Raw genomic sequence first — 72,089 nt, 5'->3', positions numbered from 1 at the left:
ACCCACCTGTAGCTGGAACTCCCCCCAGCAGCAAACAGAGGAAGGTTTAATTTGCTTTTTGCACCTGTATGGGTCATACCATGCTACTTGTCAGAGTTGACTTCTGAAGAATGACTTCCTAAGTCTCCCAGGGATCAGAGCTGTCAGGTAATCCTGTGGGCTCCCCTGAACTGTGAGATTCTGGACAGGCACTGAATATCGCTGAGGGGTACAAGACAATGGTGGACCAATGAGCAGGAAATGTGGTAGAGCTGGTCATTGTTTTCAAGGTGACAGTGTGTGAAGAAGAAATCCTTCCTCATCTTTCATGTTGCAACTGTTGGCAGGTTATAGAAGGACCTGCCTTCCTTGGCGTTTCTTCAGTCTGGTGCAGTGCCATTGTATTCTTTGAGAAGATATCCACCTATTACGCACATGACAACTGGGCTTGGATGGTGTTTGACACAATGGTGATGTAGAAAAAAAAATAGCCACAAACAGTTCTGGAATGGACAGGATCAAGACAGAGGTCATAACGTCTGCTGAATGGTTGCTAGAATGTTCCCCACCCATGCCTCCTGAATGAAATCAGTGGTCACAATCATGTTTGGGGCAGAGTTTGTTGGCAATTAGAACTCTTTGTCCCCTCTCCCAGGCTGTGAGGAAATGCTGTATTTTGAGCATAGATGAGAAAGACAGCTGTTTTTTTCATCTCCACCCACCCAGTGCCTTTGCCAAGTGAGTAGGGCTGGAACCTGGTTCACCGCTGAATAGCTGCTGCCAGGGAGAGGCCAGCAGCTCTTTGCTACTAATCAGTGGGCTCACATTTTATCAATTAGCCATCAAGCCAAGTGTGGGAGAAAAGGTGAGGAAGGGCGTGGGAGAGACACAGTGGCCAGCTCAACTTTGACTTTAAGGCCAAACAGGGTTTTGGAAGGGAGGAGAGAAAAATATTGCAAATTTGTTGGGCAAGCTGATATTTGCTAAATTTAGAGCCATTTATGTTCACCAATTCCAAAGCAGTTTTGAAGCAAATCCAACTCATTTTCTGGCAGGAAGTTAGGAGGTTTTTTTTTTTTTTTTTTTTTTTTTTTGGTTGGGGGAGGGATTAAATTGTCTTCACTGATGAAGGAGATATTTCAAAACGTCTCAGCAGCCACCCTTTATTATAATATTGCGAGACTGTAAATGGAAGGAATTATATAGTGAGGACACTGAAAAAAATGGAGAGTTTCTGCTGAGTGACAGGACTGCAGCTGTTTGATGCTTGTCTCCATCCTCCTTGGCAACTGGGACTGACCTGAAGCTAAGGCTTCATTTCCTCTTTCAGCTGTGCACAAATATAGCCCCTTGAAGGCTGTCATCAAAGCCAAGGACTCTGGCTGGTGTGTGGAGCTGGCCTCATTTCACAGAGAAAAGTGGAGACAGGGAAAGTGTCGACTCAGCGCTAAATCCTTCCTCTAGTGGGTTGGAGAGTTGCTGCTGCCCTTGGGAATGGGCTTGGGGAAGTGGTGAAGGGAGGCTAGACTCGGCTAAGGATCCAGCGCAGTTAAATTCAGCTTATTTCAGCTTGAGTCAATCCCTCTTTGAGCTCACACTGTGCCCCAGAGCACAAATTTGTGGGGAAAACACCCTCATTCCATGCCAGACACCAGCTATAGGAGATTTCTCTCTGCAGAGGCCTACTCACCAACACCAAGACTGAGGCAGAGCCAATGTGATAACCAGAGACCTGCAGAAATGGAGCAGGTGGTGGCAGAAGAGGGGCAGAGCCACACCCATCCTTCTGGCTTCAGGAGGACCTGTGGCTTGCCGGGTTCAGGTGGGTTGTTTTCCTACCTATGGACTCTCCTGACCTCATAATCTCTTCTTTGTATGGAGTACGGATATTTTGTATTCAAAGTTGGATTTTGTATAGATAAAATCTGACTGCTTTCTTTCCTTGACATGCTCTGTTACAGGACTGCTCTGACTTAGCTCTATGGGGTCACAGGGAGTGAGTGAGTCAGTGGACACGTGACAAGACTCCACCTCTCCTTTGGCTTTTTAACCCCCTTGAGATGAAATCTATTCATTAGTTGTCTTTGAAACTCAAGGTTCTTCTACTTCAGCCCCTCCAAGTGCTGGAATTATAGATGTGGGCTATGTTTATATCATAATATAAGACACAGTAGAATTTTAAAACTTCACAACTTAAAAAGAATTCAGTGAGTTAGAAGTCTGAATTCTCTTTTAAAAATTCAAAGTTTCTTAGTGTGTGCTCCTATAAAGTATGATTGTTTCATTCCAAGAGGGAGGAACCATGATACAATTAGAATCAGACCAAAACCAAATAAAAATCTAACAATGTGAACTCAGTGTTCACTGTGTGGGACTCATTCATAACCTTCTGGGCTCCAAAAGAGTTGAACAGCTTTACCTCTCCAGTTCTGCCATATGTAGAAAACACACAACTCTCGGAGGCTCAGGCCATCTCCATTCAGCACCTGCTGCTGTCCTTAGATGGCCCATGGTCCTGGAATCTCTGATGTCCTGGGGTATCCATTAAAGCTGCACCTTCACCAGCCTCATGGCCTCTCTTTAAAGACCCTGACTCTGGCTCATGATGCCAAGCCTCAGCCTCTCTCCATGACCCCTTCAATTCTCCAGATTTCATGCCACCCAAACCAGTGTCACATGGGAGATTTTATATGTTACTAAATTGTGCTTCCAGCTTTAGTTGCAGCCTTAGCTGGACCACATTTTCCATATGCTGACCCTGAAGCAATACTTTTCACAATATTTCACATCAATGATGCTTATCTTTTATTAATCACAGCTGATTCTTCAGCCTCAATTAGCAGGACTCATTTTCCCAGTAAAGCAAAGGTTTTTCTTCTATATATTCTTAATTCAAAATATCATAGAAAAAGCCCTAATAGAGTCTTAATTTCCCTCTGAAACTTCAAAAACTAGATTTTATTATCTGTATTGCTCTCAACATTATCGTCTGAGTTCTCTCTCATAGCTCATTAAACTCTAAGTGCTCTATGGCTTCTTCAACTCAATGTTCCTTCCCTCCAAAACAAAAATGTCAGGCTCATCATAGCAACACCCCACTCCTTGTAACAATTTCTATTCTAGTTTGCTTGCTTTTGCTATAATAAATACCTTGACCAAAACCAACTTGGATTCTTTGTATGTGGTTATTTCAACTTACAGGTTATATAGACCATTATTGAGGAAAACCAGGGCAGGAACTCAAGTAGATATTGAAGCAGAAATAATGCAGTAATAACACGTAGTAACTTGCTCCCTGTGGCTTGCTCATCTAGCTTTCTTATTCATTTTTTATTCATCCCTGTATACAGTGGGCTGGGCCCTTGTACATCAATTAGTAACTAAGAAAATTCTCCACAGACATGCCCACAGGCCAGTATGTTTGAAGCAATGTTCCAATTTAGATTCCCTCAGGTAACTCTGGGCTGTACGAAGTTGACAGCTGAAGCTAAATAGGAGCCTTCCCCACAACCAGCACACAATACTCTGAGATGGCAGGGAGGCTTTGCTACATGATACAGGGTTACAGTGGCTTTGAGACCAGGAGTATCAGGAAAGAGCATGACAGGAGCTCAACAAAGCCTCTCCATAGTCTGTTACCTGCTAACCGCAGTCCACAGAGTCCTCAGAGGCATTCAAAGTCCATGGCACTCAGTTTACAGGGAGCATTTTTCAGAGGATCTTGCATTAGCTAAAGGCCAGCATGGTGCCTGTTGTCACTATAGGTTTTGGTTTGCAAATGGCAACCCCCTTGCTCTTTAGGAAGCAATTTGGACAGCTAAGTGGTGCCTAGATCCCATGGGCATCCTGACTGTTCAGGGTGGAAAAGTAAAAAGGTATTAAAGTAGTCTTTAACTATGTTGACCACCAATGTTATTTATAATTTAGTGCAAAAATAAAAAGGGGATGAATGCTCTACTGTCTGCTTGGGTATATTTGGTAGCTTTGTTATTAGACATACCTAGACTGACTGTGTGTATACCCCGAGGTTTTTTCTCAGCAGACCTGAGCTTTAATTAGAGTTAAAATCTCTTGTGGGAATAGTGCATTGATGATATAATATAAATAATTTAGAAATTGATGCCCTAAGATAGTTTGATGTTAAAAACCCTTCCAGGGCTTTTGTTCATCTTGGATCCTTTAGTGGCAGTTTTAATGAACTCTCAAATTGTACTTCATCCACTGTATAAATGCACTTGTCATTTGCTGTTCTGACATCCTTTCATCTATTTATCATCTATCTATCTGTTTATCTATCTATCTTCTACAGTTTGTCTATCAATCAATCAATCTGCCATCTATCATTTGTCTATCTATGTATCTATGTATGTATGTATCTATCATTTGCACCTATGATTACTAGCTATTTGGCTATCAGCTATCTAGCTAAATCTATTATCTATGTCTATATCTAATATAATATCTAGAATATCTACCCATCATTCATCTATTGTCTTATTTATGAATCTATCAATCATTTATTCATTATGTGCTTATATATCTTATTTATCACTTACACAGCTAATATCTATCATACCTAGGAATCCTGGTTATTAGCTATCCTATTTATTATTGTAATATCCACCCATGCATCTATCCTCAGCTGATAGCTCCCTGGAAGAGCCGTCAGTCTGTTTCCTGCAGCAGCTCGGACTCTACCACATGGCAGGTTCTGGGCAATTATTGTTGAATTATAGAAGGAGTCATCTATGCATAGTTGTCATGTAAGGAGTCAGTGGCCTCAGGAACAATGGGCCCTGATGTTTCTTGCTGTTCTCTTTTACCTTTATGAGAAAAGCTGGAGAGATTGTCTTCATGGTAGAAGAAGAACAGCAGCAGGACCAGGGGAGGTGTAAACGGTTGTTAGAAGGAATGTGGGCATCTGAGGGAAATGAGAACATATGAGCAGTTCTCTATTATTTCCTGTTTGCAGGAAACTTTCAAATACCAGACATTTTTGGCTGTGGCTGTGAGGATTTAAAGTCTAAAATAACTACTAAACAAGTGAGTGCTGTAAGACTGTTCACCACCTGCTCCAGTTTCTAGGGCTGATGAAACAATACATTTGTACTTCGGGTGCCTGGGTGTAGGTGAGGGCTGGGTCCAGGCTTCCTCCCACCCAAACATGCAGGTGTTCAGATCCCTGAAAAATAACGGTGCAGCTTTGCATATCCTCCCATGTGCGTCAAATCATCTCTCGATGATGTGTCTCACCTAGTCCAGTGCCAAGGCTGCATGTTGAACCGTCTGGCTTGCCTGGGGATTGACAGTGGGAAGTACCTTGTGCTTGTGTTAGAGTGCTTTGACCCGTGGTCAGATCTGTGGATGTGGAGCTCATGGACATGCAGGACTGCTATACAGCAGCCTCCCTCACCTCAGATTCAGTATCCTGTGGCTTGAGCATAGTAAATGAAAAAATTCCAGAAATGAACAGTTATTACATGTTAAATGGGTGTTATTGCAGTACATTATTGTAATTATTCTATTTTACCATTCGTTGTTAATTTCCTATTTTTCCTACTTTATAAATTAAACTGTATAGGCATGCATGCGTATACAAACATGATTGTTGCAAGGTTTAGGACTGCCTGTGACTTAAGGAATCCACTGAGGGGGAGGTGTCTTAGAATGAATCTTTTGTAGATTATGGGGGACCATGGTACCACTATGGTTTAGGACCAGAGAAATGCGTTTTTCTATAGTGCCAGAAATTACACATCGAGCAGTCAGCATGGTCATGGTCTGTTAAGCTGTAGAAGATCCTTCCCAACTTCTTCCAGCTCTAGGCGATGCCAGTGGCCCCTAGAGCCTCTTTGTTTATGGTCATAGGACTTGTATCTCTATCTGGGTCCTCACGTGCCTTCTCCCGTGTATCTTCATGTCTTCTTTCTGAGTGTGGATCACCTTTGTTCCTTATGAGCCACCGGTCACACGGATTCCCTAAGTGTTACCAGTGAGCTCATCTTAGCACCCACAAAGATTCTACTGCCACCCAGTATCTCATTCACAGGAACTAAGGGTTGAGGTGTCAATTTCACTTTTAGTAGACACCATTCAAACCATGACCTGCACTTGAGCTCTCATCCGGAACGACTGTAGGACATGCTCAAATGATCATGTTGGTTTTCTTAGTTGATACTTGACTACATTTCCTGGATCTCTTGCTCTCCGGGAACCCATATTGGCTCCTCAGCTTAGCACTCCATCTAGCTGATATCACTGAGGACAGATAATCCCCAGTTTCCAGTGGGGTTATACGCTGCTAAACCCACGTTGAAAGGTGTATTGAAAATGCACTGAATATACCTATCCAACTGAATGTCCTAGGATAGTAACCATCTGACCGGCAACACCCTGTCATGGAAAGTGTCAGTTGTGTCCATCTCTATTGTGAGGCTTTGGGGAGAGGGGTACATCTTCTGCCCTGTCTTCTAAGAGGCAGAATTTATTGTCATATATCAATAGCCAGTGAAGAAAATAAACTAAAATCAGTTTTTAAAATTCAAGTAGGGTTTCTATTGAATGCATACCATTTTTTTTTAAGTGGTAAGAAAGATCATTTATGAGTTGGAGATCAGTGGTAGAGGCTTTGCTCTGGGAAAATTAAGTGACCTGGTTTATAATTAGCAGACTCAGCTTCCAGCCTGGCTTGGGCTTTTCTATCTGTGTGACAGTGGGAAAGAAAAGACAAAACAAAACAAATCTTCTTTTCCAAGTCTGGACCTTGGTTTCTTCACCTATGAGTCCAGGGTAGAGGGGGTGGGGTTGCCCTAAGGTCGGTTTCTGCTCAGCAAGATCAACAGAACTGCACATGAAGGAAAAGATAGATTTCCTAAAACCTCTTTAAGGATCTGCTATTGGGTTTTGCATTTAAAACCCATAAGTTGCCTCGTAGAGCCATACAATCCACACGGAAAGACTGTCTTCAGTTTTTCTGGTTTCTAAAACATGAATTAATTCAGAGAATAACTCAGTCAAAGCCCAAATGCCAATCAAGACGCGAACGGAACGGGATTCATCGGCTTCTAGTTATAAAACCGGCCTAGCAAAACGGTCACAACTGGCTTGGAATCCTAGGCAGCATGGTTGGGTGAACACATGGAGGAAGACACACAGATGCCGTGAATCTGGGGTCCAGATGTTTCAGGGGCTGTGACAACACAGAGCCTGAGCCTCTGGGGCTCGGGCTGCCTGACAGGAGCTCCGAGAGGGGACTTCTGTAGGCTTTGTCAACAAGCTAGTGAGGCCGGTGGGGCTCCCAGGCAGCTGAGCGGCAGATGGAGGCTGTGTCCCTAGGCAGGCCGGCCACCAGCTCTAGAATCACGTGTGAAATGTCAGCACTGTGCGCCTCTCCCCTTCCTCAGACTTCCGCGACTTCCTGTCAGCGTTTCCCTACCTGTCCCAGCCCACCTTCTGGGCCTCTTCCATGGCTTGGTGGGAGCAGCCCAGAAGCACTAGGACACTGCTGTGAGGTGAAGGTTGAGACTTCAGCCTGCAGATAGGCTGCAGGGAGAGGACGCACATTGGAGGTAATTTCCTCCCATACCGAGAATATCTGGAAGTGCTGACAGAAAAGCTTGCCTAGTTAGAGTTAATGCCTCATCATTCATGTGTACCCTATTGAAGAGCCCCCTTTTTTGACTTATTTTATTTTATTTTGTTTTTTTTTTGTTTTTCGAGATACTTTCTCTGTCCTTGGCTGTCCTGGACTCACTATGTAGATCAGGCTTGCCCTGAACTTGGAGATCCGCCTGTCCGTCTTTCCCCGAGTGCTGAAATTCCAGGCTTACGCCAGCATGCCTGGCTTGACTTTATTTTATTATTACGTTTACTATTATGTTTCATCAATATGGATAAATATAAAAGAGAAAGGTTCATGTGCATCTAATTCTTTTACACTCCAACACAAACAAATTTTCAAATGTAATACAGAGAAAAATTCTAAAAACAATTAAAATTCATGTTAGCATTATTGGTGATTTGACACTTTCTGGAGGGAAGACCCAGAGGAATTCACTTGTGTGGCCACTTGTTATCAAAACAGATGAATTGTTTTAATAGTGCACTCTAAGTATAAAATTGTTATTTTATACTTACCAGTATTATTTAAATTACCAGCCTTTTTGAAAGGCGTCCTCGAGATCTTCTCTTGAATACTGGCTGCTCTCCTCAGGACTTATGGAAAGCCGCTGCTCAGTGCCCACCAAGGCCTACTCCAAAGAGCACATCTGCCCAAGAAACAAACATGGCTGCTGACACTGAGGCTGGCGCACAGCAGTACTGTGAGAGGCACCTTGTTCTCCCTCGCTTTCCTTCCCTTTATACAACTGCAAAGTGTTTGTTTATGCGCTATTACAAGTGATGAATGTGGTTCTGTTATTTAACCACTAGTCCCTTAGATAATAGTAATAATAATAATAACAATAATACAGATTCATGGGCCTGGATCCAAGATGTAGGGTGAGTTTATGGGGTGTTAAGAAAGAAAAACTGCTGCCAATTAAAATTTGAAACACCACCAATTATAAAATGTGAAAAAAAAGAATGCACATTCGAATCAAGTCTACAGAGTAACTTCGGCAAATATTTGTAGAGCTGGCGTTTTCAAGTGTTTATGTAGAGTAATTCATTTAATCCGTGCTGCATCCAGTGAGGAAATGGATCAGCTAGAGGAGGCTGGAGTTTTCTATGGTGACAAACACTACCCAGATCTCCATGGTTTAACTCAACAAATGTTTATTTCTTGTGCATGTTAAGTCATTTGTGGTTCTGGGCAATGGTCCAGGCCTGTGCAAATGAAGGCTCTGCTTTCTAGGCTGTTTCTATCTCATATCTCCTCCAAATAATTTCTGCTTCAAATGATTACCTTCCTGGGGAAAGAAAATCTGCAAAATTCTGAAACAGTTCTTAAATATTTTTCTTCCAAAGTCACTCCAAGCCTTTCTATGGATATTTGATTGGCTGAAGCGTTTCCTGCAGCCACCCCCATCTTCAAGGGACATGTACTTGGAAGTGGTGGCCTACAAGTCTCACCGCTCAGAGTAATCTTTGCGTGAAGTTGGTTCTACTTGATGTACTGTTGAAGAAACGGAGTTTCAGACAGCTTGAGCAGCTTCCTGGGGTCCATAGCTAATCCAGGGGCCTAGAGCCCCGCTGCAGGAACTCCAGGTTTGTGTGGAGAGATACCACCTCATGCTTCCCCCTGACAGATGGGAAAACACTCACTGGATTTCATACTGTCAAGCAGCATCTACTAAAAAGTATGAGATACCAAACGTCTAATATTTAACATACTAAATTTTGTATGGGGAGCTATCAGTGGAGAACAGGAAGTTCAGGCTGGGCTTGGTGGCACACGCCTTTAGTCCCATCGTTCAGGAAGGAGGGGCAGCTGGATATCTGCAGTTTGAGGCCAGCCTGGCCTACATAGAGAGAACAAAAATTTTACTTTGAAAATGTTAAATAAAGGAAGGTTGCACTTTAGGTCAACAGTTTTGTCATCCATTAATATTGTTAATATTGTCTGACCTGGTGATATTTTATTTTTAATGTCTGGGTTTTTTTTTTGTTTTTGTTTTTGTTTTTTTGAGACAGGGTTTCTCTACATAGCCCCGAGGGCCCTGGAACTCACTCTGTAACCAGGCTGGGCTTGTATTCAACAGAAATGCATCTGCCCCTGCCTCTTGAGTGTTGGGATTAATGGCTAGTGCCACCATGCTTGCTACATTTTATTATTTCTTAAGATTTTCTAAGTAAGACTGAAAGTTGAAAAATATTCTTGGAACAAACATTTGCATCCCTAAGATGGATTCCTACACTTCAGTTTGGAGCACATGGCTGAAGCAATTTTAAATACCAGCTCAGAGAACTCCAGAACTCTGCCCAGGCAGGCAGCCTACCCACTGTGGTCTTTCCATTTTCAAACATTGTTATTAATTAATTACTGGTTTCTGACACATGCAAAGAGCACTGAAGGCAGGGAACTGTCAAAAATGCTGAGAAACAAAGATAGTTCTTGTTCGCTTTGTACTTTGATTCACTGATCAATGGTCTTCTCATAGACTCATCAGGTTCTATCATGAATCAGCTAAATGACATACAGTGATCATCTTTGGCTGTAAGGCTTTTGATACTAAAGTTTTGTTCTGTCTCCCAGTCTCTCGCTCAAGTATTTTAAAGAATGGTACTTATAGAAAGGGCTGGTGAGTAGAAGTGAATGAGATCCCTCTCTGTCAGACAGCCGCTGTAGTGTATTAGGGACACTGAGGATGGGGAGGAATGACTGGAGAGACAGTGTCTATCTCAGGGCAGAGATAAGCCACTGGGGACACTTCAGTGCCATCTTAAGATTACTAAGTTCTTGTCCTGGCCATGCCAACGTCTTTATTTCTATCCTCAAAAACACACCCATCACTTCCCATCACCAAGTATTACCATGCAGTCTGCCAAAGCATGGTGTTGTGAGAATGTTCCCACATACTAGATGGTCATGGCCACGTTCAAAGGTTCAAGCTAATGGGTGAGGTTAAATCCTTGGGAAAAGAGAGACCCAAACTGTGGTGTCTCTTTAGGGTAAAAGGAACAGCATGTAAAGATGGTGACATTGTGGTCCCCATCCTATGGCTTTATTACTAGCTCTATTCCTACAAGTGAGATGGAGCAGACAGCCCGGACGTTAATGGCCCAGGAGTGCCTACAGTGTGTTAATTTAAGTTCCTCAGCTCCTTCAAGTTCCTATGGGCAGGTTGTACAGTCATTTTACTGTCAAGGGATCCAAGTCATCAACCATTCGTATTGACAATTTTCAAAGTATTATAGTTTTCAGTAAAGGCGTGCTGATGCATTACACACACACACACACACACACACACGCACAAACACACAAACACACACATACATGTGTATATGCATCCACACAAACCATTCATTCATCTGTTAGTCATTCATCCTGGGTGTGCCAGGAAACATGCCTCAGAAAGACTGAAATCCGTCAAGGATCAGCAGTTGCGAGTATGGCCAAAGCAACTGTGCTGACTCCATGGTCTGCAGTGATAGGCTGGCCTGGAAGATCAGGCGCAAGTTTCAGGAGGATGGAAGAGTTGTCCTCACAGGGTGTTTGGCCTGTACACTGAGGAACATATCAGAAGGTGACCAGCATAGACGGCAGAGCGGAGGCACTCCCAGAGTGTTCTTCACTGCCCTGCCAGTGGGCGCTACTGAAAAACTGCTAGGCTGATCAGAATAGATGCCAAACAGTGACTCGGTTTCCCACCACTTAAAAGGGATCGTGGGGGCTCTAGTCAGATGATCTTTTTCATGTTAACAAATCTGCTCAGGTGAGTTTCACCTGCTCTTCCTCCAGCAGGTACGTGGGCAGGTAGGCAGGGCTGGGTCTCAGTTCTGAAGATGCTGTGGACTTTCCAGCAGAATGAAGAAGAAGCGGTGTGTGCCCTGTGTTGATAGGGCTGGTGGGGGCTGCCCTGGGTTCTGTGTGGGGATGAATGGCTGACCAGCTCGTAAGGTCTTAGAGGAAGGGGCTCTAAGTCTCTCCTGATGTGTTGTTACTCGCTGCAAGAAAACGTTCAAATTCATTCCTAATTTCCTATTTATCACTTTGTGACCTTTTTTCTTCAGGAGCCCCCTTAAGTTGTGTAGGATTTAAATTTAGTCATGTCCCCCCCTTAAACTGTTTTCTGGGGACTGAGTAGGTGCTATCCTTGTGCTTATGAGGTTTTTCTCTTGTCTTATTTCTACACCCTCTTTCAGCTGAGGCTTCTGAGGAGGGGTGAGCTCAGATATGGCGAGGGTTGGTGGCAGGTATGGGAGAAGAGAGGCAGTAGCCTCCTGGGGTTGGGAGCAAGGCACGCTCTTGGCCCTGAGCTCGAGGACAACAGAGCTCTTGTACAATTTATGATGGAGGCATACATAGCTGTTCCCCTTTCCCTATTTTGCTGCATGGGATCTTGTGCTCTGTGTCCCATCAATTCATAATAAAACAAAGCCTGAAAACTCTCAGAAGTGGAGATGTGTAAGGTGAGCCTGTCTGATGAGGCTGGGCCCCTGTGGTCAATCTGTTGCACACAGTGATGTCACACCGTTGCCATGACAAAGAGCTTCTGAAGTGACAAGGTCTGACCCCTCTGCGTTAGTTTAGCCTGCATCTTGTAGCATCTGGCAGAACACTGTCAATAGAAGGGCCTTATCAATACCGAGGCATCAATAGCCTCCCGTGAGTTTAACTTCAGAGACAAATATTTGTGGATCCTGGCCAGCCATGTTCCCATGATCCCCACCTCAGTCCTGTGAGACAGCTGGGGCTCTTCTCATTTGCAGATGGAGAAGCTGAAGTGCAGGTAGGCTAAATGACTTGCCAGACTGTGTGTAACTAGACCAATTCATTTATTCAACACTTTTTAAACTTTATGAGGAAGGGGCCGCAGTACTGGATCCAGTCAAGCCTGATGATTGATGGGCGGTAAATACAGCACTTGAGTGGCCGTGGGCACTTCTGTTCAGTTGACCTGAACAAGGCCAGACAGGGAACAGGTTAGGGTCAATCTGAATTGGAACACCGTGTAGATTAGGAATTCAAAACAAAACAATGTGCATGTGTGTATGCATATCTGTGTACGTGTGTGTGTCTGCCTGCAAGGCCTACATGTGTATAGATACTTGAGCCTGCAAACATGCATGTACATACATACGTACCTGTATGTAAGCATATGTGCATACGTGTTTGTGTATATGTAAGTTGCTGTATATGTGTTTACATAAGTATCTGTTTGCACATGTGTGTGCATGTGTACATTCACAGATATACATACACATATGTGTGCCTGAATGAATGTAAGGATACATGCATGCTTGTGCATGTGTGGGAACACATATACACATATATGAATATGTGTCAGCAAGCATGTGTCTTTATGTACACGCATGCCACCTATCTTGATATATATACGTATGTGCTTCTGTGTATGTGTGTGTGTGTGTGTGAGTATGCATGTGTTTGCTGGTTTCTGTGTATGTGAAGAGAGGGGCATGCTTGCAGTGTAGAGGTGTAAGGAGTTGGGTGGGAATTCACAAGGCCATGTAACCACATCCCCTCACTGGTGACTACCCTGTAAGAACCCACCGCTTTCTGACCATCACTACATCTTCTCAGATCTGCTTAACGGTGGAATAAACAGGGCCCAGGAAGCATCATGACTGAGGTGTTTGGCTTCTTGCTGTGATAGCCTGAACGTGAGAGATGTGCTGGGTAGAACTCTGGCCAGGCGGGAGCAAAGCAACCCAAGAAAAGCAATTCCTCAGGGTGGGCAGGTAGCCCCGGAACCTCCTGGAAGGCTGAGATCAGCTACAAATGCAGTGTGTGCCGGCCTGAGGGGGGGTCCTCAAAATCAAGTAATAAATTGGAGAAATTGGGACCACTAAGAGCCTGCGGTGATTCACCATGACTCCTGTCAGTAGCTCAGAGCTATTGCTCTGCACTTTGCTGAGCATATGGAGGGAGCAGATTCCAGACATCTAAAAGTTAAATTGATGGGTCCTGCTATGACGGGTGCTAGCTAATTTGGAAGAGGGAATGAGCTTGGCACTGTGTTCCTTCTTCCCTTTCCTTAGAGGAGTTTTCTTCCCAGATGCGACCAAAATGGTGCTGTGTTCCACCTTTCCCCTCCGGGGACAATTCCTGCTAACTTGCATCTGGCTCATGGTTCCGGCCCATTGGGCTCATCAGCGTATTCAGCCGACACAGGGGGAAGTGGCAACAGTCTAATTGCAGGAAAATAGCTTGCCTCCTCTCCTGGAGGGCGTCATGAACTGGTGTGTCTTCACCTTGGCTGCAGCATTCCGGCTTTGGCTCTGGACTACCTCTGCTCAGTCCCGACAGGAAGCTGCAGGGTCCACAGCAGCTCTGGTGGGGGTCATTCCAAGCTTTCGGTCCTCTCCCTGTAGGCCCCGGACCAGCACAGGCCCACCTGAGTGCTCATGGACTGGAGAGTGGGAGGCAGAGCCGGCAGGTATTTTTTGTACCTGCCTTGGATTTCTTTTATTTGGGGAAACAGAGGAGGTAATGCAGTTGAGGGAGGACACTTGTCTAGATGGTCTCAGCCCAACACCCTGCTGCTAAGGTTTCAGAAACATGGAACAAATGTCTAACTGAGGTGCCTAGTAACAATCAAAGCTGATTCTAGCCGGCTCTCCTAGCATCGCGCAGTACCTGTGGCTCCTCCCAGCACTTCTCATCCTGATTCCCCCATCCCCCAAACTTCTCCCTCCCCTCCCAGGGGCTGGGCTTCTGCTGCCGTTCCCCCAGTTTGGTTACTCTCCTTTCTTGCTCTTTCTCTCCATCTCTCCTTTCATGGTAGGTTAGTCGGCCAGCCATGATCAGCCTAGATTCTTTGCTCTACCTGCTTTCAATTAAACAAAAACATCTTCTCCATACTTTAGGAACAGTCATATCTGCCTCCTCCTTTTACTTCATTTTTTTTTTCATTCACTTGTCTCAGCTACTTCTTTCAAACACCATGTGGAAAGTCTATGTCCATCTGAACATTAACAATAGAAATGTCCTGTTTTAACAGCTGACAGAAAGAACTGCAAATGGGCCCGGCAATGCGCTGTGCTTGGTAACTATCTTAGCTCTGTAAAGTTGAGTATTTCTGAGAAGGTGGGCTGTCTGGTGTCCAGTATTTCAAGATATCAAGTGTCCACGGTGAATAAAAAAAAGAAAAAGAAATCAAAGGAAAGGCTATGGCTGCTCTTAGGTATGGTGGAGGAGAAAGTTTATTGCAGATGAAGGGGAGAGCATAGCCAGAGGTGGGGACATCTGGCAGAGTCCAGAGTGGACATGACCCTGAGCCATGGGAGGAGAGGAGGAAAGGGAAGGGAGAAGGGAGAGGAGAGAACCATGTGCAGCGGCCAAGAGGGCAAAAGGTAAATAAAAGAGATGGGTCACCAAAATGGCTGGATTATGGAGGGAAGAACCTCTGGGAAAGGGGTTCCAGCCCCCTGGCTAGAAGTTTGCAGTGTGGTAGGAGTGGAGTGGGTAAGAAAGAGGGCAGGGTGTGCCAGCCATACCCTGGAACAGGTAGGGATTGGCGGATGCTGAATGGAGACCTCTCCACCAGGTCTGTTTTGCTATGTTAAATAGGCAACTCAGCCATTTGTCCCAGGGTTTGAGATTTAACATAGACACAGGAGAAAATCTGGAGAAATTCCCATCAGTGTGATTTCCTGCAAGACTCAGATCTTCTGGGAAGAATTTGCATACAAGGCAGACAGAGAGCGACCCAGAGAGGCACATGATGAGATGGTGTAGACAAAGCCTGGGTTAGCATACAGCTCCGGAGCGGAGGCTGTCCTGTTTTCAAACTGTCTCGTTCTATTACAGAGGTCTTTAGGTAGACTTTAAAAAATATAACTTTATGATACAAAGTTAATCATTTGATAAAAACTTGGTGGCATTTTTCTTTTCTTACTTCACATATGAAAATAGACTAAAAAATATAACAAAATCATACGGTTTCATCTATTTAGAAAATCACTTACTGGTCCTCCCCAACCCTCCCTTTTATTCTCATTGTTAATGGTTGTTTATCTTCTTTGCCTTTGGCCTACCAAGCTCTCCCCAGGGTGAGGGACAGAGCTTGAGTTTAGAAAACATTTCCTTTACAGTTACACAAAGAGATTTACATTTCAATACTTTGGAAAAAAATTGAGATTGAATGGACCGGGATGGTTGCTGGTGAAAAAATTGTATTGCACTCTGGACGTAAAAGAAGAGCCAGTTGTAATCTTTTGACTCATCAATCATGTGTTATCCCCTAATCTCGTTCTGTTCATTTCTTAGACCCACCTCTCACAGAGCAGCTTTGCTGTGTCGGTGGTGTGGAGGGAAGCAATAGATTCCTTCAGCTGACGGTAGTAGATGTCTTACTTCACTGGGCTACTGTGGATTAGTCCCGAATAAGCCTTCGTGATAATGTAATAGTCGCATAAAACCCACCAACTGTTTCAACTTCCGTTTATCCAGAATTAGCATGCAACAGAGACTTCAGGAGTGCATTAAATTTAAAGGCAGAAGGCCTCAGCGAACAGCCAACTGGGTTTGGTTGCCAAGTACTTTTAGCAAAATTGCCTTTTCCTGGGTCACCTTGCAACATTTTCTTTTTGAAGATGGTCTGTGTCCATTTCCTGTTTTGGAAGTGTGCCTCATTATGCAGAAAGATTCAAATTAGTGTAATGACCAAGAAAAAAACACCAAGGAGCTCTGTGCATTTGTGCCCTTCAATCTTCATTCGTTATTCCCAGAAAGGGAAGCCATCACTGACACCACAGCGCCCCCTCTTCTCAGTTAACACTGGGTCCTACAGGCCGCCCAGCCTGTCTGTATAGGCAGACCTACTGCACTGTATCAAAACAAAACAGCAACAACAAAACGGCTTCATAGGATATTACTGGGCATCTGGGTGGATTTTAACCTGTGTCTTAGATAGATGGGTGAGGCCCAGTTTCCACTTTGCTAGTATAAGCAAGGCTGCAGCAAACATGTGGCTTTTGATGGGGCTTAAGTTAGTCTTTTAATACAAATTTCTGGTGTAGAGAAAGAGTTTTCTTTGTTCTAGGAACGTGGTCTTGGTTGGAGGGGATGTCCATTTATGTGTGATGTCGGGGTGATTGCTGGTGGTTGCTGATGGATGCTTCTCAGATTTCCCAGCTCCACCTTGGTCCCTTCCTAAGGGTTCCCATCTCCTTCCCGTTGCTGCACAGTAGCTTATAGAAGTGAAGAGCCCAGGACTCGGGGACAGCAATAGTCAGGACAGCACATCCTCGAGTTCTAGAAGTATGCACTAAGAGTGGGTGCTTGTGTGCCCCAGGACGGCTCTGAATCTCTCAATGTGGCTAGACACAGAAGGTACTGCAAACTGAAGACATTATAGGCATGTTCACAGAGATTAACAAGGGTCGGCTAACACCCCTCAGGCCCTGCTGTCCACCTTCACAGTCACCTCAGGCATCACTCCCTGTTCCTGTTCTCCTAAACCAGTGGCTCTCTACTGGGGCCATTTCATCCCCAAGGGACATTTGACAGTATCTGAAGACAGTTTAAGTTGTCATCGCATTAGTGTGGGCGCTGCTCATCTGACATCCAGTGCCTAGGAGCCAGGTATGCTGGTAACATGAGCTACAGTCTGGCTGTTGGTCCCCTCCAGAAATCCCAGTCATATGTTGTCATAGTTAGGGTTTCTATTGCTATGAAGAGATACCAGGTCCAGAGAAACTCTTTTAAAGAAAGAAAAATATTTAATTAGGGCTGACTTACAGTTCAGAGGCTTACTCCATTATCATCATGGCAGAAAGCATGATGGCATGCAGGCAGACATGGTGCTGGAGAAAGAGCTGAGAATTCTACATTTTGATCTGCAGGCAGCGGGAAGTGAACTGAGACACACTGAGACCTCAAAGTCCACCCCCTAGAGACATGCTTCTTCCAGCCAAGCCACACCTTCTCCAACAAGGCCACCCCTCCTAAGAGTGTCACTCCCTGTGAGCTTATGGGGCCCATTTTCTCTCAAACCACCACCTACGTTAATAGTGTTTGGAGGTGGGGGCCTTGGGAAGTGGGATAAGATGAGGTCAAAAGAAAGAGATTCCTATGATACCACAAAGAACCTGGTCCCAAAGGGCAATGGTACTGAGGTTGATCTTCTGGCTACCATCTGGACAGGCCTTGGAGATGTCTGAGTGAAGAGCTGAAGGCTGTGTGGCAGAATAAAAGCTGTGGTACTAGAAAGAGCCCAAAGGGTCTCCTCCCTTTTCCCAGCCTCCTGGATGAAGAGCTGAAGATGCAGAGTATAGGAGACAATCTGAGCCTCTCTCTGCCTACGGGAACAAATGAATTTTTTTCTCCAGTTATCTTCTTTCCTTTGTCATTTTTCTAATCAGAGGCGATTTCCTTATGAGGTCTTGGGGGAACCTGTGACTAATTGTAACCTTCCTGAGGTAACTGAATTGCCATTGATCACTTTATTAAGAGAACACGTTCCTTGGTGCCTATCTTTCCCTGTTTAGAAATTCATGTTTCTTTGGGGAACGGCTTCTAAACCGTGGGGTCATGGCCCCATATGGAGTTGTGTAGCTGAACATGGGAGCATCAGAGAATTCTGGCAATGGGTTTCTAAATTTACAACCGTCAAAAATTAATTGAAAACCAAATTGGTGACCAGTTGGAAGTCTCCGTGTGGTATTGCATACCGTCACGGCAGCCTGTGTTCTGAACACACAACTGCAACATACTTGGCACTGTGCATGGTGTCCGACCCAGCAAATGCTGCCTAGAGCCTCCCAGCTCAGGCTCGGGACTTCCTGTGTGCTATGAAATGCGGTGCTCACCGCTCATGACAAAGTTTTCCACTCGTAATTAGACATAATGGCTTAATTACAGAGAACAGAAATGTTCAATATGTTTTTTTTTTAAACCATCATCTTTCCTCAGCATGTAAGCATAAAAATTACTGTATCTTTGGATTGTAGTGTGTTACAGGGTTTGGTTGTAACAATAGCCATTTGAATTGATGACTTGAGTTTCATAAAATGAGGTAATAAATAAGTTAGATTTTGGCTTGGGATTAGAGAAGAATTCCCAGCAATTCTTGGATGGCCTTGAATATACTTTTAATACTGTACTATATAGTTCTGTGACAACAAAATATTGATCATCTTTGAGAAATACTGAAGATGCTCTCTATCCTGCAGGCACAAATATTCCCCAATATTTAATTGTTTTTTTTTTTGTAAAAATAAGCAAATCCATATCGTTTGTATATAAATTTGCTTTTGTCTTTAATAAATGATAAAATTATATATAATCTAAAAACTATTTTAATTTTTTATTATTTATTAACAGTAAATGTTTTATTTGAATACCTATTTTACATATCTGTATTCTTGGATAAAATATTAATTTCTTCTTTCTTTTTTTTTTAACACAGCATTTTTTTTTCTTTCCTGGACTTGCTTTTTTAGAACAGGCTGGCCTTAAACTCACTAGTGATCCTCCTCCCTCTGCCTCCCTGAATGCTGGGATTAAAGGCATGTGCCACCATGCCTGGCTAGAATATGAATGTCTTATGCTGAGAGGTTGAGGGTACGAAGAACTGAAATTTTGAAGAAGTGGGATCCCAGGGACTAAGCACCTGTGCATTCGAAGCTGTAGAAGGCACCGGTTTATTGAAATATTCCATGAGCAGTAATTGATGGGCTTCTCCCATGGTAGGGAGAGAAGGTCTGCACTTTGGGCTGAAGCACTTGCTGGAAAGGGCTTAAAGATAGAGAAAGTTCTAATTGTCCTTTGCTGGCATCCTGGCTCTCCCTTCAATGAGCTCTGTTGGAAGCTCCTTTGTCCCCAGTGTGAAATCAATCTGTTCTCTGAGTCCAGGACTAATTGTCCTCAGAGACTAAGCCCATGGAACATGGAGCTGGGGTGGACAGGAAATGGCCCCCAGGACACCAATACCTCCTGAGCTGCACAGACAGCACTAGTTGTTCTATGACCCTTGGGCTAGGAGTCTCCTCTGAGAGGCAAGAAGGACGTGGGTAGAGTCTTCAGAATCTGAGCAAGAAGTGACACAGTGGCATCTAGAGCTCTGGAAATGTGACACGAACTTGATCCCATGTTGTTGTTGTCCTCTTCCTCTTTCTCCTTCTTTCCCTGTTCCTTTAACAGCACAAGATATCTGGCCCCAGAAGAGATCAGACAGCATGTACAGGGTTACCTCCTGGCAGTTTATGTGTCCAGGGTTGGGCCAGACAGCATGACTAGACACCGCAGGGCAACAGAATCTAAGCTAACATGGTTGTAGGAAGAGGAGGCGGTTAAGCAGGAATTGGCAAGTCAGGTTTGTCAATTATGTGGGACAATGGGGCCTGAGGCTGTTTCTCATCCTGGCCCTGAGCCAGGTGAACTTTACCTTCCAAGTTTACCTGAGTGGCAGGAGCAATGAGCTAAGGCCCTGGTATTCTTTATTGATGACATTATTTACTTAGGCACGAGGGTGTGGGAGTGAATTACCACCCTTCTTACCCCAGAGAGCAGGCAGAGTGTGTCAGGCTTCGTCTTGAGCCTCTGTTCCATGGCCCTGGCTTCAGGACCTGTGCCCACTCCGTGCATCATTAGCCATGTGTACCCCCAGCCACGCCCATCACTGACCACACCCACCACTGCCTGCACTTACTGTTGGTCACGTGTACTGATCTCACTGACCTGCTTTGCACGTTAACAACCTGTGATAATTGTTTTGTCCCTACTGAACCTGGGGGCTGCAGAGATGGCTTAAGTTAAGAGGCCTGCTGCTCTTGCAGAGGACCTGGGTTCAGCTCCCAGCACCCACATGCCTCCTCACAACTGCCTATAATTGTAGTTCCAGGGTATCCAGTGCTCTCTTCTGACCTCTTGCCCGAATGTGGTGCATTCAAACTTATGCAAGCACATGCACATACATAAAAATAAATTTAGAAAAACACCAAGTCAGGCACATAATTGGTGTTCAGTTTGTTAGTTGTTTTCCTTTTCTTTGCTGCTGGGTTGATTTAAGAAAAATTTTGTTAGCACAAACTTAAGCCTAGTTGGACAGGGAGGGTTTTTTTTTTTTTTATTTGTTTGTTTTTTTTTTGTCTGCTCAGAACTCTGTGGGTCTTAAGCACCAAATTCTGTGGCCAGACTTGTCTTCACCAAGCTCTAACACACAGCCTTTTCCTTCCTGTTTCTCTTACTTTCATTTTCTGCACTGCCTTGTCCAGTGTAGATTATCTGGTCAAAGTATTTATTACTATAGGAAACCCCCAATTTTACAAAAGTTTAAAGAATATAAAGCATAAAAATGTCAAACAGATTTCACAAGTCAATTTCCTGTCTCATGCCTTCAGCAATTGTACAATGTTAGGAACTGAAAACAGTGGAAATTATTTGTATCTCCTTTACTTTTGTTCATTCTAAAACCCTCCCCACCCCAATCTGACGTGTTCCCACATAACTGAGAATGTGTGAGGCCCATGACCCAGCACACAGTTTCCCAAACAGATCCAAACCAGCTTGATTTTTTTTTTTCCATTTCCTTCCTGCAGCTCTCTTTGTCTTGGCTTTGGTTTTCTTCTGACAAATAGAGGCATGGGGCTTGACAGCGCCATATTCTGTTCCCTTAGTTATCTGCACATCGCAGGTTCTCTCAGATGGACCAATGGGATTCAGTAGAAGCAGATTCAGGAGAGCATCCTCCCAGCATGCACACGTTCTGGAAGATGTGTTCTGTGTTGTAACACTGACGTTAACATTCTTTGCTTTAGAAGTGAGAAAACTTTGGTTCAGCAAATGAATTTGTCCACGGGCACCTATTTATTGACAGAGGAAATGAATGAACATAGCCTGTCTACAGACCTTCAGTTTCTTACCGTCGAGGTTTGTAAGGTTCTAGGGAACCACAGACTCTGCCCAGGTACCTTCGGGTCATCAGATTGCATCTGTGTATGAACAAGGGTTCCTAACAAGGCTTCATTTTTAGAATAAAAGCACGGTACACATTGGTGGCTCCTTGCTTCTGTTTCTGTTGGCACTAGGTTAAAACTGGCAGTGTCAGCTGGTGTATCATCTTTCTTCCCGCTTACCACCGGCTATGGCTCAGCCTAGCCCTCCAGCTTCTGGAATAGTCTCAGCTCCGCCAGCCACATCGTGTACTCTTCTGTCTCTCCAGGTACTGAGAGTCCATCATTCTCGGCCTCTCCCCAGCCCTGTGAGCATGCAATGTGGGCCATGCACATGTGTTCATGGATAGTGGCTGCCCTCCTGTGCTGTAGAGGACTTTTGTTTAGAAGCTGACATGGTTCATGGAAAGTTACCTTGGAAAAATAAGGCTCCTTCTCGTCTCTTCCTTCCCTTCTCTTCCCTTCCCCCTCTTTTCTTCTTTTCCCTTCCCACTTTCCTTCTCTTCCCTTCCCTTCCCTTCCCCCTTGCATTCCCCTTCCCTTCCCTTTCCCCTTCCCTCTTCCCTTCCCTTCCCTTCCCTTCCCTTCCCCCTTTCCTTCCTCCTTCTCTTCCTCTTTCCCTACCTTTCCTTCTTCCTTCCATCTTCTTGTCCCTTTCTCCTTCCCTTCCCTTCCTTCTCTTTTCTCCACCCCTCTTACAACCAAGATTGACATCAAACTTGTTATATAGCTGAGGCTGACCTTGAACCACTGTCTGCCTGTCTTTATCTCCCAAATGCCAGGATGACAGGCATGCACTAGCATCCCTGGCATAAACATTGCCATTTTAACAATTGCTAAGTTTTCAAAATTATTTAGTTGAAAATACTTGTGGAATTTCATGTATTGTTAAAAATACTTCACCTGATTTCTCCTGATATAACTACATTTCAGCTAGGAGATGTGTTCAGTCAGTCATTTCCCTTTGTTCAGACTGTACTATTTTTTCCCATGTGTACAGGAAAGCATTGTGTGTTTGCATGTACACATGTGCACGTGTGTATGTGTGCACATATGCATGGATGTGTATGTGTGTGTGCATGTGTATATATGTGTGTGCATGTGTGTGTGTGTGAGATGTAGGCATGATATGGCACATTTGTGGAGATCAGAAGACAGCTTTTCAGAGTTAGTTTCCTCTTTTTATATGGGACATGGGAATTGAACTCAGTGGTCAAGGCTTGGTGGCAAATACCCTTTCCCTCATTCCTAATCTTGCTGTGCAGATCCTGTATGAGATGGGAGAGCAAATATTGCCATCTACCTCGGTGTCTAACGTGAGGAAAATCTACCTCCCTCTTCAGCCCCCCTGTTCTCTGCAAGCCTAGGTAGATTCCAGTTTTCTGCCATGCAGTCCCGTGACTGTGAGCTCCCTTCATGTGCACATGTGATATTCTGACCTCTGCGGCACGTGAGGAGACAGACAGCATGCTGGACATCAGCAAGTCACTTTTCTGGCTCCAGTTGTTACCTACAGTCTTTGCTTAAACACTGTTGGCTGAGCCAGGCCACATGGCCATGTCTGATGCCCAGGGAAATCAGATCCAGGTGGCAATTCTAGGAAGGTCCAACACAGGTCTTTATGCAGAAGAACAAAGGTCACCCACAACATGAATGGCTCACACCTGGACTTGTAGTCCCACGTGAAGCTAACATAGTATCAGATGCTATCCCCAGCTAGAAAGGACGAGGCAGACATGAGCAGAGGCAAAGGAGGATGGAGGCTTGCTTGTCCTCTGGATGGAGTACACTGTGAGAGCTGAGGGTGTGGGGCCCCTCCTAGCTGCTTTGATCTGCTGTGCCCTGTTGAGTGGCCCGCACTCCCATTAGCCTCAGTGTCCTCACGTGCAGACTGGACATGTTAGTCCTTCCTGTTGCCAAGGGCTGGAGCATGATTGGCTAATGGGACACCTGCGAATTCCCCTGTGTATTTGCTTTCTGCTTTGCATCATGACTTGGCTACCCACCTGCAGAAGCAAAGCACATCTTGTCTTGGTTTCTTTGCCCAGTAACATGATAAAATACCCTGACAAAAGTGACTTAAGGTAGAAAGGTCCCACTTTTGTAGGATGTACAGTCAACCATGGTTAGGGAGTCAAGGTGGCAGCAGCTTAAAGCAGCCAATCCCATGTTCAGTCAGGAAGGGAGACATGAATATAAATTCCTGCCCACTCCACTTTCCCATTCATACAGTCCAGGATTCCTTGCCCAAAGAACGGGCCTTCCGCAGTAACTATGGCTCTTTCCTTGCCAACCAACGTAATAAAGACAGTGCTTCCTAGGTCTTTTCAGAGGCTGCCTATAATATAATATAATATAATATAATATAATATAATATAATATAATATAATATAATCAGATGACCCCTTATGGGTGTGTTTGAAGGCTTGATTCTAGTTTCTGTTAGGCTGAGAGTTAACTCTATCAGTGTTCTTGGGAATGGTACTGGGGGATGGATGTATGATCTGAAAGCCATGCAGCCGAGCGCTCTCAGCCTTAGTGTTTGATGGGCCATAGAGTCTATGGACTGAAAGGCAGAGCTCCCAGAGAGTATGTGTGTGAATATTTTAATGGAAAGTTAGCTGCAGAAGTGACCCGGGAGAGCCTACTCAGGAAGCTAGGATCAGCTTTGAAAGATCAGAACCCAAAAGGCCAAGAACTCTCCAGAAGGCCTGGGGAATGCCTGCAGGATATGGAGGACTCCTACTGGGTGGGCCTCCAGGCAAAGAAATGAGTGATTTTTTTTTTTTTTGAGTGGTGTCCTCAAGCTGTCTTAGACTGATGGTGTCCTGCAAATGTGCTGGCTGCACTCAGAAGTGAGAGGTCTCTAACCAGACTGTAAGGTGGGAATGCCCACCTTATGGCAGCAAAACTCATTTTCTGATTTTGTCACACTCTGGTAAGATTTCAAAAGCAAAATCCCAAACCAGTTTTGTGTACTCTTATTGGCTGAATTGCAGAAGTAATTTCTCACACAATTGAAATCCAGAATTTGGTAGATGCCTTTCCTCATGGGATGAGAAGCAATTCATTAATTCCCATTAACCTCCATTAGCAAGAGAAAGCTTTAGCCTGAGTTCTTTCAGAGAGTGGATATCATGGCCAGCTCTCAGCTCACTGACAGCCTGAATCTACATAAGGTAGTGGCATGCTGCAAATGCTGACAGGAGCCCCTGCCAGCAAGAAAGAACCTCTCTCTGGTAGGACACAAAAGGTTCAGTCCAGTAGGCATGTGCTGTGGAGGCCCAGGAGTGCATGAAGCAGTCTCTTAGAGCTGAGCTTCTCCGGGAGACCCTGGGTACTGTCACCCTTTTCAAAATGTTTCCCAATTCAGAGAAAGTTTCTTGTGTTTCTAAGTTTTCAGCACGGGAAGCCTTTTGAAAGTACTTAGATCCATTTTGATTTGCATCCTTAGACTCACAAATATGCATCAGGGGTCTGTCTTGGTCCATCTTGTATCCTCCTTTGTAAACCATGGTTCCTTCAACTTCCTGCATTTTTGCCCTTGTGGTCTTTTGTGGGAACAATTTTTGATTTGAACATTATTTTCTGGGATGGGAAACACAAACTACACATAGTTATTTGGCTAGGCTGCTTAGACTGATTTTTGTTTAAACACACACACATACACACACACACACACACACACACACACACACACACACACAAAACAACCCCAAGACCCCATAAAGTTGTACCATGACCTCTAAAGAGCCTTGGCAAAACCAAGTATTTATTGAACACTAAGGTTTTAAAACATCATCAATTTAAAATATCGTTTTCTTTTAGGCGGGACAACTGTTTCAATGGAGAATTTAATGGAAAACTGCCCTCAGTACTAATTTGCATTAGTATCTAGTTGGCTGTTATTATGTCTGTGTGGGAGTATGAAGGGGCAGCTGATAGAGGACATGCCACAAAAGAAGCCATCGGCGCAATTGTCTTTGTGTGACAATGCTCTGGTCTCTGCACAGGCGGTCAGATTCCTGTGCTTCTCTGAATTTCTGCAAGGCTTTCAAGATTTTGAAAATAATATCTTCTGATTTGTTCAGGGCTGTGGCAATGACACACTAGACAAGGGCTGCTTGAGGCAGCAGTGGATGGGCGCCGTGGGTCTTCATTTTGATGGATTTATCTATATTTCAATGAGTGTCCTCAGGCAGGAGCTCTCCCTAGGAACTGCTGGGGTTTGCAGGTGATGTGGCTGAAGGACATGGCATTTGAGACCCTGAGCAGTGAGGAAACTGCCCCCTCTCCATCATTGTTGATTAGATAAGCACAGAGTCTCCTGACCGAGTGCCTCATTTGTATGAACACAGAACTTCCAAAATGTCAACAGCAGAGCTGACTGCAGACTGAGGGGCAGTGACACACTGAGATGTAGAGGTATAACAATCACAGCACCAGAGGGGTGTGGTCTAGACTCAGCTGGAGAGGGCTGTGGTCTAGACTCAGCTGGAGAAGGAAAACAGAGAGCTGTGAGAGGGACTGAGGAGAGGCCAGGGTGGCTGTAGACATGGGCCAGTTAATTCCATTCTTGGTGACCCAAGTCTCCTATCCCAACCTTATGACTCTACAAGGTCTATTCTGACCTCTTACACTGTACCTACTCTAGCAGGTGCCTTGAGGAGGCGTGCATCTCTCACTGAGAAAGACTAGGAACTTTACTTCCCTTAATACCCATGGCCCCGGTTAAGTTTGGTGTTAAGAGACATGGACTTTAACCAGTGTCCTACATTTTTCTGGAGACGGTGCTTTACCTCTCCAGAGAAGTTCCATCAGGAACCATCTAAGAGGGACTCTCCAATAACTCTAAGGGAAATTAGGATAAATGAGAGCCCAGGTAGAGACAGCCTTGGGAGGTGGCAATGTACGCAGCACAGTAGGTCTTATTCTGGCATGGTGGGTTACAGTAATGTGTGGTTGCTCCTTAAACACTCTGGCCATTTGTAAGCATTCTTTGATGGCAAAGGTCTCCTGCTGATTGGTTTTAACATTGATTTGACAAAACCTAGAGCCATTTTAAGAAACAGTTATGTATGTCACATTGACCTGTGGGCACCTCTGTGAGGGACTGTCTTGATAATTGATGTAGGAAAGCCCAGCCCACTGTGGGTGGCACCATTCCCTAAGCAGTGAGTCCCAAATAGATAAGAGAGAAGAAAACAATCTGAGAGCAAACAAGGATTTGGATGTTTGTTGTCTCTCTGCTCTGGGCCATGGATGCAGTGCTTCATGTTTCTGCCCTGACTTCTCCACAATCATGGACTATAGCTCGGAATTATAAATGAAATAAACCCCTTTTCCCCTAAGTTTCTTCCCCACCCCCAAGATATATTGAAATAGAAATGAGATTGCTGGTCTTCTTGGCCGGGAACCCAACACATGACTAAGGCTTTATCATTGTTTCCTAAGTGAGTGGGATGTGAATTAACAAAGAATTATGTCTTTATCTGCAAGAGCTCTGTATTAATTCACTTTGACTCAATTTATGTCTTGGCTGGAAAGATGGATTTGAAGTAATTGCCTCAGGTACATCTGCTTTTAGGAGTTTTTCATTTCCACTCTTGCTTTGTCAGACTAAGGCAGGGATTCTTGACTATGAGAGATAGTTCAGAGCTCCAAAGAGATGCCTTAACTGTCCCTCTGCTCCAATGATGGGCCAGCTATTGAATTATTTACAACCGGCTCCTGGGTGCCCCTGGCTAAGGGATTCATAGCTGAAGAGCTTTAGATGATCCCAATACACTGTAGCTCCAGGGTGAGGTTATAGGGTGGGTTATTCTGGGAATTTAAATTAAATGATAACAATAGCTTAGAGCCTAGACTGCACTTGTGGTGAGAGAACAAACAGGGCTGTGTCTAGGGGAAGAAGACTGGGTATTCTGCATAGAGATTATTATTAAATACAGTTGTACTGAACATATTTATTAATGATCAGGAAGTAAGTTATAAGCAGGACAAAAATGAAGTGACTGGATTTCAAATTGGGAGGTGTTATAAGACATAACTAATCACTTTCCCATGGCTTGATGTACTGAGCTTGTATTTTCTAGAATATCTACTGATTAAAAGTAGAGAGATACATATTTGTTGACAGCACTGTTTGCTCAATTTATAGCTGGCATTTTGGTTATTCTCATTCATGCCTATTCTTACACCCGAAGTCTTTCAACTTATGTTAATTTCAGAATGATAAATCATCCTGTTTATATGGTTAGGACCCACACAGAGAAAAGATGTTTTTGAAAGAATAAAATGGTATGTGCGGAAGCGAGGTCAGAGGAGAGTAGAGAGTTACAGAGGGCAGAGCACTTCATCTTTGGAGTCTCCTAGCCTGACTTCGTAGGGGCTGTCATGATTTTTCAGCAAGTGACCCACAAGGGCTCCTCCTTGGAGCTGCTGGCTAAAGAAGACTTGGAGTTTAGCATTCCCTTCTTTATACCTATGGTGTGGTATGGATTTGGGCTAGGAGACCAGGATTTTAATCCACAACCTACAGTTTCCTGACTGTGCAGCCTTGATATGGTTCTTTCATCTCTTTAAGCCTTAGTTTATACATCTTCAGAAAGATATAATTTGTAACCCTCAGGGCACTACTGTGGCTACAAAGCAGAGGGATAGTCTGGAAAGAACTTTGTAGGTGTAGAACCATGCAGAAGTTAGCATGACATTGGACTGATTCTCAGAGAACAAGGCGTGCTATCACAGTCCTCACAAAGAACTCTAAATAATTATGGGCAGAGTGGCCAAGAACGTTTAGAAATATGGATAGGAAATTCAATCTGGGAAAATGCTAGTAAGTGCTTAGGGACACTAGAAAATTGGCAGAGTTTCCAGTTGGCAAAAATAATCAAACTATTTTTCAAATACTTGGGTTCAACAAACTGAAATGAGTGTGCCAGTGTCCCTTTTCTTCTAAATCTTGGCTTTTTGTTTTGATGAGAATATGATCCATACACTTCTGATTCATTTGTGCTTAATTCACTAAAAGGCTACTTTTATTTTATTTTTTTTAGCAGCAATCAGATGTCCCAGAAGCCCCCTGGGCCCGGTTTTCTTTCTGTATAATCCTTCTTAGCCAAACACAAAGATGTCTGGGTGCATTTCAAGATTGTTCAGTTAAAATCCTATCTTATTTTTGTTTTTTTCCTATGCTGCATATTCTATCATTGCTAATATTAATGAGGAGAAAAATATATCTATAAATACATTTTTATGTAGGTATATAATTTGTCTGTGGTAATATTATGTAGATATGTAAATGATGCAGAAATATGCATTTATAATGTAATGTGTTTTGTGTTTTTGTTAAGGTGTCAAGTGTTGGGTCTTGACAATCCTCTGTCTTGTGTGGTTTTGACAAATAGCCTATAGCCATGATATTATGAGCTAGATACACATCAGACTGTGAACTCTGTTAATGGGAGACAGGGATGCAGAAGGTATCTTGTGTTAATGGGATGCAGTGCCCACAAGGAGCTTGCTGACATCATGCCTTCTGGAAGGATGCCTGCCTCCGTGGTGCACTCAATTAGAGGATGAACTAGTCTGAGCCATGGACCAGCCAGGCCCAAAGACCCAATACTTATGCCCACAGATAGTTTAGCATTTCAATTATTCATTTCTTCTCCACTTTTTCCAAGAGGAGGGAAAATTTAGGTGGAACAGAGGTTTTCTACCCAAGCACTGCTCTTTCTGAGAAGTCACGTAGACCTGCCGCTCCTTCTTGAGAGTAGGGTAAAGAAATTATCTTGTATATGTCATCAGGGATGGCTGAATGGGTAACACTAGCATTTTTGGAGTTGTAGATTCCCTCCCCACTTTGCTCCTATTGTTTTTTTTTTTAATATATATCTTTATGAAGTTGATTTAGGCCTAAGGAGTTTCTTTTCCAATATAGAGAATGTGGGAGCCCAAAGACAGAAGCAATATTAGTTAGTGTGTGGACCCCTCCTTCTGACCTGCCTTGGGTCATGTCTACAAGCTTGAGGAAGATATGAGCCAAGGAGGACCCACCTGTGAGCATTATTGACTGTGACCATCCTGAGCCAGACACACATCGTGTTAGCATGTTTTAAAGGGATGTTACTACCTCAAGGGCCATCTGTGCAAGCACAGTCATCATGGTTCAACAGCATAGGCTTCAGTGGAACACATGGTGTGGCATTGACCATCAGGGGCGTGGCTTTGCTGATGTGGTTCGCAGTATGCTTTAACACAGTACTCTGCTCTAACTTTGTAATGACTGTGCTGAGATAAATCTTTAAGGCCACTTAATGGAGAGATATTTTGTTCTGGCTCACGGTTGCAGAGGCCTCCGACAGTTATAGGCTGGTTCCATGTGTCTGGGCTTGAGTTTAACAAAATATCATGATACCAGGGCGTGACGAGGCCTTCTTGAGAGTGTGCACTTCCCTGCTAGCTTCACCCTGGAGAGCAAGGCCCTCTGCTACTCTTGCTCCTCTGGAAGAATTCTGTCCCTGTCCTCTCTCTCTGGTCATGCAGAGAATCTGCCCAAGTGTGACCTTGAGCACTGGAGCCTGAAGACTCCAGATTCACACACCCCTCTCCCTTCCTAGCTCTTCATTCTCCCTCTTTCTTCTTGTCTACCCTCTTGGCAATAGGATGGTGAGAAGGAAAACATATTGATTTTTCTTCCTTCTTTATTTCTGAGTATCTGTGCATAGCATACATTTGACACCCTTTCCAAACTTCTGCTCCCGAAGGATACACTGGAAGGAGCTGAGTTATTTTATCTTGTGACTTCATGTGAATTATGCACAGTTCTTTTCTAACTGTTCCATTTCAATTGCCCAATGGGTAAATTTCTCATAGGAACCCAGAGAAATGGTCTAGGTGGATAGTAATGAGAAATATGTAACTTTCTGATAAGTGGAAATTATATTCTTGCTATCTTGAGCTCAAGGGCTCTTCCCATATACATACTCTAGCCTTGCTGGTAGTTGGCTCTGACCACAGGATTCTGGCCCAGAATGGTGGAGCAATTGTAAGTGGCCCATCTCAGGAGTTCTGCAGGTGAGCATTACAGTGTCTCTTGATTTTCTGGGTCTCCTGTAATTATCTCAAAGTACATCATTCAACAAATGACACAGAAGCCTGGAAGGGCAGCCTTTGATGAGTATGGCCTCTCCTAACAAGGAACGTAAAGGGGGATTTTTTTTCCCTCTGGGAACACCAGCTAAATGTTATTCTATCACAGAATGCTTCATCTTGAGGGGGTAACACATTCCTTGACACCTTAAAAACATTTTTTTTTAATTGTGGTGAGATACATGTCATAAAACTTGTTAACTATTTGTAGCTGTGCAGTTCAGGGGCATTAAGAACATTCATGCCATGCAGCTGTTACCACTACCCACACCAGCCCAGACTGAATCTCTGTCCCTATTAAGCAGCAATTCCTTTTCACATCTCCTCCAGTTCCTGGCAGCCATGCCTGTGTTATCTTTAATCATGTCTGTAGTAACAAAATATCCACATGACCCTACCTGCCTGTCTCAGAAAGTAGGCAGCTGCTTCCAGTGATGGGCAGATAACCTCGTGTTAGAAATTTATATGTGGCTTTTCCTGCCTGTAGAACCCTGAAGAGAAACACTGAGTCTTGTAAGTTTCAGGGACTTCCTAACACTTCTAAGTCTTATTAACTTCTTGAGTCCTAAGGAGCCTCCCTCCAGGAAGGATTATTTCAATGTACTATAGACAGTAATATTAACTGGTACCTATACCCATTGTCCATCTTCAATTGGACTTAGACCCTGTAGTGAGGATACCCTGGGCAGTCAGATTCTCTGTCCCATTACCTCACACCCCTAAGCCCTCATTCAAAGGCTATCAGCCATGATATCGTTACCATCAGTCTTTACCATAGGGCTGAGCTTCAGAGGAATAGAACTATAAGACTCTTCTCTCACAAGTTGGAAACTGAGTCAGAAACAGTTGCTGAAGATCTAAAGTGAAAACTCTAGAAGGAAAGTATATTAGCCATGGCTTCCATGATGAACACCGTGGACTGAGTGGCTTTCCTTACAGCTCTGGAAGTCTGAGATGGAGGTGTAGGCATGCTGGCTTCTCTGAAGGCCTGTGTAGTTGACTTATAGGTGGCCATTTTCTCTTGGTGTCCTCACAGGACGTTTGTCCTCTGTGCATGCATGTCCTAACCTACTGTTAGGACAATAGTCAATTTAGGGTTATCTAAATGCCTCACTTAACCTTTATTATTCCCTTAAACATCTTACGTATTCCAGGTAAGGTCTCACTGGGACAAGGGCACGGTTACCCTCCTAAGTGCGTGGGGCTGCAAGCTTTCAGATTCAGATCTGTGAGTGAAAAGGAAGGAACTGTGGTGGTTTGGATGAGAACTGTCCCCAGAGGCTCATGAATTTTCTGGTTCCCAGTTGGTGGCACTGCTTGGGGAGGACATGAAGATTTGCTGGAGGACGTCCCTCACTGAGCTAGTGAGCAACTTGAGAATTACTAGCCTTACCCCACTTCCAGTTGATTCTGATTCCTTTGTGCAGTTGAGATGCAATCTCTCAGCTTCGTCTCCTGCCACCATGCCTGCCACTGTCTGTCTTGCCTCTGCCATGTTTAGGGGTAAGGCAGAGGCGCACCCAGTGACCCAGCCTCCCATATGCACAGGTTCAGGTTTTGTTCTGGATGCTTTGGGATGGGATGATTAGCGTTGTGTGCTGAAGGCTCCAAAATCATACCCTGCCCATCAAGCCATGTAGTCCTCAGTCTTGTGTCTGTTAAAAAGGCTAGAGGAAATGTCATCCAACCAACAGCTTGGAAAGGAGCACTGAGCAGTTGGTGTGAGCTGGTGAGTATTTTCCAACAGTCTAGAACAAACAGAGATTGTATCCTTGTGTGTTCTGGGGAGTGCCACAGACTGTTCCTTGTGTCTCATGATTAGCTTCCATGCTCAGAGCTCAACCCCACATGCTTCTCCCTCCTTCTGCTACCTGGATGGGACTAGGGTCTCCTTCATGCCTGCCTGCCTTTGCCTTTTTCTTATCTCACCGTCATCTCCTCCCCTTCTAACTTTTTGAAATTCTATGAGACTTGGAAAATGTCCAGTAGAAATAAAGTCTGCATTGGAAATTTTGTAAAGAAATTACAGTTTGTATTGCTTTAGAAACTATTTATGGAGAAACAAGTGAGAGGAAGCTGGATGTCTGTAGACAACCATTCAATTAATAAATAATAAATAAGAAAATTGAATGGGAGAAATTAAATGGATTATTTTCTGTGCGATATTAATTATCCTGCATGCTTAGCAAATTCCTTTTTCAAAGGTAGTTCAAAGGCAAATGTCAGTTCAGTTCCACCCAAGTTATGTGTTTACAGACATGAGTAATTTCCACGTGAATAGCATTCACATTAGTAAGGTTTCACCAAACTTGGCTATAGGCAGCCTTTAAATCAGTCGTGTTTGATCTTACCCATACTGGACATGAGGTAATTCATTTTAAAGTGGTGTGTAGAAATGTCTTGGGCTGAAGAAATGGCTCAGTGATAGCTCAGAGGGTAAGAACATTCAGTGCTCAAGCACAAGGACCAGGGTTCTGATCCGCAGAGCCCACGTGAAAAAGCCCCATGGATTCTTATAACACTAGAGCCCTGGAGCTGGGGCAGAGACAGGAGGATCACCGGGAGTTCTGGACAACCCCAGGTTCATCAAGAGATCCTGTGGCGAGTGACCGACAAGATTCCTGACATCTTCTTTTGACCTCTGGACACATCCCTGGTTGTGTCTACTGCAAAGAGATGCGCACATACACTGCAAAATACACATACATATTACATATAGCACACACTCGTGCACACCACATACACACACAGACAAAGACATAGAACACACACACATAGAGACATACACCTCACAAATAGAGCATACGCATATACCACACACATAGATACACATACGTATACACCACATGTACCTACGTACTCATACCACACACACCACATATGCATACACACACACACACCACATATGCATTTACATATACCATAATACATATATGTGCAACACACACAAAACCCATGTGCATATAAATACACATACATATATATAAAGCACACGCACACGCACACCTAAAAAACTGTCTTTTAAAAAATTGTTTTTTGGAGTGTGCATACTGTCTGTCTGTGTGCAGGGGTACATGTGAGTGGGTGTGCATGCATGTATGTGTGGATGCCAGATACTCCTTGAGTAGGGGGTCCACCTTAGGTTTTGTTGTTGTTTTGTTTTATTGAGACGGTGTCTCAGAAGCCTGGAACTCATCGAGTGGACGAGGCTGACCGTCCTGTGAGCACATCGCTCCCTGCTGTCTCACCTCTGAGATTACAAACCCCTACCCCTCACCCAGCTTTTTAAAAACGCTCCTCTAAAGGGGCTGCTCTACACGGAGATTTCGGATCGCTTCATTTCCGTGTGGAAATGTCTCCAGTGGGACTGATGTGGCCGAAGCTTAACCTGTGAAGGGTGTTCCCTCAGCTTGGTTGCAAAATAGATGTTTCTTTGGTAAAGCAGACTTGCTGGGGGCCTGGGCCTCCTGGGGGCACGGGACTGCTTGGGCTGCAGGCCTTGCCCGTGTTCTGTTCAGCCACTAAGAGAGTGAGTCAGGATGACTCGAATGGATGATCTATGTGCAGAGCTATGCAGGCGCCATCACACATCACAGAGATGCTTGCCTGATTGGCTGAGTCTCTCTCTTATTTTCACCCTGGCAAACTCTCATGGGGCAGGAATGCCACCTTTTCTGATTAAAAATAGTATATATCTGAAGATGACCAAAGATTAAGAAGCCACGTGCAATCCGCGCTGTCTGGACTCAAGGGTTCAGAGGTTCACCAGGCTGCCCTGGGCTAGGACCTAAACTCTGCCATCCAGAAAACAGTGAAAGAGTACAGTTACGTGGCTCAAACTCGGGCGCTTTCCAGATACCTCTCAACTGCAGCCTACCCTATAGGATTGAACAGAGAGGGTTCGTGTCAGGACGCTGAGAGGTGCTTCAGCTCAGATTGAATCCTGCGGGCCCTCTGATTCATCCTGAATAAAGTTCAGGACAACTAGACCATGGGTTCACGTGAAGCCTTCTTTGAACAGTATCCAGAGCCACATCCCAGAACCTGGCACACAGATGCTGTGTGGGAAATGACAAACTGTGTCCTCATCCTTCACCTAACATCAGCTTCTTTCTCTTTGTGTTTGTTTCCCACTCTCCAGGATTCTCAGGTATAGCCCCACTCCATAGTGCGAGTATGAGCAAAGCTGCAACTCAGCTCCCTGGGAGAGAGTTGGGAGTGGTCCTTGTGAGCATCTCTCTGAGTCCGGAAGAGTTTTCATCTTATATTTTGGAAAGTTTCCCTCCTGACTGAACATCTAGGTATTGTTAAATAATAAATTGAGAATTCACAGTTTCTATGCTGCCTTCTTGGCATGTGTGGTGGTTTGAATAAAAATGGCCCCATAGGCTCATAAAGAGTCCCACTATTAGGAGGTATGGCCTTGCTCCAGTAGGCATGGCCTTGTTGGAGGAAGTATATCACTTGGGGGCAGGCTTTAAGGTCTCAGATGCTCAAGCTTGGCCTAGTGTCACTTTCTTTTCCTGCTGCCTGTGGATCCAGATAGCAAACTCTTGGCTACCTCTCTAGCACCATGTCTGCCTGTGTGCCTCCATGCTTCCTGCTATGACAATAATGGAGTAAGCCTCTGAACTATAAGCCAGCCCCAATTAAATGTTTTTCTTTAACGAGTCATGGTGTCTCATTACAGCAATAGAACTTTAACTATGACATCATGCAGTGCTAAGAACATGCTCAATAGTTCTCCCAAGCCTCTCCAGAGTCCTGAGTTGTAGTTTTACCTGGAGACTTTAGAGCCCACACACTCACACCAGCACCATTTCTCAGACAAACTTCACCAGAAGGATGTGAGGATCAGATATTGGAGTGGTAGCTCCATCTTATGGGAGGAAAAACAAAGAAAGAAATAAAAAAACAAAAAACCATAAAAACTGAAACAGTTTTTGTTGTTGTTGCTCTTGTTTGTTTCATGGTACTGAGTTTCTATGTAAAAATAAGTCATGATTTTTTTAGTAAGCTACGAAAACAAAACAAAACAAATCTCAAGAGACAAAAGGAAAAGCCACCCAAACAAACAGCTCACAGCCTTGTCCTTCATTTTTAATGCTTCTGATGAAACAGCGGGTGGGTTGCATTTCAGACATAGGGGTAAAGGAGGATTCTGCAATCGCTGAAATTTTAAAGGTTTGAAGAGCCATTTGTCCCGTTTTGTACATTTGAAAAGCTTTGAAGTTAGAATTCATGGGGCTAGTGACAGGCTCCACAGAAGAGCACCTTACCGTCACTGCGGGGACCAAAGCATAGCTAGCTGTCTGGTATTTTGACACAGTAACCCTCACACTTGGACACGATGAACTGAAAGAAAACTGAGACTAAAAAGAAGGGAAAAAATGGTGCTGCTTCCGCCCTCACAATGAGGCCTGTTCTCTGCTGGCCCCTGGTTGTCTGTACAAGACATGCCTGTCTAACTTCCTGTGTCTCACATCTGGTTGCATCCTTATGGACAAACTGTTGATGTCAAGGATCCACTTAGGGTCTGGAGAATTCCTTAGCTGCCACATTTAGTGACTGTATTGTCACTAAATGACAGACAAGAAATGTTAAGAAAGATGTTGGCCAACTTCTCTGCGGCTCTTGTTATGGGGAACCCCATGAGGAGACGGTGGTCACTCAGGTTCCTTTGGGAATGAGCGCCTGTGAAACACACTGCGAAGTGTGTTACCCTTGAAAGCGGGGCACCACAGATCCATCTAAGGAATGGAGAAAGCGGAGGGGCATTCTGCGTGTAGGGTTCTTCACATCTCTTCCATGGCCTTCTTCTATGTGTCCCACTCTTGTGTCCCACAGGAGGGGCAAGAAAGCAAAGAACATCCTCCCAAAGGCCCCGTGGCCCATGGCCCGAATTACATCAGCGGGGCCCCACCTACCTATTGCAGCAGTCACCCCAAGTGTGGCTGGAGCTGGGGTAAAGCTGACGAATAGGAGTGGCCACCTCAAGAGCAACAATCAGTATCCTGTGTGTACATATCGGCATCCGTTGGGGCAGTGGTTTTCAACCTTCCTAATGCTGCCACCCTTTAATACAGTTCTTCATGATGTGGAACTGTATTACAATCATAAAATCATTTGGTTGCTACTTTATAGCTATAATTTTGCTACTGTTATGAATCATAATGTAAATATCTGATATGCACGTTGGGAATCACTGCTTTATGAGAACCAGGGCTGGAAATCTCATAGTCGTGAGAGGGTGAGGGTCATCATTGCGGCAGATCACTCCCCAAAAGGCCAGGAAGGAAAAGAGACAAATGATAATATCTCAGTGGCACCAACAGAGCTTGCTGATGACTCTGTTCTGCTGAGGACTTTAAAGAATGGAAGGAAATCCAGGAACCACTGCAGACAGCTAAAGCAGGACACAAGAAGCTTCATTTTTCTTCATCATGATCTTTCCTATGTGTCTTTCTTGGAATGGCCTTAGGAAGCACGTGACACACAGAGGCAGTTACTTGTTAGGGATATATAGTCCCCAAATACTGCCTTTCAGGCAAATGTGTGTGCATGCATTCCTGTCACTCACCGAAGCTTCCCGCCTTCCTCACACACATCCCTAGCAGGACTAAAACGTGGCTGCATAGACACAGGATTCCAGGGGCAACCCAGCAGCAAGGGCAGGGGTAGTTTCATCAGCAAGGAGCTTACATTCTGAAGGAGGATAGGAAGTGTAGGATTCTCCTCTACCTCAAAGGTTTTACAGCCAGGCTGAGAGAATAAACACTTCCCATGCAGAGAGTGACCAGTGTTTGCTCTGAACGTGAGAGTTGGCGGCTACAGCAGAAGTGGCTGTGTTGTTGTAAATAAAAATGAGTGTTGGGCTATATATTACTTATTATTAACCTTGTCATTATTGCAATGGTATTCTTTAACCCACTATTACAAATAATAAGACACAGACACCTGTTAGATTTTATAATTGCCTTATTTACCTTGGGCTGGGCTTATATTTTAATCTATGCTGTGTCAATAACCTTACCAGCCCCATCCAATGCCTACCTTAACCATTCCTATCTGGGATACCTTCCATCCACAATCTTATTAATACTTGCTTCTTGCTTTTATTCTTCATCTGGACCTTTCCAGGCCATTATTGGAGTCCTTCCTCCTGGCCCACGTGGCTCCTTTTCCGTGCTAACCCATCATGGTGTCCTCTTTCCTCCTCTCTTTCTCCTCTGTTTCTTTCCCATGATTCTCTGAAGCTTGAGAACTTTAGCCATGCCTACCCCATTCTGCCCTGTCCAGGTATAGGCCCTTTAATCAACACAATGTATAATGTCTTAGGCAACTTGACACAAGAAGAATAGGTGTAACCGGACAGTAATCAGATCTTGAGGGCCAGTAATTAGCATCAAAATAAAGCATTAGAACAACCCCCAGCATGGCTGCCTTAGTGTCATTCAGTTATCCACAGGGAAGCTGGCCTTCTACAAGGAGGGGGTGCTTGCTGTCACAGCCTTCCCTTGTAAGAGGAAGACACCCTGTCGCCTGAGCATGGAAGGCACAGTTTCGTTACAACATAAAGAACCTTGCAGTGAGGTTTAATATGCCATTAAAAATGCTGCCATTTGTTTCAAAACAAACCTGAGCACCAGCTGTAGATGGATACCTGCATGGTGCATATTTCTAATAACTGCACCGGTTCATTCAAACTATCGCTTCTCTCCCCCTCCTCGCCGGTGTATAGTTAACGCTCCCATTATTGCAGAGCAGCCTGAGATGAGCCACTTAGGAACTTCTCTGTTCCCATTACACTTATGTCTCTTATTTAAGGATGCTAATTCTCCCAGCAGCTCCTCATCTGCCTCTTTACTTTTCTGGATTCTAAAGGCGTTGCTAATCAGCACTGTCTCCCAGCAGCTGCCCCCACACCCCACATCCCTTATCCCACTAGCAAAGGAAAGAGACTCTGCTTACTCTCCACACTCCTGAGTCCCTTCCCATCTTCACTCACGAGAGCCCTCCTTTTGGAGAGCTCCCTTACGGTCTCCCTTGCCAGGTCTTTGCTCCAAGTGATTAACGCTGGGTGCGTGAACCTGAGACACAGATGCTAAATGAGGGAGAGAGGTGAGCAGGTGCTCTCTGCTGTGCTGAGGTCAGGTCACTTGTGTGCAGAAGGAAAGGGCTGCCATTGCCCCTCCTTCCTCTCACACAGCTCAGACTCCCACAATGCCTGGCTAGGCACGTGCTGTTAAGAACAGGGACTGGTTTCTTTAGGAAGAAATCCCCTCTTTTGCTGTTTCGTGGGCTCCAGCCTCCCAACATAAAAACACGGAGAACAGCACATACAAACTGTTGACAGCTGCTTCTTCACTGATGAGTTGGCCCAGCCCCCTATACAAACCCATGACTGGGGAGGAAAAAGCATTAAAAAAAGGAACACAACACGGGAATAGATGAGTTCATTTTCTGCAGCCGAACGGCTGGTAGTCGGATGACGTCTCGGTAATGGAATCATTGTGTCTGAGCTCTAGCATACCTGGCAGGCACCTGCTCAGGCAGGCCTCACCAGCAATCTTGTGGCTTTTCTTGAGCATTGCAAGGATTTTCTCTCCTTGAGTTCCCATTAATTTAAATCAAAACTAAAGTTCACGGTGCCTCTCCTCTGTGGGTGACATTTTCCACTTCACACATTGTCAGCTTCGTTTAACATGTTGTTCTTCAGCTGTGATCACCTCTGTGGGAAACCACACACCTCACAAGGCAACAGCTATGCTCCCCGCCTAAGGAGGCCTCTTCTTCCCTCTGCCCGCCCCCTCCCTTTGGGGCCATTCATTCTCCAGTGGCCTTCATCCAGGTAGAATTAGCAAGGCAGTTGTAGGACTACACAAGGCATCTGAGAGACACCAGCTGCTGAAGGGGTTATTGATGTCCATGGATGACCCCTACTTTAGGGACTTCTAATGACCTTAGATGCTGGGGGGGGCCCTCACAATAAAATACTCTCAAAAAACAGCTCCAACAGCTCTGCTCTGTGGAACAGTTCCTAGAGGCAGACAGTTGTGGATTCAGTAGAGAAGAGAAGAACACATTGAGTGAGCTCATTGGCCATAGCATAAATGAAAACTATACATTCAGTGTAAGTGACTTTAAGCTTTAATGCAGCTTAAAGTCTAGATTTCTGACTCCGCTGTGAAGATTGTTCTGTAGGCACAGCCCACATCTCAGGGAAATGAATAGCTGCTCTTCAGCAGAGAACATTTTGTCTTGGCACACTTTATACTTTGCCTTCCATAGCCAGCACCTCTACTCTTTCATTTCAACTTTGAGCTCCTGACATTAAATTTAGTGACACAAAAGACCCCGCACTGAATGTTGCCTTTGGACTGAATCGGAGAAAAAGCTTTCACGCAGTATATATTTGCTTGAAGGCCATCTCCTTGTATCTTATGCCCTTAAAATGGTTCTAATGAACAGTTCCCTGGCACCATTATTCTAATTATGACAAAATGAACTTCAGAAAGGACTCTCCATTTCTTCTAGACTCAAACATTCCACCAAAAGCAAAATTCACTGAATTTAGCCACCACATACTGACCCGAATTACCCATTTCCAGCCCAGAGACTGTGTTCCTCATCATCAAAACCACTACCACACCCAGAGGCTCAGCGGGACACAGCCTTCCTGAATGTTGAATAAATAGAAATGTATGGAAATACTAGAAAATAAAGAAGTATACTTCCCTTCCCCTCCAAGATATACATTCTAACTTTAATCAAAGTATAGGGAGTTTTTCTCCACATACAAGAGAATGAGAAAGGAGGAAAACGCAGTGTGTGTGTATTCATTCTGGACGGTGGGAGGGAGACCTGGTTACCAGTGAAGAGTGGCCAGCACAGGCGCTCATCAGCTATGTCAGTGGGGTTGGAAGGTGGTGGGAAACAGCAGGATGAGAACAGGCAGAGCAAGGGAGTAATAGCCGAGAAATGCAAGGATGAAGCTGTGAGTAGGCTCCTGTCGATAAGCATAGCGGAGGAACATGTCAGGGATTGGTTCAGATAAGGGGAATTTTAACAAGCGATTCCATGGGCATCAGAGAGTAACTAGCAGCCTACCCCCTTGAATTTGTTAGTAAAAGAAAACCTCTGACCTATCCATTAGGGTCTAAAGAACTGAGGCCATTTGAGAGTCAGCAAGGGGGTGGAGGAGTGGCTACAAAAGCATCCAAAGACACAGCAATTTCTAAGTCTCTGAGATCAGGAAATAATGAGTTAGGATGGGTGGGGTCAGAGGAGGAAATGAATGAAACATGACAACACTGATGAGGAATTTGGATCCAGTCCTGGACACTTGGTAGCATTGGTATTTGGGAAAAGCTTAACATGAATGTAACCAAGTAACTTTTTTACAGTTACTCTAGTGATTATTCATAGAATGGGTAAAAAGAGAAGAAGAAAATGAATAACTCTCAAACACAGAAACCACTAAAAACAGGTGTTGTTCAGTTTAAGACATGAAGTTGTAAGTCTTTGGAGAAATTTGCCCAAAGTTGTCTTCTATTTCTGGTTTCTGTTGTCTGTGGACAGGTTGTTAACTACCAGAGCCTTGGCAGCAGGAAAACAAAAACAAAACCAAAAACAAACAAACACAAAAAACTTAGTGCAAGCCGTTGTCTGATTAAATAATTATTTGATGAATGCCCACATATTTAGGAGAGCATTTAATTCCCTTACAAGAATGTACAGAATTAGAGAATTAAAAATTAATTTAGAAAACAAAGGTGACTCAACACTTTGACTTTTGAAATGAGTGAGTTTGGAATGAATGTTCACAACCCCTTATGCACATGTAACATGAAAGCAGAGGCTTGGAAAATCCCCAGGCAACAACCGAAGCCAGAATCTAAGCATTCCATGGGTCTTAGCTGTGTGTTGGGAGCCCCTAAAGAGATATCTGAGCTAAATAGTGATCTATGCTGTATCTCCTTAAGTACATATGATGGACTGTCACCACAGTGTAACAGCATTAGAAAGCTGGGTGCGTGGGAGGTGGTTAAAGTTAGGTGAATGTTAGATGAAGGTGGATCTCCTGATAGGATTAATGTCCTAGGAGAAAAGCCACCAGAGAGTTGGAAGCTCCCTTCCTCTGTAGGGGACATAGTAAGACAGTGTCCATCTTTAGTATAACAAAATAAAATAAAATAAAATAAAATAAAATAAAATAAAATAAAATAAAATCCCCATCTCCAGGAACTGGATCATGCTGATATCCCTGAATTTCCAGCCTTCAGAACTGTGAGAAAATAAATTGCAGTTGCTTTGGCCATCTTGTTACTTTGTTATGGCAGTGGAGCAACTGACACAATATGCCTTCTCAGATTGGATAATTTTGCACCTTGGTAATTTATTTCAGACAGGAAAATATTTGCATCTCACCTGTATTAGGACACTCCCTACAAGGCCCAAGGATATAGCTTGGTCAAACAGAAGCCTCCTGAAGCTGAGATTTTATTCTAAACTTTATTAGCAACATTGACTCTCAGATCACACAGTAACACCGAACCACCCCTCCTTTGTGTGTGTGTGTGTGTGTGTGTGTGTGTGTTACAGAACAGCCAAAAAGGGCTGAATAAATACAGAAGTGAGAAGCTGGTAGGAATATTACTGGACATGTTACTGTAGAGACAAGCAGGGTCACAGGTCTAAGTTGAGTCCTGGCTCTCAGTCAAGCTGCATAATCAAGGTGTGGGAACATGAAGGCTGTCAGAGCAAAGGACAGGACCAAGGAATAGATGGACAAATGAATGGATAGAGATCTAGAAAGGTGAGTGGGCAGACAGATGGACAGCAACTCAAGCAAGTGAGGTGGACCATCAGGACTGAACTGAGCTGAAGCACCTGTTGTCTGCCTGTTGGTTCCTGGACACACAACCTCCTGTGGTCAGATAATGGGTGGGTGTGGTCATTGTCATCTTAGTGTCATGTCTTCTTTTTTATGAGGTTAAGAGGAGCGCATTACACTCATTCTTCCTGTCTAATAACCTCTTGGGCCTGATTTTTCTAACATGACTTTAATGTGCCCATATTTTCCCAACAGATAAGTTTATAGACTGAGTCTTTTTAGTCTTAGGTGTAATTTACCAGTCTGTGCCTCCGAGGTGGCACCAGGAGATGATGGTGTTTATGTGCCCACCAAGGTTCATGGTTGTCTTTCTTTGTCATTTGTGCCCAAAACATAGTCAAATTCTGCTTGTGAAATGGAGTCTTTCAGGGTAATGCAAAGCCTGAAAATCTACCATTTTACACAGTATTGAGTGGCTTAGAGTAGGGCACAGCCTGAGCTCAGATCAATAATCAGCATCAAGTCTGGCTTGGCCTGGGGAAGAAAACAGGATTGTCACATACATGTTCTTATGTGCTCATCGTGGCTCTGCCCAACTCCAGATGGAACAAGAAGATGGAATCTTGTGTTCCTAGAAAGAAGAAACTAGAGATAGTGCTGGAAAGTAGATCTGTCCTCCTCCTGTGCACCACAGCTTGATTAGTTTTGTGACATGAAGGATCATTTCTTGACCCTAGCTTGTTTTAACAAAAGACCTAGTGTTTATGCTGACATGTAAATTCGTGTAACTGGAAGTCCAAAATATCTCTAGCAAACTTGAAAGCCAGATGTCATTCTTCACCTCTGTTTTCACATATGCTCACTTACTTAAGGAATTATTCTCATTAGATGTGAAGGGATGAGTTTGGATTCACTCAAGCCCCTTTGCATCCTGCTTCCTCATCTCTCTGGAGCTGGGCAACTTCTGGGGAACATCTGGACTCAGGTCTCAAGATCCTTGAGCAGCATCGTCACTACCATAAGCTTCAGAAATGCCCAGAATATGCCAAGATAGTGCCAGATGGGTGCTGAGTCATCCACAGGGACCAAGCTTCTGTGAGAGTCCAGGAAGTCTCTTGTTGAGAAGCATCCATGGTCTCACAGAGTTAACTTGTACTAGGAAGCTGCTGAGCAATCAGAGACTCACTGGGATCTGTGTGCACTCAATCAGAGCCAGAGGGATCAGGCCTCAGGAGTGGGTGTGGGTTTCGGTGTGTACTGCAGGGACAGCTAGGACCTATGGGGTAAAGGCTGGGAGTGGCAGGAGATGGAAAACAGGGTTGTACTTCTTCACTTGTTTCTTTGAGAGGCTGAGAAGAGATATTTAGCCCACCATACTACATCCTCCTTTGCCATTTACGAAGAAGCACCTATATTACATTGTTCATGTTATATAATAGTTCATACTATCATTGTAGAACTTTGACCTGTAATTGCTGACATTCATTTTGCATACAAAGGCACAGAAGAAGAAAGGAAACAAAGAAAAGAGAGGGAGGGAAAAAAATAAAGTATTTCTGAAATTTTTAGGTCTTGATTCCTAAGGTCAACACTAACCAATCTGGAAAAAATAAATCAAGACTGACCATTCCCCTGAGCGTGGCTTATGGAATCTGAGAATTTGGTTGATGGAATGAGATTTTATTTCTCATATATCTGAGATGAGTCGTATATGTGTTTCTTAGGGCTGCCAGAGTGAGTTGCTACAGACCAAAATAAGATTTCCCCACAAATCCAATAACTGAAACCCTAAGCTCAAGGTCCTGAAAGAGACTTTCTCCTTAAGAACTCTCTTCTTGGCTCCCAGAAGGCTACTTGCTTGTTGCCATTTCCGAGGTCTTTAGCTGTCCATTTTCAAGTTTTCTTATAATAACTCAAGTCAGATTGGTTTGGGGCCTGAACCTATGACCTCACTTTAACTTGACCATCTTTTTAAGCTCCTGTCTCCACTGCAAAGACAATATGGACTGTGTCAACTCACTAATGTATGGGCATTTTTGAGTGTAAGGAAATGCACTCTTTTTGATGCAACAGGCTCTTCAGAAGTGTGGGAACTTCAACAGAGTCGGACCCCAGGGAGTGGAAAATGACGGTCCCTGTATGCTGCCTTAGGAAGCTGTAGAAAGTAAGTCTCATGAATGGCCATCTGGTTATGATTTAATGATGAGTAAATGTTAAATTACTGGCTTATGAAGTCATCTCAGGAAGTTGAACTTGAGATATGCCATTTTTTTTTAAAGCTTGGCCATAGTATGACTTGAGAGGGAAATAAAAATGCTTTTAATAGAATCCACACTACCCTTTGAGCTCAATTTAAAGATGAGGAAGCAGGCTGGAAGCTTATTCTCTAAGCATCGTTTGAGGAAGTCATGTCTCCTAAGTGTTGTGGCCTCAGTATGTCTACAGAGGGTCTGACTATCATCTTTGTAAGAACGTATTTGGCATCTAAAAAGGAAGAGTCTTCAAGAGGTTTAATGCCATCAAAATACCATTTCATCAGCTATTTTGTATTGGAGCTTCACACTTTCCAGTTTTCTCTTTAAGAATCAAATCTTAAAGCTCAGCAGCTCAAAATATTACAAAAAGCAGTTCCCAGATGAGATGGTCAAGATCAGAACCAATGGACATGGCTTTCTTTATTCTCTCCTGTCAGCAGGTTTGGACCAGACTGAAAGCTGAAGTGTGGCTAACAATACTATTCTGACTCTCCTTGTCTGATAATCTCACCTTCACGGGGATATCTGCAGTCTTAGAGCCCAGTGAGCTCTGGTAATGTGGTGAGGCAGCTGGGATAAAGGGTGGATGGGAGCATCAATGCTCTACACGTAAGCATGGTTGGGAATGTAAGGGGCCACGGCCCCAGAGCTGGCTGGACAGCTGGCTCCTCTTGGTGCCAAAGATTCTGATTGAACTTTTAGCTACTTAGGGACATGATCCCTTTAAGAGAAATTCTGTAGTTATTGAATTCTATGGGAAAAACATCTTTAGTTTTGCTATGTAAAGTTTTTCCTTTTAAGAAATGACAGCCAGGTTAATGTAGCTATGGAATTTTAAAATTTATTAATTTTAAGATTTTTGGAATGGTTTAAAAAAATAAATGAATTTTATAAAAGTTAAAGATTCTAAACATAGTCATCACCTTAGGTGAATCTTAAGGCCTACCCTAGCAGGTTATTTTCAGGACTCAATGGCAGGTTTCAAGCTCTGCCCATTTGTACTTGACACCTGCTGATTTTTCTCTGTTACTTCTTTAATTTTTTTTTTTTTTACAATTTATTCATTATTTATCCTGATTGAAGCTCCTACCTTCAACTCCTCCTAGTCCCACTCTCCCTCTCTCTTTCCCTTCTCCTAGTCCACTGAAAGGGGGAGTTTCTCTCCTCTGCCATCTGACCCTAGCTTATCAAGTCTCATCAGGATGGCCTGGATCCTCCTCTTCTGTGGCCTGGCAAGGGTGCATTGCCAGGGGCAAGTGATCAAAGAGTGGGCAACCGAGTTCATGACAGAGGCAGCCCCTGCTCCTCTTACTTGGGAACCCACATGGAGACTGAGCTGCCAACTGGCTACCTCTGAGCAGGGGGTCTAGGTCCTCTTCATGCACAGTCCTTGGTTGCTGCATCAGTTTCTGCAGGACCCCCTGGGCTCAGGTTTTTTTTTTTTTTAGCTTTGTTGGTGTCCTTGTGGGGCTCCCATCTCCTCCGTGTCCTTTTATCCCCTCTTCTTCCATGAGATTCCCCTCTGTTACTTCTTTACTTGCTGTTTTCATGATAAACCCTGAGCCCTTCTACTGACATCACAGTTCCATAGATGTGTCACCCAGGATAGATTGAACTGCTGGTGTATCTCACTATTTAGAAAGCCCAAGAGTTCACTCGGATGATGTTTAAGGGATTATTCAGCTCAGAAATCTGCAGAAACTAATCTCATGTTTGTCAGCTTTCTGTTACTATAACAAGGACCTGAGACAATCAACTTACAAAGAGAAAAGCTTTTTTTCTTCTTCTCTTTGACCTGTCATTCAGATGTTTCAGTCATGGCCAATGGGTCCTGTGGCTTTGCTAGTAGAGTGGCTGGCTCATCGTGGGGGGGGGGGCGGGGAGGGCACACAGCAGAGCAAAGCTCTTCACCTCATGGCTAGGACTTGAACTTGAGAAAAGCCAGAGACCAGAGTCCTCTATCCCTGTCCAGAGCGCACTGGTGTTGATTGTCACCTCAACAAGCCTCCGGGTGTACCTTGAGGGATTATCTTGATGACATGAGCTGGGGTGGAAAGTGTCCCACGGGCTGGGGGCTTGGAAACACGGTGGTCTGAGCAGCAGCAGCCCTCTCTCTCTGCTTCCTTGCTTTGTATGCAGGGTAAGCAGTTGCCTCAAGCTCTTACTGATATGACTTCCTGCCACAAGACTGTTTCCCCTAGAACTGTATCCCCCAAACCAGCCCCTTCTCCCTTAAATTGCTTTGTTGGGGATCACGCCTTTACTACATGGGCCTTTGGCAGCCATTTTGGGCCCAGAGTAGAGCAACAGACAAATAGTACTGTTGTCTCTTCTACCTCATGAAGCTTCCATTCAGGGAGCTTGGTCATTCTGGGACGGCACTTCATTTTCTCTGTCCCTCACATGTGATAAATGCGGCCAGGATCGAATCCTACAGCAGAGGTGTTTGTCTGTTTGTTGTTTTTGGCAAGGAAAGTTTTACGGCATCCTCACACTAGACCCCTCCTCAGCATCCCAGCAGGCAGAGCACTGGGCAAAACCCAAATTTAAGATGGTCTGTGAAGCGTCTTCTAAATTTTTTCTTGTTTTCTTTTTACTCTGAACTAGGTAAAGCAATTATTTCTGCCATCCTTTCATCATTTGTCTCCCTCTTCGGCCCCCCTGAGGATTGAGGCCAGACAATATGGAGGTAGTTTCTCTGAGTGATCGCCTGTGCACTACAGGCCTTTCCCTGGGACGGGTGGTATTCTCTTAACAATCCAAACAAGCAAACCAGACTAAAATCTCTGTAATGTTTCTGGCCTATAAACAGAGTGCTTTCTTTGGTTCACTTCCTGACACCTCCCCAGGCTGTTTGGGTTTTTACAAACATCCTCATGGCTCAGGAAGGGTGGGCTGAATTGTTTAGGAGTTCAAGGAGTTTAGAAGTCCTTTCGTTCAGTCAGCTGGGTTTTAAATTAGCCAGGCCAGAAAGAATGGGCACTCCAATGGGAGGGGTTCAGCTGCTGCAGCAGGGATAAAATCCTGTCCTAAAGTCATGTCCAGAAAGCTCTGGGGTTTATTTCTAGCAGGTGTATTCCCAGGCAGCTGTTCAAGGGAATAACACAGGGCAGCTCAGGACAACCTGTGGCCCGTTCTTCCCTCGTCTCATCCAGAAAAGGACAACCACAAAGGTACTTTACCAGGCAGCAGTAGTCACACGTGGCTGCAGGGGAGATGGCCAGCTCTCTCTGATCAAAGGGTCCTTTTGTCTTTTGACAGGCAGCTAATAACTAAATTAGTGCTCTCTCTTGCACGCACACTCGTTCTTTTTTTTTCTTTTCTTTCATTCTCTTCTATGAAACAGCCTTTTAAAAATGGAATGATGCTTCCTGTATGTTGCTCACGAGACAGAACCTATGGAGATTGGGCCGACCGCCATCATTAGTCATGCCCCAGAGTTATAGGCAGTTTGTGATAGTATTAGACATATCTCGCTGGGAAGTGGTAACTGTTCTTTGGTGATAAATAGGTCTATGAGAAGGCAGAGGAGATTCACCATTAAAATATTTCTTCTAGAAAGCAGGTGCCAAAGCACTCTACTCCCTCTTGGCCAGTGGTCCTCAACCTTCTTAATGCTGCCACCCTTTAATATAGTACCTCATGGTGTGGTGACCCCCAACCATAGAATTATTTCATTGCTACTTCATGACTGTAATTTTGTTGCTGTCATGAATTGTAATGTAAATATCTCTGTTTTCCCAGTGGTCTTAATGGACTCCTGTGAAAGGGTCATTTGACCCCCACAGGAGTCATAACCCACAAATATCACAGAATTTGCGAGTCCATAGATGATTCAGGGACCATGACCCTCTGACGTAAGTCATTCTGACTGAGAGGATCTTGTAAGTGTGTAGTTACCTATTCACTCTCAACCAGAGTTAGCAAGGTAGTCTGTTCAATCAATAGACCATGGCGGGTAAGGGTCGGATTGAAATATTTCAGTGTGAGTCTTAATAAATCTCACCTTCCTCTCCCCAGTGTCACACTTTTGATCTTGGTTAGAGTATTAATCAAAGAGGAGAATTTACCAATAACCCCACTGGAGTCCATTTATAGTATTTGGGTAGACACTGGATAGGCAAGAGAAGCTCTCACAGGCTGGTCTGCGGCGGTGTTTGTATGCCTCAGTACTGGGCAGTGGTCAAAGGCAGCAGCACTGAAATAATGTTGTGTTTGAGGATCATCACAACATGAGGAACTATTAAAACACTGAAGCCTTTGGAAGGCAGAGAACTTGCTGATCTAGAGCATTTTCTAAATCTGTGATTGATGAGGGAGGGCCCAGTCCATTGTAACTGGTGCCATCCCTGGGCTCGTGGTCCTGGGTTCTATAAGAAAGCAGGCTGAACAAGCCACAAGAAGCAAGCAAGCAGCACTCCTCCATGGTCTCTGCATCAGCTCTTGCCTCCAGGTTCCTGCCCTGCTTGAGTTCCTGTTCTGGCTTCCATCAATGATGAACAGCAATATGGAAGTATAAGCCATTAGATAAACCCTTTCCTTCCCACTAGAACTATCTGTGTCCTCCCTCGGTGAGTCTCCTTCTTCTGTCCTACTAGAAAGTTTCTGTAGGACACAGATAGTTCTAGAAGAATCAAAAAATCTCCATGAGTTGACTGTTACTGAAATTGGGCAATTTCAATAACATTGTAGCTTGCATTGTAGCTTCTGCTGCTATTCTGCTCACTGTTCAATGTGTTCGAAAATTCTCACAATGGAAGGATAGTTAAAAATAAGACCCCGACTCTTCCATCTTGGAAGTCGGTTTTGTGGGAGCTTTTGTTCTGTAGGTTCTGTTCCTGTCTGGCAGACCCAGATCACAATGTCTTGGTTCTTCTTGGGGAGCTGGGCTTGTGGGGGAGGGGAGGGTGAAGAAGGCTGCAGAGTCCTGAACACAGTGCTATTTTTGCTTCCTCTGGGAGAGGCATCTCAAGAGTTCTGCCTCTGAGATGTTACTAAGTTTCAGCACAAGAATCCTTTCTCCATTTTCCTGTCTGCTTTTCTTAGGAAAGCCTGACAGAAAAATTGGGTCCTTTGTGTGTCACACAGCCTATGGGCAGGCATTAGCACTGTCTGATTGTGTATACAAGAAGTTCAGTCTGAGTGGTGTGACATCTTCCATTCTTCATTTCTCCCTCTCTTCCTCTTTCCTTTCATGTACTTATTTTAGAAATGTTTATCAAACTTCAGTTAAGGCTAGTGTGAAGGTTAATAATGATTGCCACCTTGGCAGCATCTAAATTTATCTTCCAGTCAAACCTCTGAGTGGAAATTTCTAGATTAGGCTGAGGTGGGACAGCCCTCACCGTGGTTGGTCCATAGGCTGGTTTTGTAACAGAATAAAAGGGAGAAAGTGAGCCGAGAACCAGCATTCATTGCGTTCTGAGTGGAAATTTCTAGATTAGGCTGAGGTGGGACAGCCCTCACCGTGGTTGGTCCACAGGCTGGTTTTGTAACAGAATAAAAGGGAGAAAGTGAGCTGAGAACCAGCATTCATTGAGTTCCTTCTCAAGCCTAGAGGCCGTATGCCAACTTGCTTCATTCTTCTACATGCCTTGCAGCCATGATGGACTGTACACTCAAACTGTGAGCCAAATGGATCCTTCATTCTTTAAGTCGCTTTTGTCAGGGAGGAGAAAATCAGCTCCAATGTTATAGCCAGACACTGTTCTAGGTGCTGGCGATAAACCAATGAGCACAAAGACAGACTTCATTGTGTCTATGCCTTATTTCAAGTTCAAAGCCACAGTGTGCAATGAATCTCTGTGATGCTTCAGGGTCCTCAGGATACTTTACCTCAGTTTTCACACACTATCTCTCTCTAGTATTTCAGCATAAAATATTCCTAAACCAAGCAAAACACCTATTGTACACCCAGCCTTCAGTTAGTGTATATTTTCATGTGTTTCAAGGCAAGAATCTCAACTTTTTTGAAACTAGTTTTTATGACTAAGACTGTAGATGGTAGATTTGAGCCATGTTGGGGAACTCTGGTCCAGGGAGGTAGTTTATGCTCAAAGCCTGACGGGCTGGCCTCCACGTTGGCTTCCTGAGTGCTTTTAGCATTGATAAACACTAGCAGCTGCGTGTAGTTTCACTGGTCATCGGCTTTGTACTTTCCACATATCTGACCCAGAAATTACTGTGGAGTTTCCACACCTCTTTAATATGTCACCTTTAGGTCAAGTATAAAAGCTGACGCTGTGCAGAGGTGGCACTCTACCTGAAGTCACTGATACTCAAGTCCCAAGAGAATCATCCTGGACTTAGAGGACCAGGCTTGGGACACGCACACCCAGTGTGATGGGGTAGGATGGGTGGAAGATACTCATTCATTCGGGAAACATAGCCATGCCCCTGCCAGTTCGCCTCAGGACAGAAGAAGGTGTGTTTCCGTTTGCTCCTCGCCCTTGTCTATTCATAACTGCCGACAGTGGCCAGCAAGAGTGATGGCCTCTATGGTGGCTTTGTATGACTGAGGAAGCCTTGCCCACTGTGGATTTCAGGAAATGGATAGTCTTTGTGAGATTTTTGTTTTAAATTGGATTTTATTCCTGGCATCTGTGAGGATCTCAGCCTTTGTGAACACAACATTGTTTTGTAGTGAGGGCTGTTTTCAAGAAGAAAGACGGCTCCAGGCTGAGGCCCATGTACCCCCCAGCCAGCTCCTCCTACAGTCTCCTTGTGGAGAAAGTAAACATATTTTTAAAAGTTCACAAAACTGTTCAAAGGAATGGCAATGGTATGAACATGCACTGAAGGCCCAGTTCAGGGGTCATCTAGCTGCTCACTAAATGCTTTAGCTCTGGGCACGGTGGACGGACCAGTTAACCCTCCACCCTACAGTGGGGAATTGGCAAGGGTAAAGTTGCTGGGCGCCCTTCTAGTCATCAGCTGTTTGCAGTACCAGCAAGCTGTTCATGATGGGCGCAGAGCACAGTGAGGCCCACAGGGGGATGCCTCCTGTTACATCCTCGGCTACTATGTTCTTCATCTCCACATCTCCACCTCTGTATAAATGATCTCCACCCTTTCATGAGACTACCACACACACCCTGATTAGCTCTCTATCTAAGATCTGTGTCTTCTCTGTGATACGCTCTTTGCTGAATATTTTTCCTCTTTCTTCATCTTTCCCCCTCTTCTTCCCTTCATTTCTTTCTTCCCTTTGCTTCCTTCCCTCCCTTCTTCCTTCCTCTTTCCCTCCTTTCCTCCTTTGTTTTTCCCTCCTTTTTCTTTCCTCATGTTCCCTCCTTTATTTCTTTCTATCTCTTTCCCTCCCCCTTTCATTTCTCCTTTCTGCCTTTCTCTTGCCTTTTCTCCATCCCTCCATCCTCTCATTTCCTTCCTCCTTTCCCTGCTTCCCCCCTCCATCCTATGCTAGAAATCAACTCAGGACATCATAGATCATAGAAAAGGTCTCTACCACTGGGCTAGAACCCACTAGCCCTGGAATTCTTTTAAAATTCCCTCTCCAATAACTTAACAGGGCCTTACCTGAAAGTGAGCGGAGTGTGTCCGAGGAGCTGTAGAATAGCTTTGTGTGGAGCTGTGGCTCTCTGCCCGAGTTGTGGCTCTACTGATGACAATGTTAATTCAAAGCAGGGGCTACAGTCTAGGCAATATCTGGCCGTTGGCCTGTTTTTATAGCTCCATGTGTTCATTTTCCACTCTGTCTGTGATAGCCTCATCTTGGCAATAGTCAAGCAGTTATAACAGGGACTAGGTGGAAGGGCTGGGTCATTTACTGAGTCTCATGTGTTCTTGTCACTCTGCACCTAATGTGGGAAGACTATTCTAGGGACAATTATTTTATTTTATTTTTTTTTACCAACTTTCAAGTTAGGAAGTAGGTACTGCCCATTTTCCCCATCCTGAAATGTAGACCATAAGCATGCCCAGCATAGTACCCTACAAGATTTACACCTGGCTTTTAGATGCCCTTCTAAGAATTGCCTTTATTTTCTACATTGCTAGGGTGAATTAATGAAGTCATGTCATTAGTTAAATGTTCAGCTGTCCCTGGAACCAAATGCTGCAGTTGTGTGTAAGAAACAGGGTGGAAATTAAACTAGACATGGAGTTAAGCCTGGTACAAGCCAAGCAGGAACACTCAGAGAGGCCATAAACAGATAAATGAGAAAAAGACCAAATAAGAACATCTTTAAACATCGAGATAAATACATGAGATGTGGTGATGGACTTCAAAATCTCCTGTGACATGAATCACTGGGGTTTCTTGTGAAGGAACCACTCATCATTGCAATATATTAGTGACCACATTCCCAACTATCCTGAGATGTGTGTGGTCCATAGGTTTCAGGTTGGACATGACGGTGAGCTTCTAAGGATTGCAGTAATCCAAGATTTGGAGAATGACAGCCATGAGGGGCCAGGTCAGAGACAGGATGGTGCTAGGCAAGGGGCTGGGCGCATTTTGTGTGAGGGGAGAGCCAGAAAACAGTCTGTCTGAGACACTCTTGGAATTGCATTATTTGTCAGTTTGGGCTAGACTCCCCCACTCTAAACTGGATGCCCACTCTGAGGATAGTGGCTGGTGTCCAGCTTCTAGGAGGTAATTAGTTGCTGAATGGGGCTGGCAGATTAAACGTTTTAAAGTTAGTTTTGTAGCTGGAAGAGAAAATTATAGAGAAAACTAAGATAATTTTAGATAGAAAAAGGAATTCAGAGTAAGCAGGAGCTGAAGCATAGGGGTTAGAAAATTAACATAGGATGAAAGGGGGTGGGAGGGAGAGAGAGAAAGAGAAAGAGAGGAGAGAGAAATGGCATGCTGTACTACAGCCCAGCGATACTGCTGGTCTGTATACTGAGGTCCCCTCTGTCCTAATGATCTCTGTGAGAGGCGTAGTCCCTTTATTTCCCACAGGCTTAGCTTTCTGTGAAATTGGGTCAGGTGTGATATATAAGATATGGTACAAAATTCAGACACCACCAGGTCCAGAAAAGCCAGTCATTAATGATTGTAGTATGTCTACATTTAACTGTTAGTGGCTCAACTATACTTTATTGTGTATCTGTCTGTCTTTCTATTTATCATCTAGCATCTATCTGTTATTTACCAATCATCTGTCTGTCATCAATCTGTATTATCTTTCTGTTTATCATTTATCTATTTTCTACAATCTCTCTATCTCCATCATCTATCTATCTAATCTATTAATCTTATGGTATTCTTATCTTTGGATCTTTCTATCTCCAGTGTAACAATTTACCATCCATCATCATCTGCCTGTAATCTGTTCTGAAAAGCACTGGCCTTGGTTGTTTTGACTCAACAAGAACGAAATGCAGTTTTTCTTTGATTTGAAAATGCCTGTTGCTCTTACAACTCTCAATCAGTCCGCATAGCTTAGCGTTGGGGACAGTCTGATTGTATGAGTTGAATTTTGATTCGTGGTAGGGACTGAATACAATGAACAGGAAACATAAGACACCTAGCAAGTCGCAAATAAAAGCCGATAAAACAGGAGCCATACTCAGAAGAAAGTACATATTTAGACCTGGAAGGTTATAACATGTGTGTATGTCCTGGTGAAGGTATGATGGGGTGATGATGCTGAGACGGGGAGAGAGGCTGGTCCTCAGGGCGGGAGAACCAGGCTCACTCCTCCATTGTTCGCCTCGACGCAGGGCCTGGGTGGGGTAATCGCCACGTGGGAGAGGCAGAGTATTCTCTCAGGAAAGCTGGCTGACTGTTGAAGGTGAGAGACGTGGAGCCACACCGGCTCCTGCTGGGTCTGCCTTGGCTCACTGGTCCAACTGCCTCTACGGTTTCTTACTGGAGTACTTTCTGATGTCACCGTTATTGCGGCTTCAGATTCGGGTTGGACTGGTGGTCGGTGGGACAATCACAGACTTGGTCAGCCCTTAGCTTATTGTTCGGTTCCGCTGTCACCTCCAGAAGATAAACTTGGGCCAGGTGGTCCATTTCAGTTTGTCATTTGTTGAATGGAGGCAAAGTGTGGATTTTGTGGAGCTGTGGTGAAGGCACCATTCCTCCTGTCCACAGTTCCAGGTGGGGGTTGGGGAAAGCACACTTCCTCTGTTCCCCTGTCATACATCCACGGCGTGTGGGTCTGAACTGGGGCAGGTGGTGGGAACAGAGTTTCTAGTTCAGTTGAGGTGAGAAGAGAATCCTGCATAACTGCACACTGGTCTGTGAACACTAAGGTCCTACACTGACTCAACTGTAGTATGAACTTTTCTTTGGATCACCACCAGTGGCTTTAGAAGCTCTTCCAGCCTCTGGAACCTCTTGTCCCCTCTTTTGGACAGGTTGTGATTCACTTTCTTTTCCTTTTCAGGACATGAGAGTGTCTCAGTGACTCAATGTCTGGGGAACCTTTCTCTCTCTCTTCCTTTCTTTTTTCCATCATAATATTTTTATTGATTAGTTTGGAATTTCACAGTGCGCAAGGCAATCACACTCACTTCCCAGTTGTCCCAGGTCCACCCCCAACTCTTGTGATGTCTTCCCACCAGAAAGAGCAGCTGAAAGTCTAATTTGTGTCTCTACTCACTGGAGCATGACCAAACTCCCAGTGGCCAGCCCCTGAAAAGACACCGGGTCCTTCCCCACCAGCCCTCCCCTCAGAAGCCATCAACTGTGGAGAGCTACACTTCAGCCTACTTATCACAATTTTTAAGAGTTCTCTTCGATGGCTTCCTGTCTAGGCTGTTACTTTTTAGAGGTCTCATTGTTATCGATGTAACCATTAGAGACCTTTAGAGAGCCAGTGGCAATAGTTGAAAGATAATACCTTTTAAGACTCTAAAAAACAGAATTTCTCTAGAGAAACAACATCAATTTACATTACTACACGGTTCTCGTAAAATTGAACTTGAGTCAGTGTCACCGGCTTAGAGGTGTCTTCAAGGAGTGTCATTTTGCTGAGTAGGCATGCTCTTCAAGAGCGATGCAGTTCCCTTACTAACTATGGGACCATTCCCTTCTGTGAAGGGCATCTGTAATTACCAGGCCTCAACCAAACAAGAACCTCTCTCTCTTTGTGCTGAAATAGCTGATGATCCCAACCTCTTGCCTGACATCTTTTACATTGCTTTTCGCACCCCCAGAATCGGCCACCTTGTTTCTTTGCTGTTGAAAGAGGCATATTTGTGGTTTACAGTGTGCGCAGCTGCTGTGTGGCTGCTGAGGTAGGAGAACACCGGATACCTTCTGAACTCTTTCAGAACCTGAAACAAACACCGACACGGGAAAGCATGGTGTGTTCCTGTTGAATTTAAACTTTCTGTTTCGATGAGGGATCAGTTTTGCAGTCTATTCAGACTCTCTCCTACTCTGAGAGCTGTAGGGAGGCAGACAGCCTAGTGTGGATCTCTAGCTCTTAGAAGGCTTGCTTTCTCTCTTTCTTTCTCTTTCTTCTTCTTTTTTTTAATAGCACACATATGGGAATTACACTGAGGGCCTGTGGGGTTTCTGGTAAGAACAGCTGCAAGGAAGCTGATATCCTCTGGGCCTAGACTCATGCAGGTCCTGGGCAGACAGCTGTCTGGTGCCTCTCTTTCTCTCTCTCTCTCTAATAGCTTGGTAAGTCCAGCCATCCTAGTCTTGTGCTCTGGAAAATGACGGGCAGACAGAACAAATACTTTGGGGGAACAACTGCTTTGAAAGAATAGACTGCTCATACCCCCAGCTGTGAGGACCATTTGTGAGAAAGACTCCACGCTAGGAGGAGGGGCGAAGCAGCTGTTGCCAAGGCTTAGATTTCCAACCAGGGGGAATTGTTGGCTTCAGGACAGAAATCTGATTGTACGCGGACATTTCAGCTGTTGACTTCTGTAAGGAATGACGTAGGCTGTCAATCCTAGGGTCTGTCTGTCTGTCTGTCTGTTTCTCCCTCTCTCTCATGTGTGTTTGCACTTGTGCAGGGCCACATGAGTGTGGAAGCTGGAGCATGGCATTGGCTCTTTCCTCAGTCACATCTCCACCTTATTATTCTGAGAAAGTGTTTCTCGCTCAACCTGGAGCTCGGCAGTTGGTACGGTCTTGCTAGCGAGCTCCAGAAGTCTGTCTCTGCTTTCCCAGTATGGGGCTCTGGGTGCTCACATTGCTCTCTGTTCTTTTAGGTGCTGGGGCGAGAACTGAGATTCTCATGCATGCATGGTGAACACGTTCCCACATGGGCCATCTGCTCGGGCCTCAGAGTCTCTTCCCATCACAGACTGTAAACCCAGACCCCATCAGTAATGATTCAGTTCCCTCTGAGGTGCCAGAGTGTAGCGTTCATGTCCCTACTAACTTCCTAGTCCACAAGGTCAATGCATCCCGTCTCCTGCTCTAGTCAAGTACTTTCCATGGCAGCAGACCCAGCCCCGAGTGTTGACAGTTTCGAACCATGGGTTGTGTTAAAGGAAAGAGTAATGATCTAAATCTGAAAAAAGTTTTTTTTCAGGGTTGGAGACAAGGCCTTCTTAGTGGCCTAGGTTGGTCCCCAGCTTTTAGGCTCAAGTGATCCTCTTATTTCAGTCTCTTCAGTAGCTGGGTTGGCAGGTGTGTGCCAGCACACAGACAGCCGTTTCTTACAGATCTGCGTCACATGTGAAGCCGACTTTCTGAAATCAGATGAATAAGGAAGGCATTGCCCCCTCTGCTTTGAGAAACTGTGTAAGGATATGAAGAATCAGGTACATGAAAGTACACAGACATGGGCAAACAGATATGCATACACATGCATATATGTTGATACACATACAACCATACATGTACGTGAACACAATACCCACAAGCATATACAATCTCCACACACCCCCATACATGCATCCACACACCCCAAATACCTACCACATGTGCCCATATACAAACACATGTATGTACATACACAAGCATACATGTACACACACATGTACACACACATGCACATCCACACATACATATGCACACAAGCATATACATGTTCATGCACATCCACGTAATACCCAAACACACACACAAATACACACGCACACAGACTTTCAAACAGGATATAATTCTTTGAGGCCTTCAGCATGGTCTCTGACTCATCCAAGGCAGCAGCCACTGTGACTAGAAGAACACATTTGGGAAACAGAGCTAAAATGAAAAAAATTATAATGTTTGAAATAAAAGGGTAAATAGATTCAAACAAAAATTTGTTCAGAGGCCATGATTTTATGCCCTGTTTTGGAGCAAGATCATTAAACAAAGTGAAGATGAGCACCTATAGAGCAAAGGGTGTGAAGAGGTCATGGGCATCTGTACCAAGTAACTCAGTGCTCAGACAAGGGCAGGCAGTGCTGACACACACAAGCAGAATCCGGGGTGGTGGGGGTGGGGCAACTGAGTGAGGAGGAAAATTCATTTTCTTAAAGCAGCACAGATCCATCGATAAAATGAATATATTTGATAGGGCATATCTGATTAAGATAAATTGATACTAGACCTTAAGAAGACAATAACTATCTATCTCTCTGTTATCATTTAGCTATTATCTATTTGTCTGTCTGTCTATCAATCTATCTATCTTTTATCTATCATCTATCTTATTTATCTAATCTATCTGTCTTCAGGTGTCACTAAAATATCCACAAAAATCTCAGCAAAGAAAATCACACTTATTTAGAAAAGTACCAGTCATTGGAATATTCTCTGATTGTAATGAACCAAAGTAGAAGGTAAAAACAAACAATACGGACTTCTTATAAATGAAGGATAATTAGTGATTAAAAATATCACAGTAGTTAAAAAAAATAGTCTCCTTTGAGCTACTAATGAGCAGTAAGGAGAATAAACATAGGGTCTCTCAGGAACAAGGATGATCATGGAGGAAACAAATTCCAGACTTTGTAAGTTGCCGTAGCTGTGAATGTGCTCACTGAGAGTGGGAGAGGAAAAGAAGGGATGGGAAGTGTGACTCAAAATTCGAAAGAATAACAGCAGAAGGAGGGGGAACACGAAGGGGAAGGTCTTGAGGATTTAGAGGTGAGAACACCGAAGAGCCCCCGGGAACATGTAAGTCAGTGTGAGCACAGACACAATGGTAATGTCAACTGCACGTGTAGAGTCAGACCCCCCCAGCTGCTCCTCATTCTGTGTAAGCATTTAAGATGTTGGAACAGGGATTTCCCAAACCTGGCCCCCAAAATAATGAGATAAGATTTGGGGTGAGCTGTCGAGAGCTACCCTTTTGGGGAAAGCCCCAGACCCACCACCATCTCAAGGAAACTACAAACACTGCAGAACCCAGAGGGCAGAAAAGGAAAGGGCCAGTATCTAAATTTCATGACTTCAGTATTATTTTGCCAACTTTTACCAGATAGCATATATGTGGAAACTGTAGTTCCATCAATTGTATATAAATATTAGCAAAACTCCCAGAAGTTCCATAAAAAAATCTGGAACAAGTTATATGGAGCTAACTTTAGAAATCCATTTTAACATTAAAATGGATTTTAATTTTAATTTAACATTAGGAAGAGTGGCTGAGACTAGATGTACAAGCCTTTAATCCCAGCACCAAAGAGGCAAAGACACAGATCTTGGTGAATTTGAAGACAGCTTTGTCTTCATAGTGAGTTCCAGGCCAGGGATACATGAAGAGACTCTGTCTCAAAAACAAATACAATCAGGAAAAACAACAACAACCAACCAACTCTCTAACCAACCAAATAAACCCACTAACCAAGAAAAGACAAAGAAAGCAAAACCAAACAAACAAATACAACAACAACAAAAAGAAACAAAACCAACTTCCTGCACAAAAACATTAGGAAGACCAAGGTGCCTTAGAATTCCGATCACAAGAAAAACAGCATTTGCTTACATCCAGTCAAGAAGGAGGCAAGGGTTACTTACAAATCCCATCTAATGCTACTATCCCCAAAGGCAGCGAGCAGCTTCTAGGTGCGTTTCTATTCGGTAAAAGCACAGGTCATGCTCTCATCACTGTGACTTTGCAGTATTTTAGAGGGCCTGAAAAAAATTATTAAGCAAGGAGGAGGGGAAAGAGGGAGAGGAGAAAGGAAGAAAGGAAGAAGATGGAGCAGAGAGATCTTTGGGAGCTGACAAAGTTGTTGGTGAGAAAGCCAACAGAAAAACTAGAGAGAAGTTGCTGGGTGAAAAATTAACAGGCACAGATTAAAAACTACGTTTATAAACAGAGTCAGCCAGCGACTGGGGGAGGCAGAAGAGGCTTTATTCGAAACAGCAGCTGAGCAGGTGGGGCGCACTGTTCTCACAAGGGCTGCACGTGTGGGGGATCAGGAACCAAGTCCAACTAAAAGTAAGTTTTGTACAAATGAAAAACCTCAATATTATTCTTTTCATTCTTTAATGGATTTACACTCTTACTGGAATCCTCAGTAAAAAATTCCAAAATAAGCAAGAAAAGATGATTTTTAAATTTCTCTGTGTGTCCAGCAAGTGTGAAGTCCTGGATCTGATTCCCAGAGCTACTGCATATATGTTATAAATGTGTATTTATATGTACATATAACATGGGGTTTCTTTGTGCAAAGAATTTATTATTATTATTATTATTATTTTGTTTTGTTTTCTGAGACAGGGTTTCTCTGTGCAGCCTTGGCTCTCCTGGACTCTTCTTGTAGACCAGGCTGGCCTGGAAACTCATGGGGATCTGCCTGCCTTTGCCTCCTTGAGTGCTGGGATTAAAGGTGTGTGCCACCACACCTGGCTAAGAAGTTAATTTTTAATACAAAAAGAGCTCCTATAAGTTGATCAATGTTATTGTAATGGTTAGAGTTAGTGCTAATTGGCAACTTGACAGAACCTAGAATCCTAAGAAATAAGCCTTCAGGCACGATTAGGAGGGGTTATCTAGGTTAGATTCATCGTGGTGGGAAGACCCTCGCACTGCGAGCAGCGCCACTCCTGGGCTGGAATCCTGGACTGCCTAAAAAGTGGTGAGTGAGAAGAGTATGAACATTCCTTACTGTGCTTTCTGAGTGTGGATAGCTTGTGACCTTCTGCTTCAAGCTTTTGTGCCTTCACTTCCCTGCCATGACGAACTGTGCTCCCTCAAACAGTAAGACAGAATAAACCTTTTCTTCCTTGAGTTTCTTTTGGCAGTTTTGTTTGTTTTTGTTAAACAGCAACAGATAGAAAACTAAGTCACCTATCCACAGTCCACTGTCAAAGGAACCTGAGCGATGATCTGTCAAGTGATTGCAAGTCTGATGCCTGTGAACGAAAAAGACACGTGACCTTACTCCTTAGGAGAAACATTCAGATGAAATCTGAGAAGGCTTCTACTGTTTCTACGGTTTCTACTGAAATTTGATGATGACTAAAATCTTGTCTCATGAGATTTTTATAGCAACAGGGAGGGATAGGCACTGACTGCTTTGGGGGAGTTTATATCTTTACAACTCTTATGAAGCATAAGTGGGCAAATTTCTATGGAGAAAAAAAAAGGAGATGCACATTGCCCTGTAACTAATTCTTTAACACTCTGGCTTCTAGTGTCTCATTCTCCACATATTCTTCCAATTACACAGATCAGTGCATCAGCTTACCACAGCACTTTCCATGGCAGCGGAGTGTCATCAGGTTCCAGGTCCATGGTGGGAAGGCAGGGATCTAGTTAACTAAAGTGTGCTGCATCATGGAAGGGAGAATAAGCATCAGTCGAGATGACCCTGATAGGAAGTGCTCTGTGAGAAACATTGGCAGCAATGCAGAGTGTTCACCTTATTATCATCTGTGTAAGAAAATAATTAAGACAGGGAGCAACCAGACACGGTTAAAGAAAAACTAGATGCAAAAGGGGTTTAGGAGGAAAAGATGCAAGAAAGACCCCCTTTTCCCTCCCCTTTTCTTCCTTCTCCTTCTTTCCTTCCTTCCTTCCTTCCTTCCTTCCTTCCTTCCTTCCTTCCTTCCTTCCTTCCTTCCCTTGGCTCCTCCTTTCTTCCCTCCTTCCCTCCTGCCCAACTTCTCAACTTCTTTCTTTCTGAGTCTGGTGTAGCCCAAGCTAGTTTCACACTTACCATATAGATGAGGATGACACTGACCTTTGGATCATCTCACTTCCAGCTCCCAAGTGCTAGGATTAAAGGCATGCTCCATCGTTCCCTGTTTACGTGGTGCTGGGGATCAAACAGGGCTTCTTGCATTCTAGGCAAACACACTACCAGTAGAGCCCCAGCCCCAGATCAGACGGTGAAATTTCCACCTTCCCTGGTTTGGAACATTTAGGTTTTAAAGCTTGTGCATGTTTGCTTTCTTGTCATAGGTGTGTTTTGAGTTGTTCCTCTAGGGCTCCTCTATTAGAAACTTGGACTGAGCTTGGTGACTGGGAGGTGGAGGGACACCTAATAGGCTGTTTCAAGCCTTGCTTGGTTATTGGGGGTGTTTCCTTGGGATCGCTGTCCCTTCTTGGCTCCCCGGGTGGTAACCTCACACATGCTCTTGCTATTTAGAAGCCTGCCGTCCACTGTAAGGCCAAATGGCCCACACCAGCTTCCAAAACTGTTGGCTTTAATAAACCTCTTCGTAAGTGTCTGCCTGATATATTTAATTATAGCAATGCAGATCCAGCTAATATATCCACTGAATACTATTACAAAATGAATTTCTAAGAATAGTGATTTTATAGCATCTCTTGATGATTGTTCTCAGCATTAAGAGGGTCTTTGTCATACTTTCAAAATCTGCCTACACCTATAACCAGGCTTTCTGTTCTACCATCTGAAGACAGAGTTACAGTGATATCTGAGATGTTTCTGCTTTGAAATTCCTCCAGTTCTTCCTCAACATACGCCAGAGGTCCAAAGAACGAGGGATTGCATCTCCCCTCCTTGCTTCCCTCTGTTGTCTCCCAACCTTGGCTACCAGTTCACACTCTATGTCCTGGCAAAGTGATGCCCCTCACCTTTCCCTATATTCCTGCTTACTCTCTGCTTTCACTGCTCAGCTCTGTCTTCAGGTTTTGCTTAAGGGCTCTTGTTCATCAACACTCTAAACATTTCTGTTGAGTAGCATCATGACGATATCATGTTTATTTTCATTTCTTTGTCCCTCACAAAGTTGGCATTGGATGGGGCTCTGAGGGATTCTGTGGAAATATTGCCTAATAAGAATTCCTTTGTCATAGGAAGGGTCTCTCTACCTCTAAATCTATTCTTGGTGGTTATGGTCCTGTACTATGACTGTCTGTGTTCCTGAGTCCCTGTCTTCTTCTTTCAAGCTGGCATGGCATAGGAAGGTAGATGCCCCAGTGGTGCACCCTAGGAATGTGTGTGGAGTTTGTCCCCTCTCTGTGGTATTATATACGGGATCAGTTTTTCTTGCCAAATCCACAGGGCTCCTTTCACTCACACTGACTCCCTTATGAAGACCACAAAGTTGATATCCCTCCTGCCCTCACCTCCTGCTCACATACAAGCTGTCAAGATTCTTCTTAAACCTCATGATCACCCTCATGCTCGCTTCCCTCTCCTACCTGTTTCATGGGATGTGGCATTGCAGGGTCCCTTCCCACCCTCCCCACAGAAGTTTCTGTTCGTTTGAGTCTTTTTCATCTTGTTTGTTTCTCAGCAATTCCACAGAGAAAGTCATTGATGCCTCATCATCCTCCCCCACCCACCCTACTCCAAACCAATGTTCACATGAGCATCTGGGCTCATCTTTCAGAAAGGGAGCTCACCATCTCACTCTCCAGCCCCAAACCCCCAAGCACTTGCTTAGGATAAATGTCAGACTCATCGGTATGGCCTGTAGCATCCTGCACGAGTCCCCAGCCAGACTCGACACTTTTTCCCAATGTTTCAGTGGCAACCATTCTCCCCATACGCTGGGTGGCCTCCCAGAATGCTTCTTACCCATCCTCCAAGCTGTTTCCACCAGAGAGCCTTGCTTCATCCCCAGGTACATCAGTCTCTATTGGCATCTTCTGCTGCCGTCTTGGCACTTGACCTTTATTTCATGATTTTGCTAAGCATAAGAAGTTAAAAGAAGAGAAAGATGGTGTGTGGTTTGCTCCATTGCCTTGTCAGTCACTACCACTGCATCTTGGTGCACAATAGATGGTCAGTTACTGTATGTTATGTCAACAATTAAAGAATAGCACACACTAGTGCTGGTTTGGACTAATAGCACAGGGACTCTTAGGGCTGGCAGTGGTGGAGATGGCAGGAAAATTGAAGCAGGAAGGGACTTGGAAAGGACTGAGTGGGGCCTTTCTCCTTTCCTATTAATTATCCTGCCATAGCTTCTTCAGAGTAGCCATGTAAGCTTGTTTTATTGTTGTTGTTGAGGGAGGATCTAAAGGGTCAGGCTGTCCTTGAACTCACTATGAAGCCCGTGTTGGCCTCAAATGCAAAGGAATCTTCCTGTCTCAGCTCCCCAGTGCTGGCTTTACAGCCATGAACCAACACATTTGGTTCGAGTGGTTTCACTTTTTCTCCTTCTAAGGTTTACACCGTGTGTGTGACAACACGTTATATCTCATTCTAATTTATGGTTACATTCACGCTTTACCTGCTGTAAGTAGGTAAAGCATTACCTTACTAATGTGTAAGTCTCAAGGACATTCTCAGTAGATATTCAGGTGGCCTGGTGGCTTTTTCAGGTCATTGTCTCCCTTGTATTCTTTGCCCGCAGTCCTGTTTGATCACACGATGATAAAATGCTCTTTTCCTCACCTGGTGTATTTTTGAAGACAATGAAGAAGTTATTACCCCACTCTCTGTGTGCTGAGTTAAATAACTTTAAACCCTGGTGTTTTCTCAAGGCTCTTAGTTTTCATGAACTTAATTGCCATAGCTGCGCAACTCCATTACTTCTCAGGCCCAACACAGTCCTCAGAATGCTTATAGCAAAGCTGCACTCTCACCCAGGCTGTCCCTTCTTTAACATATTCACAGAATATCCCATATTGTTCAGCTCTCACTGTACAGTGGGGTATGCCCCATTGTGAGAAAACCGAGTATTTGAAAGTTTAAAATTAGAAACACAGCTTAACCAGAGACCACTTATTCTTTGTGTCTCAAAGGGCTGCTGGCAATATATCTACAAAGAATGAGATTCCTGGAAGATGTAAGGTTGACTTGCCGAGAGCAATGTCATGTGCACTTGACTTTTGGGGAGCAAAGCAGCCATGTAAAGAGAAGTGTTTCTACTGGCTGGAGGCTTGTGTCCAAGTTTTGGCTGCCCAGAAGCATGTATCATGCCTTTCTACCAATGCCCACTGCTGTGGGGGTATGGTCTCTGAGTTGCCTCTTTAAACCTAATTTATAGGTGTTGGTCATTCTTACTTCGTACCAACCATAGGATAATGTTTAAACTTGACAAGGGGTTGGCTGATTTTTTGTTGTTGCTTATTAAACCCCCAAATAATTACTCCTCTGGATTTTCATTAGCATCAGGGAAGGTTAATGGACTTTTTTGGTCTCTTGTATAGCTATTTAATGAACTGAGCAGTAACGTCTGCTGTATTTGGTATAGCTGTATTGGCTAATAATATGCACTGTTTGTTCATTATGCAAATGATTATTTATTATAATCCTTCACCTCTTCTCACCTCTCTCTTAATGCCAGGTGCTTAGATAACAACAGTCATTTCACTCAGCAAAGAATTACTGTGCTTTGATGAATGAGACAGCAATACTGTGGTATAAAAAAAAATACTACCTGGTATTTCTTGGACTCACAGAGGAACAACTCGCAGAAGGCCAGCCTGGGCTACAAAGAGACTTTGTTTTCACAAGAAAACAAACAAACAAAAAACTTAAAACAAATATAAGAAACTGAAGTAAAGGTATTTAAAGTCAGATAAAACTTACATTAACTCTTCTTCAGGAGACCCACTCCACAAGAAATGTGAGAGAAACCTGTCTTGGAGAATAATGAATGATAGTGAGGAATCTGGGTTCGCCTGAAGGAATGAGGAACACAGGAGACAGCACAGCTGAACATACAAGAGTTTTTATTAAAACATTTAAATGACAAAATAACAGAATTTACACCATGAGAAATAAAAGCATGTACTTAAAACTGGCATAAAATCAAGGAGGAGCAGTAGGGGTTTATTATTTGTGGGTTTTTAATACTATCAGTGAAGTAGTGTGCTACCTGAATGCAGATGGTAAAAAAAATAAGATAATTAGTATAAATGCTAAAGCAATTACTGGCATAAAATAATAAATAATTTTAGTTAAAAAAAAAACAACAAAAGAGATAAAATAGTCCTAAGGGAAAAAAAAAACCTCAATCCAATAAAAATATTAAGGAAAACAGAAAAAAAATCTAACAAGAGGAACTAAGTGGAAAGTGACAAAGGACCCAGTCCTCTCTGTCACTCCTGGAGTAATTAAATGGTCACAGGTCCTCACCTCCACTAACGGGCAGAGACTGGTGCTTGTCTGGTGTGCACATGGCCCTGGGTTTGAGTCCAGTGTTAGAGAGAGAATCTAACCCAGCCCAACCAAAACCAAACCCAAACAACATCCAAGCTAAGCAAAAGATGTTAACAAAGGGTACAGCCAGTCAAAAGGACTTAAAGCTAATAAATGTTGATGCCTTCAAACTCAAGCCTCAAAGTACATCCTTGGAAAAACAAATAACTACAAGAAAAACTGTAAATCAGCAAAACAAGTTTCAGCAGCTACTTCTCAAAGTTAATTGAACAAGTAGACAAAAGTCAGCAAATGGGTAGAAAATATGGAAATCACTGCCGTTCAACATGTCCTGGTTGTCATAATGCTCTGTATTAGGGCTCACTAAGCAGGTGACATCAGCACCTGCTGATGAGATTTGGGCACATCTATCAGAATGGCTAAGGTTCATAAAGAGTCATCGCAGAACAGGGAGACGGCTTGGCAGGTACAAGCGCTTGCTGTGCAAGTCTGATGACCAAGTTTGGAATCATGTAAAAGTCGGGGAAAGGGCAACATGTCTGTAATCTCAGCACTTGTACGGTGAAATACAAGGCAGAGGCAAGAGAATTCTCACAGCTCAGCTAGCCTGGAGTGCATAGCACAGTGACAGATAGCAAGAGAACCCGTCTCAAACAAGGCAGAAGGCAGGAGGTTGTCCTCTGACCTCCACACATTCATCATAGTTCATGTACTCACACACTTATGAATAACTGCACACACACACAAGCATGCACACAAATACATGTCTCAAAAGAGTAATCATACCCAGTTTTGGTGGGAGATGGAGAAAGTGGGAATGCCATGTATGCTGGTGGGAATGCAAAAAGGACACAATTTTAGGAACCATGAGCACTTTCTTAAGAAGACAAACATCAAACTTGCCATCCAGCCACTTTATTTTTTTAGGAATTCACCAACCAGAACATGTGCTCACAAAATAGGAGGTCCTCAGTGTATACAAGTGTCCAGTGTCAACATTATTATTAAACACAGGAACACAAAGCAACTTTGGCATCCTTCCGTGTTTGAACAGTGATGTCCACGTTAGAGAATACTCTCAGCCGCAGAAGACTGAACTGCTGATACTTGCCTCCGATCAGGCTCTCACATCATACTGTGTGGGAGGCACTGGGCAAACATCCTCTCTGCTTCTTTCACTGGAAGCCCCGGACTTGAAGGTACGACACTTCAGCAGATGGGTGGAGCAGACAGATGGGGGCGAGGAAAGGATTAGCAAGGATCACCAAGAAACTTTCCACTTTGAACAGTACTTCAGTACGACAGGGTATGCAGGTGGTAAGGAGTTTTGTGTTGGCTAACCAAGAAATTCCCTGATATCACGGTGAGAGAAGTCCACGTAGAAGAAAGAGGTCAATTTCAGTAAAGAAATGGTTACACAAAACAACGTTTTTGGAAGACTGTACCTGTATGTACCATGATTATTGAACTCTCAGAGAAGGGTCTGAATTGAATCACAGCAGGTAGTGAATGTTGGCGTCTTGGAAGGTATACATACATACTTATATACATACATACATACATACATACATACATACGGCAGGAGAATGGGAGGTAAGCAAACAGATTGAACCCCCTCTTACAAGAAGGAGCTCCCACAACTACCCATTGGTTGCACTCTAAGCTCTTTGCTCCGGGACTTCACACTGCTCATACACATCAAGTCAAGTCCTTTGAATATTCTCAAGTAAAAAAAGTCATCATTTTATTATACTTTTTGTGTGTCTATACACATGTCTGCATATATGTACATATGTGTGTGGGTGCACATGAATGTACGTGTTCGTGGAGGCCAGAGATGATGGCAGGTGACTTCCTCGATTGCTCTCCACTTATTTATTTTAATTTTTGAGACAGCATCTTTTACTGAGCCTGGAGCTCGCTGATTGGCTGGGCTGGCTGGTCAGTCAAACTCTGAGGATCACCCTGCCTCAGCCTCTCTAGTGAGTCTGGGATTACAGGTTCACATCCAGTTTCTACTTTTTACGTGGGTTCTGTAGAAAATAAAAATGAGGGTTGGGCTGTATATTATTTATTACTAGCCCCTATAATTATTGCAGCAGTATTATTTAACCCGCTATCACAAATAATAAGACACAGACACCTGTTATATCTTATAATTGCCTCATTACCTTGGGCCAGGCAGATATTTCTACCTACGCTGTCTTAATGACCTCAGCATTCACCTCCCAGCCCCCATCCAATGCCATCTTTCTTAACCATCTTTATCTGGGCTATCTTCCATACAAAAATCTTATAAATATTTGCTTGTATTCTTTATCTGGGCCTTTTCAGGCCATTCTTGGAGTCTTTCCTCTGGGCCCATGTGGTTTCTTCTCCATGCTAACCCATCGTGGTGTCCTCCTTCCTCCTCTCTTCCCATCTTTCTCAAGCCTGGGAACCTTGCCATCCCTACCCCATTCTGGCCTGCCCAGGCCTAGGCCTTTAATCAACCAATCAGGTATAATGTCTTAGGCAGGTTTACAAAACAAGGACAGGTGTATCTGCCCAGTAACTAGATCTTGAGGGCCAGCACAAAATAAATAAAGCATCAGAACAACCTGAACACATGGGTCAGGCCCCTGAGGGAAGAGCTTTACCAGCTAGTCAACATCTGGGCTTCGACACTCTCTGCTGCTTCCATCTTTAAGTTTCCAGGTCTAATATTAATTCTAACAATTCTCATGTCACAAGAATAATAGGAATCCCTTTGCCCCTCCAAAAGTAGTCATAACTTCTACTTATCATTCGTTTTACAAAGTCTCATTAAAACCTTAATCCCTTGACCAATGGTTCATGGATCTTGAAACACATAAATCTTCTACAATGTTTCTTTTTTTAGCCGCCTGGGTTTCTGCTTGTGTTTTGCCCCTATGAAAGCAGCCCAATTCCGTACAAATTGAAAAGACCTTCTCACCGCCTTTGTCTCAAGTGAAAAATGAGCCCCATTTGATGACTGACCTTCCAAACAACTGCAGCTTCCACAGAAATATACTGGCTCTGTCGGCCCACAGCTGTTACCTTCTAAGAATCATTACTTGTGTGCTCAAGGGAAAACTCGTAGAACTCATGAGGCCGACTTGATGGAACTCTCGAAAATACAATAAAACAAAATGGATGTATATAAACCGTGAGTGAGGGCTTTGATTAGAAGCAAAGATGAGTATTTTTGTCCCAAAGACAGGCTGAGTGGTGTCAGCATTTGAGAAAATTGGCTGTTAACATTGTCGATTACGGGAGAGACTTAAAATGGATGTTGCTTTTCATGGCCCTATTTCAAAATGGATACAAGTGAAAATTTCAAAACTAGTGGGTTAAAAAAAAAAAGTGTAGTCAAGACTGGGGCATGTTGGAGCAGGTGAGCTGGCATCTTTTGTCTGCTTGAGGTCTATTTTAGTAACTTTTCTCATTATTAATCCAATCAAGCTCAGGCTCAAAATAGCCCTTGTGTGGTCTCTTGTGGAATATCTTGGGACAGTAGGGAAAGAATACAATTTCCTGACCCTTGTGCGGTTGACCGTGACCTGACAGAATCACTTTTCTCTCCATATGTCTCATCCTGGGTCTTTGCCAAGTACATTTCTGCTCCCCAGACCACCAGGCACAGGACTTATTCTTATTTCTGTTAGAGGCAGGGCAGTTTTGCTACAGGAGGGAAGCAGCTTCATGTACAGCCCTCCAATTTCTTGCTTTTAGATACTCCAGTCATGTTGCAGCGGTCACCTCGGGAAGTTTGCTGCATTGAGAAATTTGACTAACTCCCTGGGAGTGTGAAATAAATCTCGGGCCTCTTGAGTTCTATATTTAGAGGGTCTGTCTTTGAGTCCATTCTTTCTTCTTCCCAGCTTCCCTCTATCTCCCTGGTGGTCACTCAGGTGCCGGTGCCATGTGAGTGTTTGTTTTATTATTCAACTTCAAAGAAGATGAATATGATGCAGAGAATTTAAATATTAAATTGCAGGTACCCTGGCAAGCAGCCCCTGTAGATAAGCATAGGAGAAAATGTAATTAAAACCAATTAACATGAAATTGGAGTTTCTGGTCATTAATTGTGCACGGTTTGATTTAAGCCGCTGGAGCATCTTGGGTTTTTGCAAGAAGAGATTAGATCTGTGGATGAAGGACAAAGGATGCTTTTCTCTTTGCAGGTGACTTTGCTTGGAATTTCTGTGCAAGTTGCATTTCAAAGTAGGAGTTAGATGGAGGTAACAGCACTCTTGATAGGGTCATTTAGAACTTTCACCCTTCAAGATCACAAGACCAAGGACTTTGCAGGCACCCAGTAGTTTCTACCATCCTGGAAACAAATGCATATGTATGTATGTACGTATGTATGTATGTATGTATGTATGTATCATTCATTCATTCATTCATTCATTTATTTATGCCACCAGTGGTCATTGTAAAGAATTCTTAAGTTATAATATTGAAACTTTTTTCAGAGCTACTTTTTCTTTTTGGGCTGGGTGGCAACCAGAAATAGGACCTGCTGTGATTGGCTGGCCCAGAAGCAGCCCTGCTCTGATGGGTTAGCTACAAGGTCCTAGCTACAGAAGCAGTCCAACAGAAGTTCCATCTTAGCTGTGCCCACCCCTTGCTGTCCTCCTGACTGTGACCACAGAAGCCCATCTCAGCATCTTGCCTGGGCTCTGCATCTCAGGGGTCACAGAAAGCAGCTTCTAGAAGTGTTTTAAAAGGAATTCAGCATTGGCCGAAGCTTTCTAGCCCCATAAGGTAGCCCTGTGGGGAGAATTGTCCACCAGCTTCTAGGCTGTCTGAGAACAAAGATGTAGGAAGTGACAATGGCTGGCTTTCAGAGCAGGCTCTCCATGAGAATTGACCTGGTGGCTTGCTTCAAGCTGTTACTATGAAGGGGCAGCATGTGTCAGCAGCGCAGAGGCCATGTCACCCGGAAGGCCTGCTGCAGTTTCAAACCTCCCAGCCTCCTCTGGCTCAGGATGGAGAAAGAGCGAGTGGTAAAGGTGTGAGAGCTGTTCATCGGTTTTGAGCTTATTTAGGGTTGGGATGGGGTGCATGGTAGATTTGAGAAGAAAGAAAGCCACATTTGATATTTTTAAAAGAAAGAAACTCACTCTTGCAATCCCCAGTCCTGTGGCTGTGGACATTAAGATTTCAGGATGACTTTATTATTGTCGTGGTCGTCATCATCATCATCATCAAGTTAGGAGTTATATTCTACAACATGAAACATTAACAAAGTACTCTTTGTTTTTTTGTATTTTATGTATATATTTCTTTTTATAAATATATATATATTTTTCTTTTTTGTGGAACTAAGTATTGAACCTAGGGGCCTCATGCAGTTTGAACAAGTCTGCTACCACTGAGAGATATTCCCAGCGCTCTTTTTACCTTTTACTTTGAGACATGATCTCACCAAGTTGATTAGATTGGCCTTGAACTTAAAACCTTCTTGTCTCAACCTTTCTAGTACCTGGAATTAAAGGTCTATTCCATTAAGCCTAGCTATCATGTATTTTTTTCATAGATATGTCCTACTACATTTAATATTATGAGATAAGAAATTATTACGTATAGAAGTCCTTGCCATACTTTTTATTAATAGGTCCACTTTTGTAACATCAAAATTAATATTTAACCAGTAAAGGCCAGAATAAAACAGACCACATAAAAAGAAGGCAGCTCTCAAGATGGGCTGTGGGAGGTCTTACTTTATTTTGATGCTTTTTTTTTTTCTGTATTTTGCTAATGTCATCAATCATCACGTGTTACATTTATAGCCGGGAGACTCTTCACTGTTCCCATCTGTAACATCAGGCCTCTTCATTTTTAAGCTCAATTGAAAAGAGTGGTCAATTTAGAGATTAAAATGGATTCCAGCCATAAGGGACCTGTTAAGTCTTTTAAATAAATTA

Source organism: Meriones unguiculatus, chromosome 20, assembly GCF_030254825.1.
Source record: "Meriones unguiculatus strain TT.TT164.6M chromosome 20, Bangor_MerUng_6.1, whole genome shotgun sequence".
Lineage (NCBI taxonomy): Eukaryota > Metazoa > Chordata > Mammalia > Rodentia > Muridae > Meriones > Meriones unguiculatus.
The sequence above is the reverse complement of the archived record's forward strand: the minus strand, read 5'-3'. Positions refer to the sequence as shown.